At 48.7% G+C, this 72,089-nt stretch overlaps 1 long non-coding RNA gene across 2 annotated transcripts; it reads right to left on the bottom strand.

Annotated features, from left to right (window-relative positions):
* Nucleotides 1–12,078: 12,078 nt before the first annotated feature.
* On the bottom strand, nt 12,079–57,141 carry LOC140408934 (uncharacterized). Of its 2 annotated transcripts, none has more exons than XR_011940241.1 (3): nt 57,033–57,141; nt 39,001–39,113; nt 12,079–17,264 (listed from the first exon to the last, which is right to left on the bottom strand). It is a non-coding gene; the product is annotated as an uncharacterized lncRNA (long non-coding RNA). The 2 variants fall into 2 exon arrangements; XR_011940242.1 differs by having other exon boundaries at nt 39,001–39,250; nt 57,033–57,095.
* Nucleotides 57,142–72,089: the final 14,948 nt, after the last annotated feature.

Raw genomic sequence — 72,089 nt, forward strand, 5'->3', positions numbered from 1 at the left:
GTTGCTGGTATTGTTCTGCATTACAAACCAGCTATTTAGCCCACTGTGCAAGTGAAGGCGAGGGTTCGCATTTGTGAAATTTGATAATGACCCCCAGATATCTGGGCCTAATTTGACCTCTTTCCACTCTGTGCCCTTGCAATTGCTTAGGCTTGTTAACCCCCCCGCTACGTCTAGGTGTATTCCCAGGATGAACATCAGAAGTGGAGGCAGCCTACTACCTTCCAAGCTCTGTTGCCTGAGATGCCCCTGGCAGGCATCCTCTTGAAGGCCAGGACTTGGGAGGGTGAGGTAGCACCTGTGATGCCACATCACCATGTTCAGCCCGCTGCCCCGGAGCTATCAGGAAGCGGTGATTCTGAAGGGCTCCCTACAGTTCCTCCTCCTTTCAGGTGGGGCAATTTAACGTGGCCAATCCACCTACCGTGCACATCTTTGGGTTGTGGGAGGCAAGACCCATGCAGACACGGGGTGAATGTGCAAACTCCACACGGACAGTGACCCGGGGCCGGGATCGAACCTGGGTCCTCAGTGCCATGAGGCAGCAGTGCTAACCACTGTGCCACCATGCCACTCCAAACATCCTCACTTCTGACCTTATGATGGAAGGGAGGTCATTGATGAAGCTAGTTGGTTCTAGGACACTACCCTGAGGACCTCCGGCAGTGATGTCCTGGAGCCGAGATGATTGAACTCCAACCACCACATCCATCTTCCTTTGTGCCAGGTATGACGACAACCAATGATTCCCATTGACTCCAGTATAGCAAGGGCTCCTTGAAGCTCGGTCAAATGCTGCCTTGGTGTAAAAGCGCAGTACCTCTCACCTCACCTCTGGCATTCTGCTCTTTTGTCAAATGTTTGAACCAAGGCTGTAATGCACTCAGGAGCTGAGTGACCCTTTCCATTCCTTACACGCAGGTGTTTATCCTTGAACCATGAGCTAGCACCTCTCTCCTTGACTTTGAACTCTTTTGTTAGTTCAACCAATTAAACTGAATTAAACACATTGAGGGCCAAATTAAAGGGGCTGTTCCTTAAAGGGGCACTGCCCTAAACAAAAAACAAAGAGCAAATGAAATGGAAAAACTTAAACCAAAGGGTGATTAAAGGGGTCAATAAATACCCCAATCCTGTGGTGCCCACGAGGCTTGGAAGGCCTTGATTGTGCCCATGGACACTGCATGCCCCCTCTCCAGGGACACCCGGCTGTGAATGAAGCCGCAGAAGAGGGACAAACAGTCAGGTTGGATGGCCCACTCAATCGCTCGCTGCCTGGACCTGTTGATGGCGAGTTTTTCTAGGCCCAGGAGCAGTTTTAGGAAAGGTCCTCCTCCTTCCCCACCCCAGGGAAAAATGTGGCACTGAGACAAGGGCTTGAACCCTGGACCCTCAAGATTGAAAGTATAATATTCTACTGACTGCCTAAGCGCTTTCCTTGACTTTGAACTATTTTAAGTTCCAACTAATTAAAATAAAGTAAACAAATTGAGGGATAAATCAAAAGGGGCCACTCCTTAAAGGGGCACGGCGCAAATTAAAACAAAGATCAACTGAAATTTAAAAACTTAAACGAAAATGGGATTAAGAGGGTCTATAACGCAGCCCAGACCCTGTTGTGCCCACCAGGCAAGGAAGGCCTTGATGATGCCAGTGGGCATCGCATGCTCCCTCTCCAGGGACACCCGGCCACGAATGAAGCCACAGAAGAGGAGCAGACATTTGGGCTGGATGACCCTCTCGATCGCCGACTGCCTGGACCTGTTAATGGCAAGTTTCACCTTCCTTCTTCCCCGCTCCTCTCCGCACCAAGTGAAATGTGGCGCTGAGACAATGACTTGAACCCTGGATCCTCAGATTAAAAGTCTGATATTCTGCAGACTGAGCTACCCAAGCTCTCTCCTTAACTTTGAGAATGTGGGCAACTGACATTGTTAAGGATTAAATGATGAGGGCCAATAGGTTTGGCAAGCATGAGTCCCAGGAATGTGAGTGGCACAATTACTCTCTGCCTCAAGGATAGGTTGGACTAATAAGCACCAGGATGCATCATCCCGAGATCTCATTGCTGTTAGGCTTTTACACTTAAGGCTCCTCGACAGCCATTACATTAATTTTTTTAAATTGTGCCACATCCTTCCTGGGCATCAACCTGCTCACGTCACTGGGAAGGGCCCAGGAACATCACGATTCAAAATCTCACTGTCGCAAATCTCATTTTGGGCATCTCATGACATTTTGCAACCATGACGGGATTTGCCCGCACGGCTAATACGATTTGCGCCTGCGTCTAATGGACTTGCTAAATCCCGCCCAATATATCCAGAATGAAGACTCGTGATATTTTTGGTCTAGGTTATGAGACCCTTCAGAATTAACAATCACAATTTATAACACAGAAGGAGGGTGATTCTGGTCAGTGTGTCTGTGCCAACTCATTGCTCCAGCAATTGAAAATTAATTCCACAATCTCCTTTCTTCTCACAATTGATTAATCTATTCTCTTCAGATTTCAGTGACCAAACTGGTGTACCATAATCCAGTCTAACTAAACAACACTCTTTTGTTACCTGTGTGGTAGGTAATATGTGCTACTCAATCCTTGGCTAATGAAGAGGTCTTCTGAATCTCGATGAAGAAGACTCGAACTCATCCAGTGGTAACAAAAGGTTTATTGAGTAACTATACCAATAATTGCATGAGTTCTTTACTTTAACTTTGATACTTGTGCTAAGGTTAACAAGATCTAACTACAGTAACTATACGTAACTCCACTAGCCATCTGAACTACTCTGCTATTGCCCTGGTCACAGTGCACCCCCGAGAGATCACTACATGCCCTTTTTAATCGTGTTACATATTTTCTGTATGTTGTAAAGAAAATTGAACAAACATAATGGATGCAGTTTGCAAATACATTACAAAAAATCAATGAGTTAGTCCGTCAAATGTGAATACATTTAGTCTCTAAGGTTTTTTCGCTTGCGTGAAATAGGTAGACAAATGATGTTATGTACAAGTTGTGATGATCTTGATGATTATACAAAGCCAATTAATATTTAGGAGTCCAATCTTAATTTAAAAAATTGTGAGTCCAAGCTTTATGAATTTGTTCAGTTGCATTTCTTTCGTCTTCTGTTGTTGAAGTGGTGATTTTGATGTTGTTATGTCTTTGTGAACGTTGTCAGTGTTCTTGTGTTTAAGTGACCATCAAGTCATCATGCGGTGTTCGAATGATCGAATCACTTTCTGTCTAATTTAGACTTTCTTTTTTTTTCTCTATACTTGTGATAGCGATTCTGTGTTACACCATTGTCTGACCTGGACTTTTTCCTGTGCTTGCGGTATTGATCTAGTGTGTCACCTGCCTTGAAATTGGCATGCTTGCTTGTTATGGAGCAGATGTGAATTTGTGAGATTCTTTGTCATGCCTTGGCATGTTTGTAGCCTTGTCATTGTTTTGCAGTGTGCTGTGGTATTGTCCTTCATGTGCAGAGTTGTACCATGTTGTACAGATCGTTGTTTCATTGTTGTTGTTTCTGTCGTTTCTGTGTTTGTTGTTTTCATTGTCATTCTTGTTGTTGTTTTTGTCATGCTTGTTGTTTCTGTTTTTGTTATTTTCGCTGTTGTTTTTCTTGTCATGCTTGTTGTTTCTGTTTTTGTTGTTTTTGTCGCTGTTCTTGTCGTTTTTGTTGTTGTGCTTGTTGTTTCTGTTATGCTTCTTGTTGCCTTTGTTGTTCTTGTTGTGCTGCATGTTGTTTTTGTTGTTGCTGTTCTTGTTTCTGCTGTGCGTCTTGCGGTGTTTGCTGTTCTTGTTGCGCTCAATGAGTGTTCCGTGTGGATGATTTGAGTCATTATCACAGTTGTTGTGATATCTGTTACATTGAATGTTTCTTCTTGTGAATTGTGAGAATGATCTGATGTTGCATTTATGTTGGTGACATCAATCATTTGTGGTGGATTTGATTCCTTTTTTTTGCTTCCTTGGTACTCCTCTTCTAGAGTCATTTCTGGTTCACTTGAATCATCATTGGTTTCTTGGTTGTGGTCTATTGCTGTGATTTCTATCGTTGTGGTCTCTCTGGACTCATGGTGCTCCTCTTCTGGAGTCAAATTCTTCAAGATTTCAATTGACGTGTTCTCCCTGGACATGAGTAGCCCTCCTCTGATTGTTGAGTGCTGTGCAGACGAGCTAAGATCTGTTAGTCTCGCTGTGATCCTGCACCTCCTGTATGGGAATTGTGATTTCTTCGTCACTTGTCTCACATACAGTGGGTAGACATTCAGTGTCCTCTTGTTGGTTATATGAGCTGGATAGACTTTCATAGTCTTCTTCTGGTGGCTCAAATAAGCTGGGTAGACTGTCATAGTCTTTTTGTTGTTCACATGAGCTTGGTAGACTTTCATAGTCTTGTTCATACATGGTATTCGCTATGGAGTGTTTGCTTGCTTCCATTTTTGAATCTGTCACCGAGCTGTCTGTGGAGGCTTGCATCGCTCTCTTTGTGGAGGTTTGTGTCGCTCTCTCTGTGGAGTCTTTCATTGCTCTCTCTGTGGAGTCTTTCATCGCTCTCTCTGTGGAGTCTTTCATCGCTCTGTCTGTGGAGTCTGTCATCACTCTCTCTGTGGAGTCATGCAGTGTTCTCATTGTAGAATCGATCTGTGCTCTCTGTGTGGCGTTGTCTTCTTCTTGGGTATTGCTGTCATCCAACGTATCGAAGATCTGCCATGGCATCATGGTATTGGATTCATCAACCATGAGGAGAGTCATGCTGAACATTTCAACATTGTTGCTGATGCAATCATCATCAATTCCGAATAACTCATCCACGTCTGAGCAGTAGTCTTCAATGAACAAATCATCTCCTTTTATTTCGGATTTGTCATTGTTCTTTCTATGTCCAATGAAGAAATCATCTTCTGAGTAGTATTCTTCAATGAACAAATCACTGTGCTCTCCTCTTTGGGTGGTGCAAACTTCTTGTGCCAGGGTGCTGCGGAGGTTATTTTTAACTGCTGGTGTAAGTTCGGGCATTGTTCTGTCTTTTGATGTAAGAAAATTTGGTTTTGCAGCTTTAAATGTCTTTTTGTTCATTTTTGTGCATTTCCCTTTTAAGTGGGCATGGTCCGGGTCCTCTGATGTCACGACACTCGTGACACATGCGTAGGAATCGATTCCGAATGTGCAATTCGAGTTTCCTTTACTGTGCGCTCTTTTCGCAACTGCACATGCGCAGCTTCTCGAGTGTATTTTGCCGTTTTCCTTCTTTCTGAGAAGTGCGCATGTGCGTACTGGCCGGAACGCTCTCGCTCAAGATGGATGCCAATCAAAAAGCGCTGTTGCATCGAGTGAGATCCTGCCTCTGCCTCATGGTGAGTCTTCGTGCCATTTTTACCAATTTTGTTTTCTAGATACTGATTCTGTGTTTGTAAAGATTTGCGGTATTGATTTTGTTTTTGTTCATATGCAAGGCATTTTTGTATAGCAGTTTCTAGAGTTAGATACTTATCATGTGAAAGTTCTTCCTTCAAATTTTTGTCAGATAGTCCAGAAATTAATTGATCCATTATCATAGTGTCTCTGAAATCAGCATAATCGCAGCCTCGTGGTATTAGCTTGAGATTTGTGATAAAATCAGTGATGGGCCCTCCGTTTCTCTGGCATTTATGACAAGAATTAAATCTTTCCAACATCTCTCCAGACTGACTCTTACAGTGTTCATCAAATTTTTTGAGTATTACTTCTATTTTGGTGTTGTATTCACTCTCTAAGTAATTAAAGCAATTATAGATTTCTCTAGCTTCATGCCCTCGTATTGAGAGTAGTAGTGCTATTTTCGTTGCATCAGAGACCATGCTTAAATCATTAGCTGCGATAAATAGTTGGAATATCTGTTCAAATCTTTTCCAGTTATAACTTAAATTACTGGTTGTTTCCAGCTGTCCTAGAGGTCCAATGAGTTCCATAGTTAGTCGTCGAGGATCCATTTGCTGCGAAGTCTTCCACAGTCGAATACCCGGTCTGAATTTTCTTCTCTTTTTGTCTAACCTAATCTAACTAGTTCTGTTAAAGCCAACACGCCTGGAACCATGTTTTGTTACCTGTGTGGTCGTTAACAGGTGCCCCTCAAACCTCTCGATGAAGAAGACTCGAACTCATCCAGTAGTAACAAAAGGTTTATTGAGTAACTATAACAATAATTGCATGAGTTCTTTACTTTAACTTTGATACTAGTGATAATGTTAACAAGATCTAACTACAGTAACTATAAGTAACTCCAATAGCCATCTGAACTACTCTGCTATTGCCCTGGTCTCAGTGCACCCCCGAGAGAGCCCGAGACCCAATGTGGTTGCCTTTTATACCCCTGTTGGTCCGGCCCTCTAGTGATCATGTGGTGCTACTGATTACACATTAACTCCTTGTGTGCATGCACAGATAGAGATCACTACAGACACCACCATTGCACTGACTACACCAGATTAACATACTTCAATGCTATCACATTAACGTACTGTGACATATCAGACTAACCCACTGCACCCAGAATGCAGTAAACCATTATGACTACACTAAACCACCACAACCCATTCTAAACTCAAAACATGACCCAGTCACATTTCTGACAAAAGCACAGTAGCCATTTCTGACAATGCTTTGCTAACCAATTGACGGCCTAACTAATTCAAGTCCACCATTTTGGTCCACCCCAATTTGCCTACACTAACCCATGCTGACTACACTAGCCAGGAGGAAAATATTATCAACTTGTTGCCCTGATGCGTAACTACTGTTTTATCAGCCGTCATTAAAACTCTTGATTTTCATTTCCATTGAAATCCATCAAAAGCAAAATTGGATGTGTTCAAATGAGGCAGAAAAATTGACAGGCTAGTTATCTGTTGTCAAGTGACAGTTAAACCCAAAACACTTCTTCAGTGTTTCCCTCCCTACCTCCTGCTCTAACCAAAGCAAAAAGACAATCACTGTAAGAATTCCAGCTGAATAAAGATCGAGAGGAAGGCTCGAGGGCAGGTAGAAGGAGAAAGAAGTTGAACCGTGACGTCACAGCCTGCAGGTAAGTGATTGGCTGGTGACTGGTAAGTAGTTTTTCTTTTCCCTGAGGTGTTATCGTGCAGGGCGCAGCGGTTGCTGAGTGAGTGCTTGCTGAGAAGGGGAGTAAAAATTTTTTTTAAACTTACTGTTCGAAGTGTAAATATGGCAGGAGATCCCAGACCCGTGTTATGCTCCTCTTGCTCAATGTGGGAGTTCAGGGACGCAGCCGATACCCCTGACTTCTTCATGTGCGGGAAGTGTGTCCAGCTGCAGCTCCTGTTAGACCGCATGACAGCTCTGGAGCTGCGGATGGACTCACTTTGGAGCATCCGCGATGCTGAGCAGGTTGTGGATAGTACGTTCAGTGAGTTGGTCACACCGCAGATTAGGAGTGGTGAGGGGGACAGGGAATGGGTGACCAAAAGGCAGAGAAAGAGCAGGAACGCAGTGCAGGTGTCCCCTGCGGTCATCTCCCTCCAAAACAGGTATACCGTTTTGGATACTGTTGGGGGAGATGGCTCACCAGGGGAAGGCAGTAGTAGCCAGGCTCATGGCATCGTGGCTGGCTCTGCTGCACAGAAGGGCGAGAAAAAGACTGGCAGGGCTATAGTCATAGGGGATTCAATCGTAAGGGGAGTAGACAGGCGTTTCTGTGGTCGAAAAGAGACCCCGAATGGTATGTGGCCTCCCGGGTGCACGGGTCAGGGATGTCTCAGATCGGCTGCAGGACATACTGAAGGGGGAGGGTGAACAGCCAGTTGTCGTGGTGCATATAGGCACCAGCGATATAGGTAAAAAACGGGATGAGGTCCTACAATCAGAATTTAGGGAGTTAGGAGATAAGTTAAAAGGACCTCAAAGGTAGTAATCTCAGGATTGCTACTAGTGCCACAAGACAGTCAGAGAAGAAATTAAAGAATAGTTGGAATGAATACGTGGCTTGAGAGATTGTGCAGGAGGGAGAGGTTCAGATTTTTGGGACATTGGAACCGGTTCTGGGGTCGGTGGGACCATTACAAATTGGATGGTCTACACCTGGGCAGGACTGTAACCAATGTCCTTTTGATAACACTGTTGGGGAGGTTTTAAACCAATGTGTTAGGGGAATGGGAACCAGATTAGGAAGTTAGAGGTCAGTAAAGAGGCAGCAACTAAAGCCAGTAAGGTACTAGATAATAAACCCAATGTGACTAAGGGGAAGAGTAGACAGGGAAGAGATGATGAACACAAAGGGGCAGGTGGTCTGAGGTGCATTGGTTTCAATGCGAGAAGTGTAGCAGGTAAGGCAGATGAACTTAGGGCTTGGATTAGTACCTGGGAATATGATGTTATTGGTATTACTGAGACTTGGTTGAGGGAAGGGCAAGACTGGCAACTAAATATCCCAGGATATAGATGCTTCAGGAGGGATAGAGAGGGAGGTAAAAGGGGTGGAGGAGTTGCATTACTGGTCAGAGATGATATCACAGCTGTGATTAAGGAGGGCACGATGGAGGATTCGAGCACTGAGGCAATATGGGTAGAGCTAAGAAATAGGAAGGGTGCAGTAACATTGTTGGGACTTTACTACATGCCTCCCAAAAGCGAGCGTGAAGTAGAGGTACAAATATGTAGACAGATTATAGAAAAATATTGGAGCAATAGGGCGGTCGTGATGGGAGATTTTAACTTCCCCAACATTGACTCATGTAGTGTTGGGGGCATAGATGGAGCAGAATTTCTAAGGAGCATCCAGGACAGTTTTTAGAGCAGTTTGTAAATAGTCCAACTCGGGAAGGGGCCATACTGGACCTGGTATTGGGGAATGTTCCCAGACAGGTGGTTGAAGTTTCAGTTGGTGATTACTTTGGGAATAGCGATCACAATTCCGTAAGTTTTAGAATACTCATGGACAAAGACGAGAGTGGTCCTAAAGGAAGAGTGCTAAATTGGGGAAAGGCCAAGTATAACAAAATTCGGCAGGAGCTAGGGAATGTGGATTGGGTGCAGCTGTTTAAGGGTAAATCCACATTTGAAATATAGGAGTCTTTTAAGGAAAGGTTGATTAGAGTGCAGGACAGACATGTCCCTTTGAAAATGAGGGATAGAAATGGCAAGATTAGGGAACCATGGATAACGGGTGGAATTGTGAGACTAGCTAAGATGAAAAAGGAAGCATGTATAAGATCTAGTCGACTTAAAACTGATGAAGCTTTGGAAGAATATCAGGAAAGTAGGACAAATCTCAAACGCGCAATAAAGAGGGCTAAAAGGGGTCATGAAATATCTTTGGCTAACAGGGTTAAGGAAAACCCCAAAGCCTTTTATTTGTATATAAGGAGCAAAAGGGTAACTAGAGAAAGGATTGGCCCACTCAAAGACAAAAGAGGGAATTTATGCGTGGAGTCAGAGGAAATGGGTGAGATTCTTAATGAGTACTTTGCATCGGTATTCACCAAGGAGAGGGACATGACGGAAGTTGAGGCTAGGGATGGATGTTTAAATACTCTAGGTCAAGTCGGCATAAGGAAGGGGGAAGGTTTGGGTATTCTAAAAGGCATTAAGGTGGGCAAGTTCCCAGGTCCAGATGGGATCTTTCCCAGGTTACTGAGGGAAGCGAGGGGCCTTAACAGATATCTTTGCAGCATCCTTGAGCACGGGTGAAGTCCCAGAGGACTGGAGAATTGCTAATGTTGGCCCTTTGTTTAAGAAGGGTAGCAGGGATAATCCAGGGAATGATAGACCTGTGAGCTTGACGTCAGTGGGAGGCAAACTGTTGGAGAAGATACTGAGGGATAGGATCTATTCACATTTGGAAGAAAATAGACTTATCAGTGATAGGCAGCATGGTTTTGTGCAGGGAAGGTCATGTCTTACAAACCTAATAGAATTCTTTGAGGAAGTGACAAAGTTAATTGATGAGGGAAGGGCTGTAGATGTCATATACATGGACTTCAGTAAGGTGTTTGATAAAGCTTCCTATAGCAGGTTGATGGAAAAAGTGAAGTCGTATGGGGTTCAGGGTGTACTAGCTAGATGGATAAAGAACTGGCTGGGCAACAGGAGAAGAGAGTAGTGGTGGAAGGGAGTGTCTAAAAATGGAGAAAGGTGACTAGTGGTGTTCTACAGGGATCTGTGCTCGGACCACTGTTGTTTGTGATATACATAAATGATCTGGACGAAGGTATAGGTGGTCTGATTAGCAAGTTTGCAGATGATACTAAGATTGGTGGAGTTGCTGATAGCGAGGAGGACTGTCAGAGAATACAGCAAAATATAGACAGATTGGAGAGTTGGGCAGAGAAATGGCAGATGGAGTTCAATCCAGGCGAATGCGAGGTGATGCATTTTGGAAGATCAAATTCAAGAGCGGACTATACGGTCAATGGAAGAGTCCTGGGGAAAATTGATGTACAGAGAGTACCCTGAAGGTGGCAATGCAGGTCGATAGAGTGGTCAAGAAGGTATACAGTATGCTTGCCTTCATCAGACTGGGTATTGAGTACAAGAGTCGGCAGGTCATGTTACAGTTGTATAGGATTTGTAAAATGCAGTTGTATTTGGTTAGGCCACATTTGGAATACTGCGTGCAGTTCTGGTCGCCACATTACCAGAAGGAAGTGGATGCTTTAGAGAGGGTGCAGAGGAGATTCACCAGGATGTTGCCTGGTATGGAGGGTGCTAGCTATGAAGAAAGGTTGAGTAGATTAGGATTGTTTTCGTTGGAAAGACAAAGGTTGAGGGGGGACCTGATTAAGGTCTACAAAATTATGAGAGGTATGGACAGGGTGGATAGCAACAAGCTTTTTCCAAGAGTGGGGGTGTCAATTACAAGGGGTCATGATTTCAAGGTGAGAGGGGGAAAGTTTAAGGGAGATGTGCGTGGAAAGCTTTTTACGCAAAGGATGGTGGGTGCCTGGAACGCTTTGCCAGCGGAGGTGGTAGAGGCGGGCAGTATGGCATAATTTAAGATGCATCTAGACAGATATATGAACGGACGGGGAACAGAGGGAAGTAGATCCTTGGAAAATAGAAGACAGGTTTAGATAAAGGATCTAGATCGGCGCAGCCTTGGAGGGCCGAAGGGCCTGTTCCTGTGCTGTAATTTTCTTTGTTCTTTGTTCTTGTTCTTATATGCCCAGGCAGCGCTTTGAAAATGTACCCCATTATGTCCGTACAGTAAATTATCCTGATCACATATTAAACCACCTGACTAGACTAACTCGAGAACATTGACCACACTACAGTAATCTGCACTAAGGGGCTGGTTTAGCACAACGGGCTAAACAGTTGGCTTGTAATGCAGAACAAGTCCAGCAGGGCGGGTTCAATTCCCATACGAGCCTCCCCGAACAGACGGCGGAATGTGGTGACTGGGGGCTTTTCACAGTAACTTCACTGAAACCTACTTGTGACAATAAGCGATTATTATAAGGGGCTGGTTTAGCACAGTGGGCTAAATAGCTGGCTTGTAAAGCCGACCAAGGCCAGCAGCACGGGTTCAATTCCCGTACCAGCCTCCCGAACAGGCACCGGAATGTGGCGACTAGGGGTGTTTCACAGTAACTTCATTTGAAGCCTATTTGTGACAATAAGCAATTATCAATTCCATTCATTCATTTCATTCTGTGATTCACTAAACTTCCCTGCGCAAATTTCAACTTCTACAACCATACCAATCAACCGCTTTTGAACACCCTGAATAGAGACCTGTGCATTCCATTCCTGTTGGAGTCCTCCATTGCTATTAACTGAGCCTGTGTAAGCAGAATTACTATATCCCCAATATGATAGCAAAACAAAAAACTAAAACACAGACACTTTAATCTTAATAGGCAGAACTAATCCTTTAAAGCTCTTCAGTTAGGTTGACGTTCCTGGTGCTAATTGCAGTCCTAACACTCAAAATAAAGTGGAAGTAACCACAACAACACATTGCAAAATGTCTCACTCTGAACTATCTTTGTTAGTCCATTATATGTTAATCCTACAACTCTTTTGCTCGGAGTGTAATCACCAACATTTAAGTAACACCACTCTGTCCCATTATTGGGTCGTTAATTATAGGAAAAAGCAGAGATTTGGATGCATTCAGTCACAAAATAACACCTTTATTTTGCCATGTCCTCACCATTAACCCATTGAGCATTAGAGTAGCCTTTGTGCACCGAGTAGGTAATATAACTAATTAACAAAGTGGTATTTACTCGGAAAACATAATGAATGAATAAACACTGTGGTCTTTATTTTTTTTAACTCATTTATAAAGTCCAACATTCCAGATTCACAGGCAATTGTCTATTTTACAAGTGTTCTGTGGGAAACGGTAACCCAGTGTGGTAAATCACTGTATTATATTGTACTTACTATTCTTACTTGTTGCACTTACTGTTTGTTACATGCCTGGGTTTGTCCCTGCTGGTGCCGCCTCTGGCTCCGCCCCTCGGGCTCAAGTATAAAAGGTGGCTAACCTCCAGCCCTGCCCTCATTCTGGGACCGGCTGCCAGCAGGTATCTTTTAGCTGATTAACACCACAGTTTACTCTTCCAACTCTCATCTGTCGTCATTGATGGTACTGATGCACTATCAATTATCACAAAAACGAGAGTAGTGGAATAATCGAGGCTTTATTGAGCAAAGATGTTGTGCCTCCTGTAGCTGTAACCAGAATGGCTGCAGCACCGGCGAGCGCACACATTTATACGCCACCTACTGGGCGGAGCCAGCAGGCAGGGATTTACCCATGTACCTCTACTATATGGGCAGTGCCATAATACATGTAATACAACTAATGGTGACTCCCACATTCACCCCCTGTTAAAAAAGAGTCCGGCGGGGGTGGTGGAAACATTACAAGTTAAGTCTGTCGGGGGCCTTGACCCTCCTCTGCGATCGCCTCAGTCCTGGTGATGATGTGGGCGTCGACTTGGCCACCTGTGACTCCGGGAGCGTGTTGGCCTCATCTTCGTCACCCCTGAGTGGAACCAGTGGGGGGACGGATCCTACTGGGGTGGGGGCTGCAATGAGGTTCGCTGGAGGGAGGGTGAGTGGCGCAGGGGTGAGTGAGCAACTGGATGGGGGGGGGGGGTGGAGGGGTGTCAGGTCGGGTGTCCTGGGTGGGGACCCAGCGGGTGCCAGGACCCGGAGGGTGTGCCACGTAGGCGTACTGCGGGTTTGCATGTAGGAGGTGGACCTTTTCGACCAAGGGGTCCGACTTATGGGTCCGCACATGCTTCCGAAGGAGGACGGGTCCAGGAACTGTCAGCCATGTTGGGAGCGAGACCTCAGAGGTGGACTTCCTGTGGAAGGCAAACACATGTTCATGAGAATTCTCGTTGGTCGCGGTGCAGAGGAGCGATCGGAAGGAGTGGAGCACGTCAGGGAGGACCTCCTGCCAGCGGGAGACCGGGAAAATTGTAAACCGCAGGGCCAGCAGGATGGCCTACCAGACCGTCCCGTTCTCCCTCTCCACCTGCCCGTTTCCCCGGGGGTTGTATCTGGTCCTGCTCGAGGCAATGCCCTTGCTGAGCAGGAACTGATGCAATTCATCGCTCATAAAAGAGGATCCCCGATCGCTGTGGATGTAGGTGGGGGAACCATACAGAGTGAAGATGCTGTGCAGGGCTTTAATTACCATGGCAGGAGTCATATCGGGGCATGGGATGGCGAAAGGGAACCGGAAGTACTCGTCAATCACGTTGAGGAAGTACGTGTTGCGGTCGGTGGAGGGGAGGGCCCCTTTGAAGTCCATGCTGAGACACTCAAAGGGGCGGGAGGCCTTCACCAGGTGTGCTCAGTCTGGCCAGTAGAAGTGCGGCTTGCATTCTGCGCAGACCTGGCAGTCTCTGGTGACGGTCCTGACCTCCTCAATGGAGTAGGGCAGGTTGCGGGCCTTGATGAAATGGAAGAACCAGGTGACCCCCAGGTGGCAGAGGTCATAGTGGAGAGCCCGGGTCGGTCCACTTGTGCGCTGGCACATGTACCGCGGGATAGGGCATCGGGGGCTCGTTGAGCTTCCCTGGGCGATACAAAATCTCATAATTATAGGTGGAGAGCTCGATCCTCCACCTCAAGATCTTGTCATTTTTGATCTTGCACCGCTGTGTATTATTAAACATGAAGGCAACCGACCGTTGGTCAGTGAGGAGAGTGAATCTCCTGCCGGCCAGGTAATGCCTCCAATGTTGCACAGCTTCCACGATGGCTTGGGCCTCCTTTTCGACACAGGAGTGCCGAATTTCGGAGGCATGGAGGGTGCGGGAAAAGAAGGCCACGGGCCTGCCCGCCTGGTTCAGACTGACGGCCAGAGCTACGTCCGTTGCATCGCTCTCCACCTGGAAGGGGAGGGACTTGTCGACCACGTGCATCGTGGCCTTGGCGATGTCTGCCTTGATATGGTTGAAGGCCTGGCGGTTCTCAGCCTTCAGGGGAAAAACTGTGGACTGAATGAGTGGGCGGACCTTGTCCGCATAATTAGGGACCCACTGGGCATAGTAGGAAAAAAACCTCAGGCATCGTTTCAGGGCTTTGGGGTAGTGAGGGAGTGGGAGTTCCATGAGGGGGCGCATGCGGTCGGGGTCGGGCCCTAGGACCCAACGACATAGCCAAGGATGGCTAAACGGTTGGTGCGGAACACGCATTACTCCTTATTGTATGTGAGATTAAGGAGTTTGGCGGTCTGGAGGAATTTTTGGAGGTTCACGTCATGGTCCTGCTGATCGTGGCTGCAGATGGTGACGTTATCTAGGTACGGGAAGGTGGCCCGCAGTCCGTACCAGTCAACCATTCGGTCCATCTCTCGCTGGAAGTCCGAGACCCCATTAGTGACGCCGAAGGGAACCCTAAGGAAGTGATGGAGACGGCCATCTGCTTTGAACGCAGTGTATTGATGGTTCTCCGGGCGGATGGGGAGCTGGTGGTAGGTGGACTTCAGGTCCACTGTGAAAAGACTTGATACTGTGCAATCTGATTGCCCATGTCAGATATGCGTGGGAGGGGGTACGCGTTGAGCTGCGTGTACCGATTGATGGTCTGACTGCAGTCAATGGCCATCCTGTGCTTCTCCCCAGTCTTTACTACTACCACTTGAGCTCTCCAGGGCTGTTGCTGGCCTCAATGACCCCTTCCCGCAGATGCTGTTGGACCTCCGACCTGATGAAGGTCCTGTCCTGGGCACTGTACAGTCTGCTCCTAGTGGCAATGGGTTTGCAATCCGGGGTGAGGTGCGCAAACAGGGAAGGTGGATCGACCTTAAGGGTTGTGAGGCCGCAAACGGTGAGGGGGGGTAGGGGTCCGCCGAATTTTAAGGTTAGGCTTTGGAGATGGCACTGAAAGTCCAGGCCGAATAACAGGGCAGCGCAGAGGTGGGGGAGGAGGTAGAGCCGGACGTTGCTGAACTCTACGCCTTGGACGGTGAGGGTTGCGATGCAGTACCCCCGGATTTCCACGGAATAGGATCTGGAGGCCAGGGTGATTTTCTGGGTGACGGGGTGTATCGGGAGGGACCAGCGCCTTACAGTAGTGGGGTGGATGAAGCTCTCTGTGCTCCCGGAGTCAAAAAGGCAGGTCGTCTCGTGCCCATCGATCTTCACCGTCGTCGTCACGGTCGCGAGATTGCGGGGCCAGGACTGATCCAGGGTGATAGAGGCGAGTTACGGCAGATGCTGGGAGGTCCCAGGCTGGTAAGTGATGGTGGAGGTAGCGGCAGGCGATGAACGGCCAGACAGCAGGGGTCCTGAGACGCCATCCAAAATGGCGCTGAAGATGTCGGCGCCCACGGGCCGCACGTGGCTTGCCGTGAAGAAGATGGCAGCACCCACGGGCTGCACGTGGCTTGCGAAGGGGAAAATGGCGGCGCCCATGGGTCGCACGTGTAGGAATGTAGGGTGTAGGAATGCCAGGCCTGGAAACAGCGGCGACCGACCGGGCCTGGCAAACAGAAACAAAGTGTCCCTTCTTCCCACAGCCGTTGCAGGTCGCGCTCTGTGCCGGGCAGCGCTGTCTGGGGTGGTTATTTTGCCCGCAAAAATAGCACTTGGGGCCCCCCAGAGTTGGCTGGCTGCCGCACGACGCAGGCTTGCGGTGAGCTGGGTCCGCAGCTGGTGGGGCCCACGATGCCCACGAGGGTGCCGCGCGGTTGGAGGCGTAGGACTGGACGTTATGGGAGGTCACGTCTAACGAATTAGCAAGCTGCCTAGTTCCCGCAAGATCAAACGTGGTCCCTTCCAGTAGCCGCTGGCGGACGTACGCAGACTTCATGCCCGTAATGGAAGCGTCTCAAATTAAAAGTTTGGTGTGCTGGACTGCTGAAACTGCCTGGCAGTCGCAGTTCCTACCTAGAATGTGCAGGGCACACCAGAAATCGTCCAGAGACTCCCCGGGGAGTTGCTGTCTCGTGGCCATAAGGTGCCTGGCATATACACTCGATTGACTTGTCGAACGTAGTGTCCCTTCAGGAGCTCCATAGCTTCGGAGTAGGTGGGCGCATCCCGGATGAGAGGAAAAATGTCAGGGCTCACCCGTGAATAGAGGACTTGGAGCTTCTGCGAGTCCGAGGGTTCCTCAGCGGATGTTCGGAGGTAGCTTTCGAAGCAGGCTAGCCAGTGGTCAAAGACAGACGTAGCGTTGGCTGCTTGAGGGCTCAGCTGCAGGCGATCAGGCTTGATGCGGAGATCCATCATTTAAAAATCTTGCTCAATAAATTGATGCACTATCAATTACCACAAAGACGAGAGTAGTGGAATAATCGAGGCTTTATTGAGCAAAGATGTTGTGCCTCCTGTAGCTGGAACCAGAATGGCTGCAGCACCGGCGAGCGCACACATTTATACGCCGCCTACTGGGCGGAGCCAGCAGGCAGGGATTTACCCATGTACCTCTCCTATAAGAGCAGTGCCGTAATGCATGTAATACAACTAATGGTGACTACCACAGGTACATCACCCAGTATAAATGTTATTGTGAATCATCAAAGATAATTTGGTATTCAAACGGTTAAAGTGCAGCTGAATCGCTTCCATTTCATGTGGTCTTGTTAATACTGATGACTTAATAATTGGCTGGCAGATTTACCTTCTGAGGTGCAAGGCAGACAACAAAGCTTAGATTTTTTGTTTTCCTTCAGGTTGTGTGAAAGCCACCAGCTGACAAGCACAAAAGAGCCAGACATCAGAGAATGATGGAATTTTGAAGAAAACACCTTGTTCAACAGCTGCATTGCTGTAGTTGCCTGCAAAGAAACGCATTTTGATTAGTCTTTGACACATCTGCCTCCAACCGGACTGCTAAAAAACCCTTCATCTGACTTTGGTGGAAGTGATGAACATATAAGCAAACCCATTAAATACACCAAAACAGTAAAGAAGAAGGATTTAGATTTTTTACTGGAAAATGCAACAGACCACCTGCTAGTAGGAGGCATAGACAGATACTTTGTAGAATGGATAGAGGTTAGCACCTGTTGTCAGTGAAATGGAGCTGCTTAAAGCAACATCATCAAAATGCAAGACACTTATGTGTTCACAACTTTATTCTTACATTCACAGGACAACAAAAAAAAAACTATCAACAGACCAATAAAGCAATGCAGTGCCACCAATGGCAGAAGGGTAGAATTATATTGTCACAAGTTGACAGTGAATTTCCACTGTTAACTTGAACATGGGTATTTATAATGAAAAATGGTTGACAAGAAATGCATCAATTATTGGTTCTTTAACATATTATGGGAAATCAGAATGATGTAGTCTTCTTCCAAAAAATTAACCCTTTCCTAGATATTTATTGTTGCTTTCTCCCTTTCCCATACATATTAATAAGTCAGCTTTGTAACATTTCCATGTATTTTTAAGTTTGTTCCTGACTGACTTCTTATAAACCTTGAAATCTCCCCCATGGTAGTCTCCCAGGCACCATGCAGTTGTCAGATCACTTCATAGTCTTCTTGTCTAACTATTTCCGAAGGTATTAAACTTCCCTTCTGAGATAGTAATGTACGTGTACATTTTGCAGTGCAGCATATCCCAGGTGTCGTGTTATTCACCCTGGGGTAACATGGACTGCAACTGGATGCAGTTGTACTTGAAAGTAGACTCCAAACTGGGAGACCACCTTCTAATGTTCTGCCTGGTGATTGGCTGTGTTCTGTCCTGTGTGTTGATTGGCTATACTGGGTGTCTGTCACTGCCTGTCTGTATCTCATTATGTGCATAAGTGCAAATCATGACATCTCCCCTTTTTAGAAAAAAATATTGGTTGCTTGGAGAATATGCGACTGTATTTACATGTGGTACTATTTACAATAAATGGCGAGTGGATGAGTATATACATAAGAGGCGTCTAGCGTGCAAATACAGAACAAAATTTACAAGATAAATGTCTATAAGTCCAATCTATGGGGCTTGCGTCTGATCCTTGTCAATCGCCTGAGAGGTGGAGGTGGGGACGACGGTGCCTTGATAGGCGGGATTGCTGCCAGATTGGTGTGTTGAATGTGCAGAGCTTCCTGCTGGACTCATCCAGTTGTATCTGCCAGAAACCACGTGCTGCATCTAGCTTCGTGAAGAATTTGGTGTGTGCCATCTCACTGGTCAGTTCCTCCCGCTTCGGGATTGGGTAGTGTTCCCGCATTATGTTCCGTCCATGCATATCCGCAACTCTCCTGAGGGCTTCTTCACACAGACCATCGAGCTGACCCAGTCAGTCGGTTCCGTCATTTTGGAGATGATGCCCTGGTCTTGGAGCTCCTGTAGCTGTGCCTTTAAACGTTCCTTCAGAGGAGCCGGCACCTGGCGTGGTGCATGGATTACAGCCGTGGCATCAGGCCTGAGAAGGATCTTGTAGCCGTATGGCAGAGTGCCCATTCCATCAAACCCACCTGGATATTGAGCAAGGATGTCATCAATGTCAACCTGAAGATCCACATTGGAAGAAGACATGGCATGGACTTGCTGTACGAGGTTGAGTAGCTTGCATGCATGGGCACCAAGTAGGGATGCCTTATCAGGCTTGACGATTTCGAATCGCAGTGTGACATTGTTGGTCTTGTTGGAGATGAATAGATGACAAGGTCCTAGAGCAGTTATGGCATTGCCATTATAATTGAGGGGCTGGCAGGCTGGCGGAAGAATTTTGGGTTGCTTTTTAATTGGTCAAAATCAGCTTGAGAGATGAGATTGGCAGAAGCACCAGCATCCAGCTTGAACTGTATGCTGCATTGATTTACGTGTATGACAGCACGCCATTGGTCCGCGGAGTCCACATTGAGGATAGATAGGCATCTTGCTGAATTTTAGGAGGCATACTCACATGTAGTGATGATGCCCACACGATAGGGTGACTCCAGGCAGTCGTCCTCTGGATCCGTAGTGCTACCAGGATCAGAATCCAGTAAACCTTGCTGTACACATCAAACGCGCTTGCGTTGAAATTGGGATCGCTGGCCCTTGACTGGTGGTGCAGACCTGCACAAGGCTGCATAATGTACAGGCTGCCTGCAATTTAAACATTGCCTGCCTTTTGCAGGGCATTGCCGCTTTAAGTGGGCGGTGCCGCAGTTCGGGCATGTCATGATGTTGACGTTGTTACGCTCCGTGCGTCATCGCACATGCGCAATGCGGTCAGCCGACATTCGCACCTGCGCAGTTTGGCTTTCGGCCGCTTCGTTCTCCCATTCGTGTTGCGCATGCATGGGGCCCCGGGAAAAGCACGCAAAATGGCCTCTTTCATCGCTACTGAGGCGCTGCATCTGGTCGATGGCAAGTTTTTCGTATTCTGCCGATTTGAAACAGGAGTACCAATTTCTCGCATGCTCATGCACTATACACATCTCGATTGCGGCTGGCAGGGTCATGTGCTTAATTTTGAGGAGTTGCTCCCGCAAGGAATCGGAGTGCACCCCAAACACGATCTGATCCCTGATCATGGAATCAGCGGTTTCACCATAATTGCAGTAATGCGCTAATATACGGAGATGAGTTAGAAAGGATTGGAACGGTTCATCCTTACCCTGAAGGCGTTGCTGGAAGATATAGCGCTCAAAGCTATCGTTTGTTTCGACTTCACAGTAACCGTCAAACTTCTTCAAAACGGTCTTGAATTTGGTCTTGTCCTGGCCGCCGGTAAAATTAAGCGAGTTGAAAATTTGGATGGCTTGGTCCCCCGCAGTTGATAGGAGCAGCGAGATTTTTCTGGCATCGGACACATCCTCGAGGCCTGGGGCCTCAATGTAGAGAAGGAACCTTTGCTTGAAGACCCGCCAGTTGGCGCGAGATTGCCGGAGATCCGTGGCTGTGGAGGGGCATGGATCTTCTCCATGCCGCTGGAAGGCACTTGCTGGTCGTCACAGAATCACTCGAGGTAAACCACTTCGAGAAAGTAGACTACTGGTACCATGTTGTGTTATTCACCCTAGGATAACACGGACTGCAACTGGATGCAGTTGTACTTGAACGTAGACTCCAAACTGTGAAGTTAGTTCAATATGCTTTATTGAACTTGTTAAGCAGTGCACACAGTTCGCTGTGGGTTTGACACTCTACTAATCTAAGTATGCTTACTATAACTAATTAGACCAGACTAGCTCTGAGCCACGTGTAGAAGGTGCTAACTGATATATACACCCTGACTGTCACGACAGTTGTCACCAGTGGAAAGAGGCAGAGTGCTGATGCCTCGTATGTTTTATAGTGGGAGACCACCTTCTAGTGTTCTGCCTGGTGATTGGCTGTGTTCTGTCCTGTGTGTTGATTGGCTGTACTGGGTATCTGTCACTGCCTGTCTGTATCTCATTATGTACATGAGTGCATATCATGACACCAGGTTGAGTGACCAAATGTCAAACATCTCCATTTTATCTAATGTCACCTTGACCGCCCTCGTCTTGAACTCCTCCCCCTACTCCCATGCTGTCCATGCCACTTTTCCCACCAATATCACACCAACCAACTTCAATGCAAGCTTTCAGAACAGTGTCTCTTAGATACTCGAGCCTCACTTTAGGGGAGGCAATCGTCTAATGGTATTGTCACTGGACTAGGAATCCAGAGATCCAGAGTAATGCCCTGTGGACCTGGTTTCGAATCCCACCAGGGCAGATGGTGGAATTTGAATTTAATAAAAATGTGGAATTAAAAGTGTGATGATGACCATGATACCATTGTTGACTGTCGTAAAAACCCATCGGGTTCACTAATGTTCTTTAGTGAAGGAAATCTGTCATCCTTCCCGGTCTGGCCCACATGTGACTCCAGACCCACAGCAATGTGGTTGACTCTTAACTGCCCTCTGGGATGGGCAGAAAATGCTTGCCCAGCCAGCGACGCCCACATTCCAAGAAAAAGTCTGAAAATCGTTGTATGCAAATTAAGACCTTATTTACTTTTACTTAGAATCAAAAAGTAATTGTAATTTGGCATTGAGACAATGCAATTGATCGCTTGGCTCACCCTTTGTTAGAACACAGTTTTGTCTGGAGTGAAGTCCCTCTTCATGCTGTTTTTGTCTTTTCTAGTTTCTTCTTTTTCGATGTGCATGTTGTGTGGTCCCAGTGTTTTTCACTTTATTTCAAATGCCCTTACTTGCTGTTTCATTTATTTCCTACACTTTCCTACCAGTTTTGTTGTCAGCTTTACCAGGTCGACATTTACAAACCTGAACACCATAATACTACACCTTCCCTCAATTTTTATCCAAATGTATTTCCAATAATATTTACATGCGACCTGTTTTCCCCCGAAGTGTCTGATTTTACAGATTCAGATGGTCTGGAGGCTTTACAACTCTTGCAGACATCATTCTTTTCAAGTTTGGAAGAGTGGTATCTCAATTGCTTTCAGCTGACTTAATTGGTAGGAGTTGAAGTTAGAAAACTTCATGGGCGTCATTCTCCGCCGGCGGGAGTCTCCGTTCTGCCGGCACCGGGGGGTTTACCGACGGCGTGGGGCTGCCCCACAATGGGAAACCCCATTGACCGGCCGGTGTTACGGAGACTCCCGCTGGCCGGTCGATGCAGAAATGTGGCGGGGCGGGTAGGAGAATTTCGCCCCATGTTTCAAAATCTGGGTGTTTTTTTGTTCTCCTTAGTGTTGTATTTTTCTTTGTCAACAATCTGTCCATACATACATAGATACATAGAAGATAGGAGCAGGAGGAGACCTTTTGGCCCTTCGAGCCTGCTCCGCCATTCATCACAATCATGGCTGATCATCCAACTCAATAGCCTAATCCTGCTTTCTCCCATAGCCTTTGATCCCATTCTCCCCAAGTGCTAAATCTAGCCGCCTCTTGAATATATTCAAAGTTTTAGCATCAACTACTTCCTGTGGTGATGAATTTCACAGGCTCACCACTTTTTAGGTGAAGAAATGTCTCCTCATCTCTGTCCGAAATAGTTTACCCTGAATCCTCAGACTGTGACCCCTGGTTCTGGACACACCTATCATTGGCAACATCTTCCCTGCATCTACCCTGTCTAGTCCTCTTAGAATTTTGTAAGTCTCGATGAGATCCCCCCTCATTCTTCTGAACTCCAGCGAGAACAATCCTAACCTAGTTAATCTCTCCTTATATGACAGTCCCGCCATCCCTGGAATCAGTCTGGTAAACTTTCGCTGCACTCCCTCGAGAGCAAGAACATCCTTCCTCAGAAAAGGAGACCAAAGCTGCACACAATATTCTTGGTGTGGCCTCACCAAGGCCCTGTATAATTTCAGCAACACATCCCTGCTTCTATACTCGAAACCTCTTGTAATGAAGGCCAACATACCATTCGCCTTCTCTACCGCCTGCTGCCACCTGCATGCTTACCTTCAGCGACTGGTGCACAAGAACCCTCAGGTCCCACTGCACACTCCCTCTCCCAATTTACAACCATTCAGGTAGTAATCTGCCTTCCTGTTTTTGCTTCCACAGTGAATAACCTCACACTTATCCAAATTATACTGCATCTGCCATTGATTTGCCCACTCGCCCAACCTGTAGGATCCCTGCATCCTCGTCACAGTTCACCCTCCCACCCAACTTGGTATCATCTGCAAATTTTGAGATGTTACATTTTGTTCCCTCATCCAAATCATTAATATATATTGTGAAAAGCTGGGGTCCCAGCACCGATCACTGTGGCACCCCACTAGTTACTGCCTGCCAATTTGAAAAGGACCCATTAATTCCTACTCTTTGTTTCCTCTCTGCCAACCAGTTTTCTATCCACTTCAATACAATCCTTGATCGGATACCAGGAGTTTAACCCTCTCCTTCCAGAGAGAATGTTCACTCCATTCATTCAAAGAGTGGACTGATGTTTTCTTTTTTGATACAGTCCACCATGTGCTTTCTGGTAGTTGAAGGTTTACCTCCCCTATGTCTGAATGTTCCTCATCTTTGAGCGCAACTGCAGTTTGGCTTCTAATGCTATACTCTGTTTCTTCAGGTGTACCTCTGCCTCCTTGAGTTTTGTCTTGGTGCGTTGGTCGCTGCTTCTCTCCTGCTCCAGGATTGATTTCATGTTGTGTGTGTATTATGATCCCAGTCCAGACACCAACAGTAGGTAAGATACTGGACAGAAACCCCAATATTTTAGTTCAATTTTGTAAGACAGTGAGGAAACGATATCTTGTTCCAGGAATGATTTCAAGCAAATATAAGGATATGGTATACTAAAACAAACGTTATTACTAATACAGTATTAAAATACCTTAACATCACACAAGAAAATAGTTTACAATTACCCTTTAAGCAATGTTAATCAATACAGTGACTCAATAACCCTTAACTGCTATCTTTATTTCTACTCAAACAATAGAACCCTTTCAGATCTCAATAAACTTTTAGATAGAAGACCCAGGCCTACTTGCATAAGAGATGATCTTTGAAACTGTTTTATGAGATAGACCTGAATCCTGTCAGAACAATACATTATCTGAAGTCTTCAGAAACTGTCTTCATGGTTTAATGTCCAGGAACCCACTCAACAATCTCTGCTTCTCAGCTAAAATGCCTGGTACTCTAGCTCTTCCCATTAGCTACATCATCTTACCAAGCTGAAACACAATGGGCTGGATTCTCCGCTGTTGGGATTCTCCGTTGCGCCGGCAGCCCGGGGATTTCCCGACGGTGTGGGGCTGCCCACAATGGGAAACTTCATTGTCCAGTTGGCAAGACGGAGAATCCTGGGGGCGGGCCGCACCAGAAATCTGGTGCGGCAGGATAGAGAATCCCGTCCCATGTGTCTAATGAACTACTCCACAGGGAAATTCCTGAATACAAACAAAAATCCATTAGCCCAAGCCTTTATGATGCCTTAATTGTACCTCTGTCTCCCAAAAAGCCTAACTGTCTTGCAAACCAAGATTTTGAGAAATGTCACTGCAGCAGTCATACACACACACGAACCCAGGCATTTAACCGTTATTGCACCAAATACATATAATACAATATATCTGAAATTCCCACGTTCATCACATGTGTGAGCTTGAAGTTCCAGCTTTAGACATAGACTTAGAACATACAGTGCAGAAGGAGGCCATTCGGCCCATCGAATCTGCACTGACCCACTTAAGCCCTCCCTTCCACCCTATCCCCAAAACCTTTAACTCCTACTAACCTTTTTGGACACGAAGGGCAATTTAGCATGGCCAATCCACATAACCTGCACGTCTTTGGACTGTGGGAGGAAACCGGAGTACCCGGAGTAAATCCACGCAGACACAGGGAGAATGTGCAGACTGTAGGAGCGGTTTCAAGACGTGTGTATTGAGTCAGCTTCCACATGGGGTTATTCCCTGTGGCTCAACTCAGTACAGAGAGGAAAAGACACATCGACAATCTGGACAAGATGGCTATTTAATCAAGCTTGTTACGTGTACACAGAGAATAGACCTGGCTATCTGCCAAGATCTGTTCTGCTGAACAAAGACCAGAACATAGTACTTAGACAATTTTCAAAAATCAGGAGCCCACCCCAGTTGGACGCCATCCAATCCCTGAAGCTGCTACGTTTAAACTTATCCAATAGAATTGCAAGTAATGTTTAAACTTCACCCAGTAGAATTGCAAGCAGCGCATGATTGATCTTCATCCTTACAGCTGTGCTTACTAGTAATTTGCTATGAATTCATTGTCTGTGAAAAGCAGGATAGCAAAACCCACATCCTGGATTGTTTCACAAAGACAAGATATCAGAAGTGACGTCCTTTTGGTCAAGTTAGCTATCCGAAATCCCATTTGATTACTTATTACTGCTATGTCCTAAAAATACATGTTTAATAGTTAATAAGGATTACTCAGTACACTCCCTATAATTCATCTCACTCCTTAATAAAGTAACCTATGTAAAACTACTCTTGTGGCATGCTAGCTATTCAGTTTTAAGAGGTATCATCGCTGAACCCCCCCCCCCCCCCCCCTTTCACAGACTCCGTACAGACAGTGACCCAAGGCAGGAATCGAACCTGGGATCCTGGCACTGTGAAGCAATAGTGCTAACCACTGTGCTACCATGCCGCCAGGCAATTGCCGGGCAAGGATTAAATAAATACATGCGATAACTTCGAAAAGGTCAAGAAGTCCTTTGACACCTACTTTAATCTAAGAAGTATTGAAATTTTGGAGAGAGTAACATTTAATAAGAGGAACCAGTTGCAAATAGAATTGCAAATAGGCAACGTTTTAGGACAATTTTTTAAAAAATCAAATGTATTCCTTGATTTAAGAGTGATGACCTCACTCTGTTAGTCCCTTGGAATGAGGAGGACACTCGCCATGGAGTACAACCAATAGCAAGAACCTGTGTTTGGAGTATTTTAATATGGCTGTTATGCTGAGTTACCACACACACCTGGCTGACCAGGAGATTCTCCCACTCTCACTGGCTGCCATAGATCCATTGGAAACATTTTCAAGTTGACAATAAAAGTGTTTAGCCATGTTATGAACACACCTTCCGTGGCTATCAAGGCCCAGAGTGGCACTTGGACATCAGAGGCAGTAGCGCTACCAGTGCACCACAAGACCACAAGTGGTGACCCTATGCCATTTAATTAATACAGTTGGAAACAGGCTGAACACAAACAAAAACAGTTTTAACTAGTGTTTTAACCAGTGGTTTAACCCAGCACTTTTGAATAAACGTATTTCATTTAACTAAAAATTTAATTCATATTTGAAAACTTTTCAGAGGTGCAGATTAGTGTCCTAATATCAGATGTGTTATCCCGAAACAGGACTGAGCAAAGGTGCGATGGCAAAAAGACCCAGTTCCATTTCTGCTGGCAACAAATTTAAGGGGCATGGGGCAGGAAGCCCCACTGCCTCTACTGGAAGGCCCAAGGTCAGATCTTTCAGGATTCACCAGGGCAGGCTGGCTTCAGAAGCCCTCTGTGAATGGCCGAGTAAGGAGAACAGCATTGAAAACCGGGCAGAAGGCCAAGAAATGTCTTGAGGGGAAACATGTGATGCAGTGGTTAGCACTGGGACTGCGGCGCTGTGGTCCCGGGTCCGAATCCCGGCCCTGGGTCACTGGCCGTGTGGAGTTTGCACATTCTCCCCATGTCTGCGTGGGTTTCACCTCCACAACCCAAAGATGTGCAGATTAGGTGGATTGGCAACACTAAAATTGCCCCTTAATCAGAAAAAGAAATTAAAAAATTACCTACTCTAAATTTAAAAAAAAAAGAAATTTCTTGAAAGCCCAGTTCCAGGAATTTTCAAACCACACAAATGACTATGAAAATCCAATTTGTGCTAGACATGACTCACAGTTGAATTTCCACAATCTTTTACAATGGTTTGGTCAATTTTAGGTGAATTCACTGGAGAAACCAACACAATGTCATGGAAACTTTCTTCGATCAGCACCTTCTACCATCTATAAGGACAATAGCAGCAGGTGCGTGGAAACATCACCACCTGCAATTTCCCCTCCAAAAGACACTGCATCGTGACTTGGAAATATATCACCATTCCTTCACTGACGCTTTCATAATATCCACTCATGTATATAATGAGATGCAGACAGGCAGTGATTGACACACAGGATAACCAATGAACACACACGACACAGAACAACAAATCACCAGACAGGACACTACCACTATAAAACACACAAGGCATTAAGACTCTCCCTCTTCTCACAGGATACAGCTACAGAAATAGGCCGTGAGCACCGTCTCCACGTGACAGAGAGCTAGTCTGGTCAAGCCAGTCAGAGGTTATCAGTTTAGATTAATAGAGTGTCAACCCACAGCAGATTATGTACAGCAACCAGCATGTTCAAAAAAACAGTGTTGGACCATCTCCTACGTCGGAAGCCTATTTCTAGATTCACTGCATCCAGTTGCAGTCAATGTTAAACCAACTCAGATGACACATCATGGTACCAGGGAACTATTAACTCTAACAAACCTACGTCGAATGAATCTGCAACGACCAGCAAGCAACCATCCAGCGGCATGGAAAAGATCCAGCCCCCTCCGCAACTCCGGACCTCGGGCAACCTCGGCGCCAACTGGAAAGTCTTCAAACAGATGTTCCTCCTGTACATCGAGGCCTCCGACCTCGAGGCAGCATCGGATGCCAGGAAGATCGCGCTGTTCCTGTCGACTGCGGGGGATCACGCCATCCACATCTTTAATTCGCTCACGTTTGCCGATGGCGAAGACAAGACGAAGTTCAAGACAGTTCTGCTGAAATTCGACAGCCACTGCGAAGTGGATTGGATTGGATTTGTTTATTGTCACGTGTACCGAGGTACAGTGAAAAGTATTTTTCTGCGAGCAGCTCAACAGATCATTAAGTACATGGGAAGAAAAGGGAAGAAAAGAAAATATATAATAGGGCAACACAACATATACAATGTAACTACATAAGCACTGGCATCGGGTGAAGCATACAGGGTGTAGTGTTAATGAGATCAGTCGATAAGAGGGTCATCTAGGAGTCTGGTGACAGTGGGGAAGAAGCTGTTTTTGAGTCTGTTCGTACGTGTTCTCAGACTTCTATATCTCCTGCCCAATGGTAGAAGTTGGAAGAGTGAATAAGCCGGGTGGGAGGGATCTTTGATTATGCTGCCCACTTTCCCCAGGCAGCGGGAGGTGTAGATGGAGTCACTGGATGGCAGGCAGGTTTGTGTGATGGACTGGGCTGTGTTCACGACTCTCTGAAGTTCCTTGCGGTGCTGGGCCGAGCAGTTGCCATACCAGGCTGTGATGCAGCCCGATAGGATGCTTTCTATGGTGCATCCGCAAAAGTTGGTACGGGTTAATGAAGACATGCCGAATTTCCTTAGTTTCCTGAGGAAGTATAGGCGCTGTTGTGCTTTCTTGGTGGTAGCGTCGACGTGGATGGACCAGGACAGATTTTTGGAGATGTGCACCCCTAGGAATTTGAAACTGCTAACCATCTCCACCTCGGCCCCGTTGATACTGACAGGGGTGTGTACAGTATTTTGCTTCCTGAAGTCAATGACCAATTCTTTAGTTTTGCTGTCATTGAGGGAGAGATTGTTATCGCTACATCACCCACTAGGTTCTTTATCTCCCGCCTGTATTCTGACTCGTCGTTATTCGAGATCCGGCCCACTATGGTCGTATCGTCAGCAGACCTGTAGGCGGAGTTGGAACCAAGTTTTGCCACGCAGTCGTAAAAAAGTCCACAGTGTTCCAGTGGCTTCCCGCACATCAAACGGAGTAGCTTGAGCTGAAGGCGAAGCTCACCACAGCCCCAGTACTGGCGTTCTTTGCCCCGACCAAGGATACCAAGATATCCACAGACACAAGCCAGGCCGGCATTGGGGCGGTGCTCCTCCAGAGAGACGACTCCTCGTCCTGGGCTCCAGTGGCATATGCATTCAGGCCCATGACTCCGACCGAACAACGGTATGCCCAGATCGAAAAAGTGCTTGGGTCTCCTGACAGGAATAGTCAAGTTTCATGACTACGTATGCAGCCTGCCAAAGTTCACAGTGGAAACAGCCCACAGGCCTTTAGTCCACATAATCCATCGGCTGCAGCGAATTCTTCTTCGTCTCCGCCAATATAACTTTGAACTCGTCTACACACCGGGTAAGGAGCTGATCATCGCGGATGCCCTATCCCGATCCATCACCGCGCCATGTGAACAGGGCAACTTCATTCACCACATTGAGGCACAGGTACAGTTGTGTGCCAGCAACGTCCCGGCAACTGATGAACGAGTTGTCCAAATACACGAAGAAACTGCCAAAGATCCTCTACTGCAGCATGTGATGCAACATCTCGCCCATGGCTGGCGAAAGGGGCAGTGCCCCCAGTTCTTCAACATTAAGGACGAGTTAACGGTTGTTAAGGGGATCCTTCTTAAACTGGATAGAATCGTCATTCCCCAAAGCATGCAAACCATGGTGCTCAGACAGATCCATGAGTGTCACCTTGGGATCGAGAAATGCCGACGCAGAGCTCGGCAGGCAGTTTACTGGCCTGGCATCAGCCAGGACATTGCCAACACGGTCCTCAACTGCACAACATGCCAGAAATCACAACCATCCCAGCCCAAGGAAACACTGCAACAGCACGAGATCGTGACCTCTCCGTGGTCCAAGGTGGGGATAGACCTCTTTCACACAAATGGCCGTGATTATGTGCTTTTAGTCGACTACTTCTCCAGCTATCCGGAAGTGGTGAAACTGTCGGACCTCACGTCCAAGTCAGTCATCAAAGCCTGTAAAGAGACGTTTGCCAGGCACGGGATACCACTCACAGTAATGAGTGACAAGGTCCATGTTTCTACAGCCAAGAGTGGTCCGACTTTGCACGGTCCTACAACTTCCGGCATATAACATCCAGTCCCCATTACCCGCAATCAAACGGGAAGGCCGAGAAGGGGTTTCATATTGTCAAGCGGTTGCTGTGCAAGGCTGCAGACTCAGCCTCTGATTTTAATCTGGCACTGTTGGCATACAGGGCAACCCCTCTGTCGACTGGTTTGTCTCCGGCGCAGCTGCTCATGAACCGCAACCTGAGGACGACTGTTCCAGCCATCCATGTTTCAGACCTTGACCGCCTCACGGTGCTGCAGAAAGTGCAGCGATCCAGGGACCAGCAGAAGATCACGTATGATGCTCATGCCACTGATCTGCCTGCGCTGGCTCCATAAGATGTTGTTCGCATCCAGTTGCCTAGGGAGGCTGGTCAGCCCCAGCTGTTGTCATCAGACAGACCGCCCCCAGGTCTTTCGTTGTTCAAATGGTGATGGCTCCATTATACGGCGCAACAGGAGGGCGCTGCGGGAAGTTGCCTGCCCACCACCTGACCGCATTTCTTCGCATGTCATCATGCCGCCTCAGGGCATCTCGCACCACGTGGCCACCGATCTGGCAGCAATCCCGCCTGTCCACGAGGCCACCGGTTTGGCAGCAATCCCGCCTGTCCAGGTGCCGGCGTCCCCCCCTCCACCTTTGAGGCGATCAACAAGATTTTGGCGCCCACCACAAAGACTGAATCTATAGACTTGAATCCTGTAAATTTTGTTCAGTTTGCTCTGTGTCCGGTACAATTAATCTAATTTTACAACTTTCTCTCCATTCACCTTCCTTCTCCTAAATATACTGGCTCATATTACAGCCCAGTTCCACAGGCATTGGATGTCTTCCATCTTGAAAGGTGTACCTTACTAAATGGCAAAAAGGGAGATGTTGGTGTGCAGGGGTAAACTCCCTGGGCCCGAAGCTCTGGATTCAAGTCCCACTTGATGACCATTTATGGTGTATGCATAACGTGGGTAAACAGGTTGAATATCAGTCCTTCCAATATGCTCAATAGCAGGAACACAAATGTTCGGAGAGTTCCCTGGGAATCTATACCATAGAAGTGAGTGGTTGTGATCCAATGACCACGCTGCGTCTGATAAAATCCGGGAGACCCAGCTCCCAGAATCTATCCGGCTCGCTACGTTATGTGAGATCTAATGCGATCTCATGAGACGTTGCAATGTAAATCCCACCCACTATGGGCAGGAACACTTTTTGGCAAATTTGTATATTAGAGCGAGTTAGTCTCACTCTAATATGCAGATTTCCGAGGTACCTGAGGCTTTGGGATTCATCTCCTTCGCCTTAAAGACCTCGGGCGAGTGCCGTTCAGCACTGGTCCTCACAAACGGGGACCAGATGGAACAGCACTCATGAGAGTCTCCCAGAGGATCGGAGGCTGCAGCTGCATGCCCATTGGGCAGGGTGATATCCTGGCACTTCTGGTTCCGCCTGGGAATCCTGGCAGTGCCACCTGGGTGCCATCCTGGCATTGCCAAGGTGCCCATGTGCCATTGCCAGCTGGCATGAACACTGCAAGGGTGCCAAGTTGGCACTTCCAAGGTGCCAAGCTGGCATTTTATTGCCCGTGCGTGATCGGACTGGGGGTGCCCTGCATGGGAGTTGGGGGGGGGTGCAGGGGGAGCAGGGAACCCTCCCATATTGCGCTCGGGCTGTGGGGAGGTCGGGGATCGCTTTGGGGTTTCGGAGATCGGGTCGCCGGATGGGGGGGGTTCCAGCGAGCATAGCTCCCAGTGTACAAAACGGGGCTATGTGCGGCCTCTGCCACGCATTCCCCACTGAGGCCCCTTAAACAATGCAAGTTACATTGAATAGCCATGTGTTTCTCAGTGCTGTGAGCACCGGGAAACATGTAGCTAAACGCGCTCGCTATGGGACTTTGTTCCTATTTGGTTGAACCAAACTCAATGCAAACCACTGCAATTCTTTGCCAAGCATAATCATGGGCCAATCCAATGGAGGTCCATGGTTGTCATTTCCCTTATTAGGCTTGGTACCTGGATGAGGAGGAATGAATCAATGTTATCAAAGTCAAACTAATCCTGCCTTCACCTAATGTCCACACATATTCATATTTTACGTCACAAAGGCCCAAATGTTTATGGGACGAGGTGCCTCACACTGTGTGCAGTGAGCGAGACCATTTCCTGCACTCTTTGGCTTTTGTCATATACTTTGCTGGAAATGTGAGTTGATAAAAGCACAACAAGGTCAAAAGGACCTCTTAGGACCTTTGCAAATGACAGGATCAACAGTCTATCTCCCTGAAAAACAAGGGGCGAAATTCTCTGTTATCGGCGCAAAGTCCGCCAATCGGCGCCAAAAACGGTGCAAATCCGACCTTCATCACGCCGCCCCAAACGTCGCAAAGTCTCCGGCCCGGAATGGGCTAGCAGCGACGAGACGGGATCCGCGCTTGCTCACGTGCTTCACACCTTGCGGCGTCATACACGCCGCACGGCGTGACGGCTCATCAGGACGCGCTGCTCCCCCCCACCCCACCGGAACACCCGACCGGATGGCCGCCCGCCGCTCAGCCCCGAGGTTCCAGTCATGGGATGTGGAGGCGCTCCTGGACGCAGTGGAGCAGAGGAGGGAGTCCCTGTATCCCGGACACGGCCGCAGAGTTGCCCCACGCCACAGCCGGTGTCTGTGGAGGGACATGGCAGAGGCCGTCACCACTGTGGCCCTGACACCACGGACAGAAGGTGAACAACCTCGTCAGAGCAGCCAGGGTGAGCCTCCCCCCCCTGCCCGATATCCATTTCCCCCATATCCCCCTCCCCCATATCCCCCATATCCCCCTCCCCCATATCCCCCCTCCCACATATCCCGGCTCCCCCATATCCCCCCTCTCCCATATCCCCCATATCCGCCATATCTCCCCTCCCCCATTTCCCCAAGTGAATCCAGCCCTAACCTTAACCTCTGCAATGCACGCACAACCGATGGCGTGCATTCATATACCTGTCTAACACTGTTGCCTTTTACCCCTGCCACCCCCCACCCCCCCCCACAGGAGAAACGCGCACACAACACCAGGGAGCATGTGAGGACTGGAGGAGGCCCCGCTGATGAGAGGCCACTGACCGAACACGAGGAAAGGGCCCTAGAACTGGCTGGCGGACCTGAGGACCGGGAGGTTGCTGATGCAGAGGTCGGGGGCCCACCAGCAAGTGAGCCACCGACAGCCCGTCCCCATATCCCCCTCCCCCATATCACCTGATCACTGCCTGCGTGTCTAACCATGCATGCTTCATTGTGTATCGCAGGAGCAAACGTCAAGGCACCCATCCCCGCAGATGCAGACCGCCCGCATGATGCTCCTCGGAGGCCACGGGAGACGGAGAGACCCGGACCCTCCGGCATGCGACGCCCGCAGGATGCCCCTCGGAGGCCACAGGAGACGGAGAGACCCGGACCCTCCAGCATGCGACGCCCGCAGGATGTCCCTTGGAGACCACTGGAGACGGAAAGACCTGGAGCAACAGGGAGACGACGCCCCCGTCTCGTGCGGGTGCGACGACGCAGGCGTGTGCCACCCAGCAACGAGAGGGGCAGCCAGAGGCCCCCGTCACAGCCGAGCCAGGACACCACTACCCAGGACACCACTACCCAGGACACCCCTACCCAGGACACCACTACCCAGGACACCCCTACCCGGGACAGCACTACCCAGGAAAACGAAATACCGGACAGTGACACAGATTGGATGGGTGGAGACGAACCGCCACCCCAAAGTGCCATGGACTCAGAGTGGGACGAAGAGCACGACACAACGCCACTGCTGTCACCAACACCCTCCACCATCGCAGAAACACTCACCTCGGTTGGACACTTTAGTGATGAGGCGTCTGGTACACTCACTGGTGCGCACAACACAGCTGTCCCGGTACAGCAGGCAGAGGTAGGAGCAGCAGAGGGGCCGGGCAGTCGGAGGGCAGTCGAGCCCAAGCGAACATCTGCCACCCAGATAGATCCCGGGTTCCTGGAGTTACCACACACACCCAAAAATTCCGATGCAACCACCGAACCGGAGACGAGCGAAGAGGGTGACGGCCGGCTTGCGGCGGCTGCAGTCGCAGGTGGAGGAGTCCACCCGCGTCCAGGAGCTGGGAGTGGTCCCGGTCATGCGTGCCACCCAGGCCGACACCGCACGGGTGACATCATCGGTGGAGGCACTGGGTGCGACGGTGTCAGACATGGGGAACGGTTTGCGAGGCCTGGGGCCTTCCGTGAAGGCGGCGTCTGTGGCCCAGGACATGGCTGCCCTCTCACAGGAGGCCATGAGCGAGCGCCAGCGGCAGATGGCAGAGGCGCTCAACGCCATGGCCCAGTCTCAGCAGTCCATAGCCCAGTCTCTGCAGGCCATGGCCCAGTCTCAGCAGGCCATGGCACAGTCTCTGCAGGCCATCGCTGAGGGCATCGGCGCCATTGCCTATGTGCGAGCTGGTGTCGCAGTCACAGACAGTGTTTGGCAATCCCCTGAGCTCCATGGCTGCAAACCTGCAGACCCCTGTCGATACCAGCACGTGCCTCCAGGACTGGCAGCGCCAGATGTCGGGGGGGGCGTCGGATGGCCAGTCCGTTCGCATCCCCCACCCATGTAGAGGCGTGGGGGCCATCGGGCACCCCGAGGGAGGAGGAGGTGCTGTGGTCCGTCCCGGGTCCGCCTGTAGGGGAGGTCCCGGAATACCGTGACACCTCGGACTCCCCCCTTTCCGTCCCAGGTGCATCGGGTGGGCAACGGGCAGGACAGGCTGGCAGCTCACCATCCCAGTCGCCCGGGCCGCAGCCTGGCCCATCTAGGCCAGGATGCCCCAGGAAACGGCCGCCAAAGGGATCACGTGTCAGAGGGCAGGAATCACAGGAGTCCACCTCCAGTTCTGCTGTACCATCTGGGGAACCACGTAGACGTAGTCACAGGGTCCGTAAGGCCAAACAATTAGACACTGAGTAAGTTGGCACGGGTGCAGGGCACAGATGAGTTTTAGGGGCTAGGGCACGTGCATGAACTCCTTTCGTTATTAAAGTCAATGTTACACCTACAGAAGCTGCCTTTGTGCTCTGTCCAAAGCGTGCGGGGGTGTCATGTACGTTGAGCGCAAGTGTGTGTGTGAGGGGTGGTCTTACCTCAGCCCCAGGTGGGTCTGCCCCCTTCCCCCTGGGCCGCCATCAACATCCCTCCGGGCAGAGGACGGGACCGTGCGCTGCAGTGTCACAGCCGCATGCAGGGATGGTCCGGGTGGATGATGGTACTGTGGCCATGGGTCAGACATAGTCCAACGATGTGGAGCCAGGAGCTCATCGCAGGGCGGGTTGTCATCATCCTCCATGGCCTGCAATAGACACGCGTCCACCCGCAACTGTGTGAGCCCGGCCCGTTGTGCCGCAGGTGGATCGGCAATGGGGGGGGTGGTGTGCATGCGGGTGGGGTGGGTGGGGTTGGGGATGGGGGTGAGGGTGCTGGGTGGGTGGATGGGTGGGGGGTGTGGGTGGTCGGCTGTTGCCATGGTGTGCGGTCTGTGGCCATACTACCCGATTCCCTCGCCCATCTAGTCAGTGAAGCGAGCGGCTATCAGCCTGTCCCGTGCCTGCTGGCCCAGCCGGTAACGGTGGACAGCCACCCGCCCGTGTCTAGCCCATCTGCCCTGACCATTGCCCCCATCCCCCTCTTCTGGGGAGGACTGCGCCTCTTCCTGCTGCTCCTCCACTCCGCCCTCCTCTGCCTGCGGCACATCGCCCCTCTGCTGAGCTATATTGTGCAGGACGCAGCACACCACAATGATGCGGCCGACCCTATCTGACCGAAACTGGAGGGTGCCCCCAGAGAGGTCCAGGCACCTGAAACGCATCTTCAGCACGCCAAAGCACCTCTCTATCACTCCCCTTGTCGCTACATGGGCATCATTGTAGCGGTTCTCCGCCTCATTGCGTGGCCTCCGTATAGGCGTCATCAGCCACGATCGCAATGGGTAGCCCCTGTCGCCCAGCAACCAGCCCCTCAGCCGGGGATGGCGTCCCTCGTACATGCCGGTGATGTATGACCGCGGCAACACGTATGAGTCGTGTACACTGCCCGGGTAACGGGCGCAGACGTGCAGGATCATCATGCGGTGGTCGCAGACCACCTGTATGTTCATCGAATAGGTCCCCTTCCTATTGGTGAACACGGCCCTGTTATCTGCAGGTGGCCGCACGGCGACGTGCATCCCATTAATCGCGCCCTGGACCATGGGGAACCCGGCCACGGCAGAGAAGCCCACGGTCCGGGCACCTTGGCTGGCCCGGTCCACAGGGAAGCGGATGTAGCGGTGCGCCATGGCATATAGGGCATCTGTCACTGCCCGGATGCACCAGTGCACCGATGTCTGCGATATGCCGGACAGGTCCCCACTCGGTGTCTGGAATGACCCCGTTGCATAAAAGTTCAGTGCCACCGTAACCTTGACGGACACGGGGAGAGGGTGTCCCCCGCCAGTGCCACGCGGTGACAGGTGTGCCAGCAGGTGGCAGATGTGTGCCACGGTTTCCCGCCTCATCCGGAGTCTCCTCCTGCATTCCCGGTCCGTGAGGTCCTGGTATGACTGCCGGGGCCGGTACACACGGGGCGCCCTCGGGTGCCTCCGTTGCCGTGGGGCTGCGACGTCCTCCTCCCCCTCCTCGTCCTGTTGGTCAGGTCTCCCTCCAGCCTGGGCGTTGCCGCCTGCCCCTCTGCGGCAGCCTGCGCCGCCTCTCTGGCACGCTCCTCCTCCTCCTCATCCAGGGCAATATAGACATTAGCGGCTGCCGCCACGACGGCCAACATCGCTGGCTGATCGGAAAACATGACGGCCTGGTTGGGGGGGGGGGAAACGACGACATGTTATCATTGCCCATACCCCCTCCTCCCCCCAGCCAGGTGGCATGGACCGCATGGGTCCAACTGTTGGAGCCTGGCACCTGGCCAGGTGGACCAACTCACTTGCCCTCGCACCCCTCATCCCCGGCACGGACCCCCCCCCCTCCCCGGCACAGACCCACCCCCCCCATCCTCCTCCCCGGCACGGACCCCGTCCCCCCATCCCCCTCCACGGCACGGACCCCCCCCATCCTCCTCCCCGGCATGGACCCGCCCATCCTCCCTCCCCGGCACTCATCCTCCCGTCCCCGGCACTCAACCCCCCTCCCAGCACTCCCCCGGAGCCCAGCCCACTCTAACCCCCCCCCCCCCCCCCGCCGCACACACACACACAAAACCCTACACACACCTCTCCCCCACACATTCAGACTGCGGCCACGCCATCGCCTGTCCAGCGGCCAACCCCCCAGGCCATCACCCACCTCCACGCTGGTCGGCGTAAACCTTGAGCACAGGTTGACGCCGATTAAAAGGAGGTTTGATTTACGCCGACGTGACCCGTCATCACGTCGACGGGACTTCGGCCCATCCGGACGGGAGAATATCGGCAGGCCCAAAATCGATTGCCTTGCGCCCACCCGTGCCATTCTCCAAGGTCTGCGGTGCCATTGACGCCCCGCCGACTTTTCTCCCTTCGGAGACTTCGGCGGGCGACGGGGGCGGAATTCACGGCGGCCAACGGCCATTCTCCGACCCGCTGGGGGGTCGGAGAATGACGCCCAAGATGTAAAATTGAGAAAGAAACAGAGGACCAAAGGAGAAAACTGGTCACACTGCATGAATTAGAGTCAAATCAGGTACAAAAAGTGAAATAAAATGAAGGAAAGAAAGATTGGTTAAGGGGAAGGACACAGAAAGAAAAATTAAGTAAATAATTTTGAAATGTGGATGTTTTACAGCTCTAAGATGAGTTTACTCCATCCAATTAAAGTTAGTGGAAAGGAAAATTGAGTGCGGTATAGCAGGCAACTAATCCTTTACTACCAGATGGCAGTAAAAGTTAATATTTATCCCATGGTATGATAAAGATAAATAAATAATGGAAACATTAAGTAGGTCTTGTGGCGTAGGGGTAGCATTGCTACTTCTGGGCTAGAAGCCATCGGTTCAAGTCACACTTCAGGACTTGATAGCTATGAGAGGTGTGTTCACAATCTGGTCAAACTGGTGGATTAATAGCCTGTAAATCCTCCCAATACACTTGATGGTGAGCAGGAGAGCTTCCTCGTCAGTTATGCTGCAAAAGGCAACGGCAAAATACTGCAGTACTTTGCTAAGCTTCCAGGATCGAACTGATACAGAAAACTGTGCTTCCCCAGCCTGGTCCCTGATTGATTACCTGGGTCACATGACCCCCTCGGCAGATCACCTCATAAAAAGGGCAAACACCACAGAGGAGGAATGCGAACAATACTGAATGTATCACAAGTCCTGAAAGACGTGCTGTTAGGTAATTTGGACATTCCGCTGTGTACCTGAACAGGCGCCGGAATGTGGCGATGAGGGGCTTTTCGTAGTAACTTCATTGCAGTGTTAATGTAAGCCTACTTGTGACAATAAAGATTATTATTATTACTTAGGTGTTGTTAAATAAAATATTATAAATGTTACTAAGTGGTCACTGGGTCCTAAAACTCCTCCTTGTGAAGTTAGCTAATTTCAACAGGGATCCAATAGGAGTGCTACAATCATTACATTTGACCTCACTATCCATCAGCTATGGAGGAAAGAATCCTTCATGGGTTCTTAGATTTAATTGCCATCCAGTGGCATCTGCTGGAAAGGGCACACATTTGGGCATTGGGTCAGGAAGGGAATGGGCGCGCTAAGATGGTTTTCATTGTTGCACCCTCTGAATGCTCACTGCCTATGATTACACATGAAGAAAGACCACTTAGGTATGGCACCAAATTATTGTCAGTGTTGTTGGGGTGCACCCAGCTGAGGTACTAACAGAAGAATCAATTGAATAAAAATGCTTTATGGCATATTTAGTTGTCACTTTTCAAAATAAAACTTGTACTATTTTAAAATTGCAAAGTATTTACGAATTAACTAAAGTCCTAATTGATATCGGACTTTAGCATCCGTTTAATAATTGTGCGTTATTTATTGGAAGCATTATCGATGCTAAAGGATATATCTAAAAGATGCTTACTCTGTCTTCTTTACTCAAGTCAGTCCCAATATGACTGGAATTTCTAAACACTTTAAGAATACGAATAACATCATACAGCATGCTTGATGAGATATTGAACAAAGTACCTTGAAGTGCTTTCTCAAAATACTCCTCAGGAGAAAATCCTTGACATGTATTTCAGCAGAATGGCTGTCTGTGGGCTCTGCAGAAGTAGAATTGTCCTATATAATTGGCAGACCTTAAAAGACCACAACAAAGAGATGAGGGTCAATGAATTCTCCATGGATGAGTTATCTTCCCCTTTCTGAGGCCCACTTCACTGCCATGTCAGCTGACAACTCCCAGGGGTACCTGTTCTCCGTATCACATCTGGTTCTGCCAAATTAGAACAAAAAACATTTGCTCAGTCCCAGGCAAGACTTAATGGGTCATTGTATAACTCATTGAAACTGCAAATCACAAGCAGTAGAATGGATTATTTATGACACTGGAACGTTGATTCTTTTAAGAAGAGCCTTCGTTGGCTCTGGGTGACATTGAATTATCATATTGAGTTACAGGTGCTGTAAGTAGCAGACAAATGGCATTGAATGTGGTCAACTGACACTGAAGCTGAGTGGGACTAGAATGAGTGTATGCTATCATTCAGTTCATGGAGGTGCACAAGGAGCAAAGTGTATACCAAACCACTAATATATAAAGACCACCCAAATACCAAAAGACAGTAATGGATCGAGCCTCTCCATTAAAGAGATCTATTGTCTTCATCAATTTGCAAAATATTTTAAACTTTTACTTGATATAATGAAACGTTTGACCAAATACATATTTGATGATAACATCTATAAAAGCCAGAAAGGGTTGAAGTGATTTTGGTTTAAAAGTTTAATTTCTAATAAACTTATATTAGCATGATTAAACATCATTACATTTATATTGTCACAGAAAAATATTAGAAATTTTCACTAGGTCCTATTTTGTTACCGTGATGCCAAGTTTCCAAATATTAAAGGCACTCTGAAGTGCAATAAGGAAAGTGGAATCTCAAAAAAGGCTTCAATCCTGGATACCACTAAGTAAAAAAATCAGGCATCAAATAAATGGTTAGAAGTCAAGTGCTTAATCCAAATCCGAGAAAAGATTTTCAATGTATTCATGAAGCTATTTGAAAACTACAGCAGTGTTAAAGGAGTAAAAGGAACTGCAGGCTGCAGTATATTTTACTGTTCAAGTTAATCCAGATTTCGTCATCATCTTCATGGTGAAAGCAGAAGATTTGTTTTACAGATAATTCTAACTAAAATGAAAAGTTCATGCTGCTTTAATGTTTGATGCATTGATTTTTTTTTTCTGTTAACTTACTCCACTTAATAATAATAATTTAATATCTAATCTTTATTAGTGTCACAAGTAAGCTTACATTAACACTGCAATGAAGTTACTGTGAAAAACCCCTCGGCGGGATTCTGTGGTCCTGAGGCTAAGAATTGACGCCATCGGAAACGCCGTAGCATTTCTCGACGGCATCAACACAGCCTCAGGATCCGCAATTCTGGCCCCTACAGGGGTCCAGCACGGCACTGGAGCAGTTCACGCCACTCCAGCTGCTGATCCCGGCGTACACTGGGTGCCGCGGGATCCACGCATGCGCAGTGGCTTCCTTCAGTGCGCCGGCCCCGATGCAACATGGTGCAGGACTACAGGGGCCGACACGGAAGAAAGGAGGCCGCCAGCCAGAGAGGCCAGCCACCGATCGGTGGGCCACGATCGCGGGCCAGGCCACATCGGAGGCACCCCCCCCCGGGGTTGGACCTCCCTCCCCCCCACAGGCCGCCCCGACCCTTCCACACCGAGTTCCCGCTGGCTGAGAGCAGGTGTGGAAGGCGCCGGCGGCACTCGCCGTTTTTACGACCGCCGCTTGGCCCATCCCAGGGCAAGAATCGGCGGGCCGGCCGCATAGGGCGGCCCCCAACCGGCGCCGCACCTACCACGCCAGCGCTGCTGGTGATGGGCCGGCGGCGTGACACGATTCGCACCGGTCGTGGGGATTCTCCGGCCTGGCCCCGGGCGGAGAGAATCCCACCCCCTAGTCGCCACATTCAGGAGCCTGTTCGGGTAGTGAGGGAGAATTCAGAATGTCCAATTCACCTAACAAGCACGTCTTTCGGAACTTTGTAGGAGGAAACCGGAGCATCTGGAAGAAACCGACGCAGACACAGAGAGAACATGCAGACTCCGCATAGATAATGACCAAAGGCCAGGAATCAAACCTGGGTCACTGCCACTGTGAAGCAACAGTGCTACCCACGGAGCTACTGTGCCTCCCACGTTGCATCTGCTTCTCTCTCAAAGGCGCTTGACTTTGTTACCCAATCTCATCCAAGTAATCATCCTTCACACATGAATTTGGACAGAGAATCTCAGTAGATTATTCAACTGTGAAAGCATCACAGCCAAGCTTCTACTCACTTAACACATTTGCATTACCAGCAGCAGTTACTGGATAGCAATCAGGAACAGGAATCCTGGCTGAATTTGATAATGAGGCCTAGCCCAGTGCCTGTACAGTCACTCTGTTGAAATCAACTAGTTTGCAACTGGATTTTTCTTAGCCTGAATATCCAACTCTTCAACCAACGGTGTTCCATATTCATACCTATACTCTACTGAGTTATTTCTCCCAGTCCTGAATGTATCACAAGAGTTAATTTCATAACTTTCTCCCCTCCCACAATGCAAATCTTGGCAAACCACGCCCCCCCCCCCCCCCCCCCCCACCCCACCGCACCCCGCTGACAATGAGAAGCATCCTCCCCCAATCACAGGAATAACATGTCACCACCCAACCCCCACATCGCACTCACATGAGTATGAACTGACCCCCCTCCACACTGGACCCCCCCCCCATTCCCCCCCTTCAGTCACCCACTTCAGTCCCCACCCACAGGCATTGCCAGTGGCACACTGCCCCCTAGCAACATGGTACCTACACACTCGCAGTGAAACCCACGCCTGATGTGGTGGACCCCAAGGCAGAGTCAAGTGGGTCAGGCCATAGGTCATGTGCCCTTTGCCACTGACGGCCTGCAAGAGTCCCCCAATGGTCCTGGGAGTTGTTGGGCCCGGGATGCGAGTGGGGGCTGACATGCCCACCCCCACCCCCCCTCCCAGGATGAGGGTCCTGTGTCTGCTCCTCCCCTTCCAGCCCTGGATATCCCTTGGCAAAGGGACCTCAGGCATCTCTCTGCTCAACAGAATCCTCCTGGTCTGAGTTTTTTAATCCTATGTTGTGGCCTCCTCACCCTGAGCTCTCTGTCTGACAGCTGAAGAGCAGTCCAATGAAGAATCAATGGAGAAACACTTTCCATTTCCTAACAACTGCTCCCTCAGACAACACCAGACTTTAAAACAGCAGCTGTTACAAATGCCAGAGGCTTCCTCGAAAGCCCACAACATGAAAAAGCTTCAAATCCCCTGACAGCCTTTGAAATGCTAAGCACCCATTCAATTTCACAGAGAAGTACCTTTCACATGCCTAGGATTAATAGTTTCATGGGTCAGACACAGCTGCTTGGTGGATTGTTTAATTGCCTTTCCTTTCAGGCTTGAATGCATCTCAAGTACCCTGCTTTACTGCTAACTACAATGTTTTTAAACACTCTTGCTGTAAATGACAACTCATCACGGTACCAAAGGAGCTAAGTGGTTACTCTTCCTCTTTTCTCACAGCAGAAAGCACTTTGCTGCTTTTGATATAGAGGCATGGTAAAAGAACTCAAATCACCATTGCACAGTTTGCTATTTCACAGTTCAATGTGACTGTAAGTTCATAGTAATATCTAGTTTCCTTTGAGTGCTGGCCAAATATTTTATAACAATGGTATTAATGGCTGATTTTTAAAAATTCATTCATGGGATGTGGGCACAAGGTCAGTATTTATTGCCCATTCTTAATTGCCTTTGAGAAGGTGGTGCTGAGCTGCCTTGTTGAACTGCTGCAGTCCATGTGTTGTAGGTACACCCAAGTGCTGTTAGGGAATGAGTTCCAGGATTTTGACCCAACGACAGTGAAAGAACGACAATATATTTACACCTCAGGATAATGCACATAATTAGTACATTATTCCAATTGCAAATACAGGCTAAAAGTAATATAATCCTGTATATTATATTACTTCATAATGTTTAACTGTTAGGGAAACAAAGGACGTTTTAAGGGATTTTTATTTATATTGGTAAACAACAGAAATAAGGTATAGTTTTTAGTGGGTTTAATTTAACGTTTCTGACCCTGGAAGGGTAAAACCTATCATTGAACTCATGCTGGGCGAAGGTGTTTATATGTGTGGGGTTGTTGAAGTTCCAACTGTATTTCTATTGTGCATAGAGAGAGATATGATGTGAAGAATAAAGAAAAGGCTACAACATGGGGGTGTTGCTTAGCAACTGGCACCTTGTAAGGTAGAGAAGCTAATAAGCTTTAGTTTTAGCTGAATTTGGGGTTATCCTTTAACTTTGCTTTTCTAATTTTCCATACAACTGACCCCCCCCCCCACTCACACACACACACACACACACACACTATTTTGTTTAAAGCCCTACCTACAGACGTAGTTTTGCAATTCTCCAGGACTCTGGTCCCAGCATAATTCAGCTGAAGACTGTCCCATCGGAACATCCCCCTCCTTCCCCGTTACTGGTGCCAATGTACCATGAATTTGATCCCATTCCTCCCATGCCAAACTCTGAGCCACGCATTTACCTCTTTAATCTTATTGACCCTGTGCAAATTAGCTCATGGCTCAGGTAGTAAACCGGAGATTATTACCTTTTTGGTTCTGATTTTTAATTTTGCCCCTAGCTGCTCGTATTCCTTCAACAGAACCTCTATCCTTGTTCTACCTATGTACCTAGATGGATCATGACAGCTGGATCTTTACCCTCCCTCGCCAAGTTCCTCTGCAACCCAAACGACATATCCCAAACCTGAGCACCAGGCAGGCAACACAACCTTCTGGACTCTTGATCCTGGTCACAGAGAACAGTTTCTATGCCTCTAACTATACTATCCCCAATTACAACTACATTTCCTTTCTCTCCCCCCAGTTGAATGGCTCCCTGTACCATGGTGCTGTGGTCAGTTTTCTCACCCTCCCCGCGGTCCTCACTCTCATTCACAAGAGAGCAAGGGAGCAAGAACCTCAAACCTGTTGGACAAGGAGAAGGATTCAGGCTCCTTCAACCCTACCTCCTGGATCCCTCTACTTACCTCACTCATTGTCACACCCGCCTGTCCCTGACCAGCGGCCAAATTCAAGATAGCTAATCTAAGGGGTGTGACTTCCTCCTGGAACACAGTGCCCAGGTAACTCCCCCCCCTCCCTGATGTGTCGCAGTGTCTAAAGCTCAGACCCCAGCTCATCAACTCTGAGTTGAAGTTCCCCAAGCAACCAACACTGTTTTTTATTCGTTCATGGGATGTGGGCGTCACTGGGCCAACATTTATGGTCCATCCCTGAGGGCATTTAAGAGTCAACCACATTGCTGTTGATCTGGAGTCACATGTAGGCCAGACCAGGTAAAGCAACAGATGTCCTTCCCGAAAGGACATTAATGAACCAGATGGTCCACTAGGAACCGCAATGGGGGCCACTAGCTCCCACATCATGCAGGTACAACACATCACTTGACCCTGCTTCTCTATTTTATTTAATTTGTTTTTAATTTATTTATTTTTATTTCTGAATGGGCTTTAGATTTTATAAGATCAGCCATGATCTGATTGAATGGTAGAGCAGGCTTGAAGGGCTTAATTGACTACGTCTGCACCTAATTCCTATGTTCCTATAATCTAAATTCAGCTGTTTTTTAGTCTTTCTAATCTGTAAACTATTTCTCCTTTTTATCATTAATCGCAAAACAAATTAGAATAGGTAATGCAAGTTAGCAATTACTTCCCAGCCAATTTTCCGTTTTCCTATGAAGTCAATCTTTGTTTTTCTCACTCTCTTTATGGTGAGTCTTTTCCCGCTGTTAAAACTCTCTGGGTCCATCTCTCTCCATGCTGTTTCTCATTCTGAAGATCCTCTTTCTTTTCCCGCTGTTTTAACTTGAATTGGATTTGGATTTCATTTATTATCACGTGTACCAAGGTACAGTGAAAAGTATTCTTCTGCATACAGTCCAGACAGATCATTCCATACATGAAAAGAAAACAGAGGGCAAACATAAATAATAATAAGAAGAACCTTTTATTGTCACAAGTATGAAGTTACTGTGAAAAGCCCCTAGTCGCCACATTCCAGTGCCTGTTTGGGTAAGCTGCTACAGGAACTGAACCTACACTGCTGGCCTTGTTCTGTATCACAAACCAGCTGTCTAGCCCACTGAGTACACATAGACATAGACATCGGGTGAAGCATACAGGACTGTAGTACTACTCAGTAGAGAAAATGTTTGAAGAGATCAGTTCAGTCCATAAGAGGGTCATTCAGGAGTCTGGTAACAGTGGGAAAGAAGCTGTTTTTGAATCTGTTAGTGTGTGTTCTCAGACTTTTGTATCTCCTGCCCGATGGAAGAGGTAGGAAGAGTGAATAACCCGAGTGGGAGGGGTTTGTGATTATGCTGCCAGCTTTCCCAAGGCAGTGGGAGGTGTAGACAGAGTCAATAAATGGGAGGCAGTTTTGCACAATGGACAGGGCTGTGTTCACGACTGTAGTTTCTTCCGGTCTTGGGCCGAACAGTTGCCATACCAGGCTGTGAGGCAACCAGATAGGATGCTTTCTATGGTGCATCTGTAAAAGTTGGTAAGAGTCAATGTGGAAATGCTGAATTTCCTTAGTTTCCTGAGGAAGTATAGGCGCTGTTGTGCTTTCTTGCTCGTAGTGTCAACGTGGGTGGACCAGGACAAATTGGTGGTGATATGCACACCTAGGAATTTGAAGCTGTCAACCATCTCCACCTCGGCCCCGTTGATGCAGACAGGGATGTGTACGAATCTTTGCTTCCTGAAGTCAATGACCAGCTCTTTAGTTTTGCTGATATTGAGGAAGAGACTGTTCTCCTTACACCACTCCACTAGGTTCTCTACCTCCCTCCTGTACTCTGATTCATTGATGTTCGAGGTCGGACCAACTACAGTTGTGTCATCAGCAAATCTGTAGATGGAGTTGGAGCCAAATTTTGCCACACAGTCATGTGTGTATAGGGAATATAGTGGAGGGATAAGTACGCAATGTTGCGGGACACCGGTATTGGGGACTTTCGTGGAGGTGGTGTTGTTTATCCTTGCTGATTCACCGAGACTGCCTCTCTCCGCACTGTTTCTCACTTTGAAGCTGTTCTCCTTTTCCCACTGTTCTAACTCTCCGGGTCTGCCTCTCTCCGCACTGTTTCTCACTGTGAAGCTGCTCTGCCTCCCTCCACTGTTCTAACTCTCTGGGACTGCCTCTCTCCATGCTGTTTCGCACTCTGAAGATGCTCTCCCTTTTCCCGCTGCTCTAACTCTCTGGGTCTGCCTCTCTCCGCGCTGTTTCGCACTCTGAAGCTGTTCTCCTTTTCCCGCTGCTCTAACTCTCTGGGTCTGCCTCTCTCCTCACTGTTTCTCACTCTAAAGCTGCTCACCCTTTTCCCGCTGCTCTAACTCTTTGGGTCCGCCTCTCTCCTCACTGTTTCTCACTCTGAAGCTGCTCTCCCTTTTCCCGCTGCTCTAACTCTCTGGGTCTGCCTCTTTCCTCACTGTTTCTCACTCTAAAGCTGCTAGCCCTTTTCCCGCTGCTCTAACTCTTTGGGTCCGCCTCTCTCCTCACTGTTTCTCACTCTGAAGCTGCTCTCCCTTTTCCCGCTGCTCTAACTCTCTGGGTCTGCCTCTCTCCTCACTGTTTCTCACTCTGAAGATGCTCTCCCTTTTCCCGCTGCTCTAACTCTCTGGGTCTGCCTCTCTCCTCACTGTTTCTCACTCTGAAGATGCTCTCCCTTTTCCCGCTGCTCTAACTCTCTGGGTCTGCCTCTCTCCTCACTGTTTCTCACTCTGGGGGGATTCTGAGGATCGTAACATATGTGAAATGTGTTTAGAGTGCAATTTGAATATGGGCTCAGTTTTCAATATTTTTCAATGTAAACTTGTCATCTGGCATCCAGATTTGTTGTCAAAGATGAAAAGTATCAAGTAAATCAAATACTCAGAAGAGAAAGGGAACAAGGATCTGTAAAGGATATTGAATTTGTGGACATGCTATAAAATAAAGCCCAGTATAACAGCATACAGTTATGCCTGTCGCCAAGAATATTCCCTGATCATCAATCTACCAATTAATTTTATTCATATAACATTGGTGGCTACTCATGACCTTTCTTAGCAATACCATGAATGGAATGTGTTGCTGGCAGCAGGATTTCCATTGTCAGACCAGAAACCTGGAAGGGTGCTGCCATGCTAAACCCATTTCAGTGGTCAATAGGATCCAGGATCACATCCTCTCAGTAGCAGTCTCCAAGGTATCCATCCCTATTGAGGATGGCTGCATACCCTCAAACCATGGCCACTACTGGGATTGCACCTGGGAGAGGAAAGCACAGCAAACAGAGGTGCACCCTCAGAACGAGGTAAGTGGGGTCTGTGGGCACCAGAAAAGGTCCTGGTAGAATTTGTTAGGGGAGGGAATTGGTGAGAGCAGATGGTGCCACTGCCACCAGGTGGCCCCTCCAAATGCCATAAAGTGCCTGGAAAGAATGGTTCCCCTTTCTGGAGCCATTTAAGAGGCCAGCAGGGTTTACCGGGCCATCTGCACACAGTGTCATAATTCAATGTTAATTCACATAGTAAAATAGGAGGAGCTGGAGTCAATCTTTCTTTACCATAGGTTTATTCTCTAATCCCATAGAACATAGGTACAGACTCCCGGGGCGAGATTCTCCGACCCCCTGCCGGGTCGGAGAATCGCCGGGGCTGGTGTGAATCCCGCCCCTGCCGGTTGCGGAGGTCTCTGGCACCGGAGATTCGGCGGGGGCAGGAATCGCGCCGCGCCGGTTGGCGGGCCCCCCCGCTCGATTCTCCGGCCTGGATGGGCCGAAGTCCCGCCGCTAAAATGCCTGTCCCGCCGGCGTAAATTAAACCACCTACCTTACTGGCGGGACAAGGCGGGCTCCGGGGTCCGGGGGGGGCGCGGGGCGATCTGGCCCCGGGGGGTGCCCCCACGGTGGCCTGGCCCGCGATCAGGGCCCTCCGATCCGCGGGCGGGCCCGTGCCATGGGGGCACTCTTTTCCTTCCGCCTCCGCCACGGTCTCCACCATGGCGGAGGCGGAAGAGACTCCCTCCACTGCACGTGCGTGGGAAGCTGCCAGCGGCCGCACACTTCACAGTGTGCTCCTGCGCATGCGCCGCCCGGAGATGTAATTTCCGTGCCAGCTGGTGGGGCACCAAAGGCCTTTTCCTCCAGCTGGCGGGGCGGAAATTCGTCCGGCGCCGGCCTAGCCCCTCAAGGTTGGGGCTCGGCCCCCAAAGATGAGGAGCATTCCGCACCTTTGGGGCGGCGCGATGCCCGTCTGATTTGCGCCGTTTTGGGCGCCAGTCGCCGGACATCGCGCCGTTTCCGGAGAATTACGCCCCCTATTCCTTGCCTCAACACAGGTGGATATTGGTTTTTATATATACTTGAGAATAGTGCTCTAGCATTTCTGCAATTAGTAACAGCTGCTCCCACTTAGAACTAGAGCACTGACTTAGTTCTGACAGGACTGAAACATTAACACAGAGGGCCTTCACTGGTTAAATAAGCCGAGGCAGGAAGAGGCCATTAAGTTGCTCAGTTAGATTTTGCTGCCATCCACCACCTTTCTCATTGCTGCCAATATGACATGGCAGCAGAAAGACAACAGGCATTCCACCCAAAACCTCGCCTGTCATTTTATAGTCCCTCCTTCCAGTGCATCTGTGAAGAGTTGGTAAATTCTTGCCAAATTATTCAATCACAGAATTATTTTAGGATTTCTAAACAGTTTATGACATCATCGCATTGTGAGAGGACCCTCATGACAAGGACTGCAACAGTTCAAGAAGGCAGCTCACCACCACCTTTAAGGGCAAATAAGGAGGGCAATAAATGCTGGACTTGCCCATAATGAATTAAATGTGGTGGGATATTTGAAAATAATGTAACAATATTACATTGATGGTAAAATCACTCTTCGTGACAAAGTTGATGGATTATTTTACACAAGGCAAACCCCAAATTCTTCACACATACATACATTCATTAAATAAGTCGGGATTTAGAAATTAAAGGTGTGGTCCATTTGCTGGAATACTTCAAATAGTTATAAGTACCTGGCACAGGCCCTGATTTACTGTACTCCCACCTCTACATTTTCCTACTCTATTTTGAACTAGTAATTATCCAACATATAAAAGAGTTCTGCCGAAAGAGAAACTTGTCCCAACAAGCATTCAATATCAGAAAAATAAATAAATCTCCAGATAATCAAAAGCCTGCCAGCCAATGCCTGTCAGTTATGTCACATCCTTCAAGGTGCCAAACCTTTAAAGTATGAACTGAGAGCATCACACTTTAGGACTTAACTTCTCAAAGTATTATGCATCGACAGGGCAAACATTAGTCTTTGGCCACAATTATGAATCAACTAACTGATTTTCATTAAATATCAGCATTTTTACAATTTAAGGTACTAAATAAAGTTTTTTTCAACTAATAAATAAAATGCTTAACATTTCAATCTCGTACAACAACTCCAACGCAGGAGGCACAAAGAAAACACAATAATGGAACTCAATGAGCAACTTTAGGACTGAAATATAAACACAATTGATTGCATGCGAAGAGGGCTCTGTAAATCAGCAGTAAAATAACATGAAATAAATGGTCATGGCTTTCACTTTCCCCATCCTTAATTGGGATGCATCTGTGTGGGATGGGTAACCTCTACGTGTCATGGAGATGCCATTCTCCGACCCTAGCAGACAGACCTTTCCTTGCATTATGAGCTGCATCTCTCCAGACGCACAAACGACTTTTGGGAAAACTGTTATGTTCAGAAATTTTGATACACATGACTTTACGAATTAACCATTACGTATATCTTTCCTAAATCCTTCAATTAAAATCATATGTTCCTCTTGCCAAATATTAGCCTGTGTCTTATTTAGCACTTGCAAAGCTTCTGGTTCAAGTAAGTACCAGCAGAAATAAAGTCTGACTCGTTGACCTGAACTTATCACAACGCTGGGGTAAAAAGCAGAACCAATGCCAGTGCATGATGACACTTGGGCCTACTTGACAATTTTACTGCAGGCGGCCTCTTAATTAAGGATGGAGGCAGATCCCTGATGCTATCGATCCACTCAGAGGGATGACAGCTCTGAAACCTGAGCAGCGCTACTGGAAGAGTTTCAAAAAATCAAAATAATCACAGGGCTGTGGGTCTCACAGGAACCCCTCCCAGGAGATTGTTTGGACCATGGGGACCAGCCCACTACCCCCTCTTTAGGCCACATCAATCCTTCCCTCCCCTGTCAGCATTCCGAAGAGACCATTCACTCCACATTATTCAGGTCCATTCCTCCATCATGCACAACACCTCATCCTCTTCCAGCTGCACCTTCCCATGCAATTACTGTAGATGTATCACCTGCCCCTTTTCCTCCTCTCTCTTCACTGTCGAAGGCCCCAAACACTCCTTCTGAAGTAGCGATTTTCATGTACTTCTTTTATTTTAGGATACTGTATTTGCTGCTCACAATGCAGTCTGTACGACACTGTGGAGACCAAACACAGACTAGGTAACCGCAAGAATGACCCCGACCTTCCTGTCACTTGCCATTTCAATTCACCATCTTGCTCTCTTGCTCACATGTCTGTCCTCGGCCTATTGCAATGTTGCATTGAAGCCTAAAGCAAGCTTGAAAAACACCACATCATCGACCAATGAGGGATTTTATAGCCTTCTAGACTCAACATTGAGTTCAACAACTTCAGATCATTCTGAAGATTTTTCCCACCCCCCAAGCATCAGTCTGTATCATGTTCTCATGTTTGTGTATTCAGAAGCATTGGCCTTTCTTCTGCTATTAATATTTAGTCTGGACTAATGTTTTGTGTCTATAATATTATCACTCCCCTTGCCTTATGTTCCATGACAGCTTTGTCAGTTAATCTCCCCTGCCTTATAACCTATCCTTGACCTCTTCTGCTCCACTTGTCCCTCTACCCTTTTCCAAAACCCCTCACATTTCAACCTCATACTGGGCTCTAAATATCAACTCTGTTTCTGGCTTCACAGATACTGCCAGGTCAGCTGGGTTTTTCCAACATTTTCTGTATTTATCTCTCTATAGGCCAAAACTCTGATGGCCCCCAGCCCAGCTGCCACAGAGAAGCCACCTGCATCAGGTTAGTGGCCATATATTGCAGCAAATTTCAGCTGCTGGGAAAATGACCTGGCATGATGTGGCTCCCCACTATTTTATTGCTGTGCTTTATACTGTGTTAGACAATGCTTTGAAATGTCTGCTCCAAGATTCTAGCTCTGGCTCCCAGTTCTTTCAACAGCTCTGATTACTTTTCTCCATGTCCACACACAGACTTAACCAATCAATCACAGTGAGACTCAACAGTAAACAAACTCACATAATGTGGTTATTGTCTCTTTAAGGGCAACGCAGCAGATTAAGGATCACCTGGCCTGGGGGAGCAATTGCGACTGTGTGGAGAATCGCCCCAAGGGGGGAACTCTCTTAGGAAAAGAGACATATAGGAGCAATCTGCAGCCATGCAGCTGCTGAATAATTCTTATTAATAAATACCTTTTGTGTTCATTAGTGAAGTCTGTGAAAATACATCATTACATCTGGCGATGGGGATAAATTATCATGACACTGCCTCTGGCTTGATACCTGTGAGTATCCTGTTTTAATGGAAGCTGAAAATAAATACTCACCAGAATGCCTCTCCTTGGGCAAATAGACCTATTTGAGGTATTGAGATATTGCCAGACACTGAATAATGTAGAATCAGAAAAGATGGACGGTTACAAGATGGCTGAGCAATGGAGGGAACATGATAAGATCCCTGGGTCAGAATCCACAAAAAGGGTGAGCAAAATATAGAAATGTACCTCTAATTACATTGTAGACTGGGATGTGACATGGGAGGCTAAGTGAATTGGAGAGGCTGAGGGAAAAACACAGAAGAAGCCTGAATTGGGCAGCAGAATCAAACGTTTAAAAAAAAAACACAGAGAAAAAAAATGAAGCAAGAGCTGTGGTTTTAAGTTTAAAAAAAGAACTTAAGTTTAAAAAAATCAGAGTTGCTACAAAACCTTTTTAAAAGAGCACACAGAAAGCAGTGCTTTAAGTTTTTTTTTTAAATGGTTGAAGTGAGCCGCAGCAAGGTCTCCCAAAGAGCAGGAAGATTAAGAGGCCGAAACTGAGTGACAGGCTCCCAATTTGCAGGGCCGGGGGGAGAGCCTGTGAATATTCCGTTGCAGTAATCCATGCACGGAGGAAGTTCAATCGAGCAGAGAAGTTCCCAAAATTTAAGAAAAGAAGGAAGTTGGATAAAAGGCAAAGAATTGCTGCAGTTAAAAAAGTTCAAAAGCTTATTAAAAAGTTGGCACTAGAAAGCAGTGCTGCAGCTTTAAGAGTGAGAAAACAAAACAGCTCAGAACACTCTGGGGGCGATTCTCCGAGCCCGCGCCGGGCTGCTGAATCGCTGCAACCGCGCCACGACGCCAGCGCTCGATTCTCCGAGGTGCGGAGAATCGACACCATTTGCGCCGGCGCCTTTGGCGCGGCACCGGCCGCGGGCCACTGGATTCTCCGGCCCAGGTGGCCGTTCACCCCTGGTCGCTGTCGGCGGGAACTCTGCGCAAATGGTCCGGGTGCAACCTGTGGGGAGGGGTCTCCGTCCCGGGGGGGCCTCCGATGGGGTCTGACCCGCGATCGGGGCCCACTGATCGGCGGGCCGGCCTCTCCCCCCCAGTGCCTAGTTTCATGCGCGGCCGGCCCCCGAACACCGACGCCATGTTGAGTCGCGGCCGGCGCGCTGAAGAAGTCCCCCGCGCATGCGCAGGTTGGCGCAACGCCCATTTGGCGCCGGGAAGGGAGGCCGCTCCAGCGCCATGCTGGCCCCCTATGGGGGTCAGAATCGATCGTCCCCGTGCCCGTTTCGAGCCATCGTGAAACGCGACGGCGTTCACGACAGTGCGAACACTTGGGCTCCATTTTGGAGAATCGCCCCCTCTGTACCTGCATTGATAAGCTTGTTGCAAAATACACCCACAAAGGGAAGACAATTGTGTCCGAGGAGCTATAGCCCATGTGAGTAAAGAAAATTACTACCCAGTCTTAAAGCAGCAATATCCTTATAGAGGTAATACACTTAAAGTGGCAATGCACCTAAAGTGGCAACCGCAAGAAGGAACAAATGGCTATGTAAAGGGAAATTAGAGAAGACCCCCAGATAGAGGGCACCTCTCCAAAAATGCCTATAAGCAACAAAGACCTCAAAGAATAGGCAGAGAAAAGATCAAATAAGAGGCAACATAGATCTCAGAAAGGGGGCAACAGAGGATCCCAAAAAGTGGGCAAAAAGGCCGACCCGAGGCAGAGGCCAACTTTCAAAAAAGATCTATGGATGGAAAAGACCTCAAAGAAGAGGCAATAGAAGACCCCAGAAAGTGGGCTAAAGAAGAACCCAGAAGAAGGGCAATGAAAGACCCCAGAAAGGGGCAATGAAAGATCCCAGAAAGATCCCTGTTGGAGACAGACCTTACCAACAGTAAAGCCAAAAGGGTTTGAAGTTAAGCCAAGTAGAAATGAAGGTTCCATTTGTGAAATGTATACTTGCAGTGGGAACATGATGGATTCTCTTCGGAAGAAATGCAGAAATTAGACTTCGAAAGAAATTAGGGACTATTAAACATAAAGAAGAATCAGTAAAAAGAATTAAAGCTCCAAAGAGATTAAAACAGCGAGATGAAATGATTGACACCAAACGTGGAGAATAAAGATATTTTTTAAAATTACTAAATGAAGTTAAGAAGCAGAAATTAATGAATTAATCGAAAATAAGCTGAACTCCATGGAAAAAGCAACTAGAAAATAAGAACAGTGAAGAATTGAATAGGGAGAATAAGATCTTGAAGAAGGGAAGCTTGGCAATGAGAATTTAACTGAAGAGGCAAAAATATTGAAATTGACAACAGAATCAGCAAATCAGACAGAGAAAGAAATTGAGATTGTGCCAGAGCAAGATTGCTGAAATGGGTACACAAAAAGAAAAGCACGAGAACCAGCGGTGAAAGGATGCTAAATTGTAATGCTAGGAAGAAAATAAACTTTATCACACAACCTAAGAAACTGAATACCACAACCATTCCTTCACACATGACAGACCAAGATTGTGAATGAATTGTCAAGCCATAAGAATTTGTTGTACCGTGATCATATGTGCCTACATGCATTATAATGTAAGGTGCTTGGCAGAGCAAGGGTTATTGTGGGACTAGAGAGTGGCTAGTGATGTAGATCATAGAATTTACAGTGCAGAAGGAGGCCATTCGGCCCATCGAGTATGCACCAGCTCTTGGAAAGAGCATCCCACTTAAGCCTAGGCCTCCACCCTATCCCTGTAACCCAGTAACCCCATCTCACCTTTTTGGACACTAAGGGCAATTTATCATGGCCAATCCACCTAACCCGCACATCTTTGGACTGTGGGCGGAATCCAGATCCCCGGAGGAAACCCACGCACACACGGGGATAACATGCAGACTCCGCGCAGACAGTGACCCAAGCCCTGAATCAAACCTGGAATCCTGGAGCTGTGAAGTAACTGTGCTAACCGCTGTGCTACCGTGGTGCCCATGTGTATGTAGTCGCATGGTCAGAGAATAGTCTAGGATGGGACTCGATAAGCAGCAAGCCTGCATGGAAAGCTCCATACAAGACCATATTTGGAACTGAACATAGAATCATAGAATAGTTAAAACCTACCAATAAATGTGTTTATGTTTTAAAATACAAGCTTCAAGATGAGCCACTGCAATATCAAAACCACATATTTAGTTTATAATTTGATATGGGTGGGATTTTCCAGTCCATTTCACTGCTGGATTTCTCTGGCCCCACTGCAGTCCGGCTGAGCGCCAACTCAGATCGGAGAATCCTGACTATGCTGTCATAATATGAAACTTCAATAGTGGATCAAGTTAAATCCCCCAGGGATTACTGTCTCTAAGATTGGACCCCTGTCATACCAAGTGAACATGGAGTAGTAGAGAGATGCTCTAGCAGTCAGTTTTGCCATCCAGATATGATTTTGAACCCGGCAACACCTGATTGACCTGTTAAAAATGTGATTGATGTCTCCATGGAAGCAAGTAGTGATGAAATGCCTGTGTCAGAAGAAGTACCACTCATTGCCATTCCTGTTAATGTCGATCCTCTGAAAGTACCTCAGACAACAGAATTACACCGCTCTACAAGGAACAGAAAATCCCCTCAAAGGTTCTCCGTTCCTGAGACTAAGGGCTGGATTCTCCGACCGGCGATGCAGAAATTGCGTTCAGCGATTGACTGGAGAATGCGTTTTTACGCTGAAATCGGGGCGGTGCTGTTTTTCCGATGCTCAGCCCCCTCAAAAATGGCGTAGTCAAGGAGTACGCCACACGCCTTCGGGATAGCCTGAGGACGTCACCTGAGGCCCTCTTCCAATGGGCCAAGTCCCCAACGGCGTGGAGCGCGTGTCCTCACAACTTTCGGGGACCACACATGGCGGCTGCTAACTGTGTCCAGCGCCGCAACACAGTCGGGGGTGGAGCCATTCCGCTGGTAGGGGGGGCTTCAGCAGGGGCTGAGGGGACTGGTGGGGGGTGGTCCCGGGATGGTGAGGAGGGCAGTTTTTGGCAGGCCAGGTCTGCATGTGGCCGGCACCATGTTGTACGGCGCAAGAATATTTGGCTAATGGTAAAGTTCTTGGAAGTGTGGATGAGCAGAGGGATCTAGGTGACCATGTACATAGATCCCTGAAAGTTGCCACCCAGGTTGATAAGGTTGTGAAGAAGGCCTATGGAGTGTTGGCCTTTATTGGTAGAGGGATTGAGTTCCGGAGTCGGGAGGTCATGTTGCAGCTGTACAGAACTCTGGTACGGCCGCATTTGGAGTATTGCGTACAGTTCTGGTCACCGCATTATAGGAAGGACGTGGAGGCTTTGGAGCGGGTGCAGAGGAGATTTACCAGGATGTTGCCTGGTATGGAGGGAAAATCTTATGAGGAAAGGCTGTTGGACTTGAGGTTGTTTTCGTTGGAGAGAAGAAGGTTAAGAGGAGACTTAATAGAGGCATACAAAATGATCAGGGGGTTAGATAGGGTGGACAGCGAGAGCCTTCTCCCGCGGATGGAAATGGCTGGCACGAGGGGACATAGCTTTAAACTGAGGGGTAATAGATATAGGACAGAGGTCAGAGGTAGGTGCTTTACGCAAAGAGTAGTGAGGCCGTGGAATGCCCTACCTGCTACAGTAGTGAACTCGCCAACATTGAGGGCATTTAAAAGTTTATTGAATAAACATATGGATGATAATGGCATAGTGTAGGTTAGATGGCTTTTGTTTCGGTGCAACATCGTGGGCCGAAGGGCCTGTACTGCGCTGTATTGTTCTATGTTCTATGTTCTATGTTCTAACCGCCGCAGGCCGCCGCCGTGCGCATGCGGGGCCACGGACCCGGCCATCCTGCAGCCATTTCCATGGGTAAAGCGGGGGGCTTTACGCGGCGCGGTTGCTAACCCCTGTTATGGGCCAGGGTTTAGAGAACCCCAAAGTGTATCATGGAGTTCACCTGACCCACAACATTTACTAGATTGTGGTATGGCGAGCACACGGCCCACTCTACAGGTATGGTACAGCAGATTCCAACAGTATTTGTTAAAGCAAAATAATGATTATTCTATGAACTCAAGTTAACCTTTTTAAAACACACAGTGAACATCTTAGCAACCATCAATTCAAATACAACCCCCAAAGAATACACTAAGTAATCCTTAATAACTTCCCAAACAACATCCAGAAGACAAAAGACCCTTGTAACACAGAGATCAGCATTAAATTCTCTAATGAGAGCAGGTATCCTTTTGAAATCACCTAAATTAACACTCTTTAGCTTGGAGAGAGATCCATGCACATCTGCTGGCTTTCACTGCAGCTCTTCGCTCTGAAAACAAAACTAAAAACTCACTCTGTAGCAGCCTGCTCAGAAACGAAAGTAAAGCAGACAGCCCAGCTCCACCCACTCTCTGACATCACTGCAGTAATAAACACCCATTTCTTAAAGGTACACCCACTACAGTTATTCTATAAAAATCACCCATTTCTTTAAGGTACTCTCACATGACGCCCCCTACTGGGCATAGGATCGGTGCGGGGGTGGCGCCGAATTTTCTGGTCGTATGACCAGACGAATCCCGAGGACATAGCCGCAGATTTGGAGAATCCAGCCCTAAGTGTTAACGCCAGGGCAGGATTCATGATCTTCCACGTCAGCCAAAATGACGCCGCACCTGGACCGAGTCAGCTACTGTTAGGCGGCTAGCACCGACGCCTCATGGAACACAATCGATTCCAATGGGAAACGGTGCCAGATTTGCGATTGACACTCAGAAGGCTGGCGAGGAGAGTGGCACCCCGTTTCACGGGTGCCGAGCTGGAGACCCTGCTGGACATGGGGGAGGAGAGGCAGGCCATCCTGTATGCCGACCCGGGAAGGAGGCTGCCGGCCGCCACCGTTCACCGTGCCTGGGTGCAGGTAGCAGAGGCGATGAGCGCCGTGAGCAACACCGTCCAGACCAGTCAGCCGTGCCGGAACAAACTGCACGACCCCGTCAGAGCGGCCAGGGTGATTAGGCAGCACTGTGCCCCTGACACTAACCCCGTCCAACACACGTAACCCTACCCCCCCACCCAGAGGGAGTGCAAACCCCACCCTGCACCACATGCCGTCATGGCCAGGTGCTCTGGACACTGAGGCCACCAGCTACCCACTCCCTGTGCTGCATTTCTTGAACTGTCTAACACTGTCTTTTCTCTTTCCCCCCACCCCAGATGAAGGCCACCCATACCCATCGGGAGAGGGACAAAATTGGAGGGGGACGCACACCTGTGGCCCCTGACCATGGCAGAGCAGAGGCAACTGGACGTGGCCGGTGGCCCAGAGGAAAGGGAAGTCGCCGGGGTGAAGATCGGCAGCAAGCGAAGAAGTGAGACCCCGCTGAGTTGCGGTTCCCCATGCACCATGTGTCAACACCCCCCCCCCCAACACCGCCCCTACTCTACCCTCAACCTCACCCCCATCCTCACCCCCACACCACCTTCACCCCACACCACCCTCACCTCCACCACCCCACTTCCCCCCCCCCTCCACCTCCCGTCCCATGGTCTAAACATGCGTCTTGTCTTACGTTCCCATGCCGGTGACTCCTACAGGAACACGGCAGCGCCTCGGACTCTCCCCCCCCCCTCCCTCCTGTTCCTGGCACATATGTTGGCAGTGGGCAGAACAGGGCAGCACCACGCCACCTGGAACACCCGAGCAGCAGCTGAGCACATCCAGTCCCTGTCGCCCCAGAAGGCGCCCGCCAACAGGGACTCAGAGAAGGGTGAGTAGGCAGAGTAGGAATCACAGCAGGCTGCCTCCACCCCTGATGTACCATCTGGGGGTCCACCTAGACATACCGTTGGGGCCCAGAAGGCCAGAAAGTTAGACACCAGTTAAGGTGGCATGGGTGCAGGGCTCAATTTAGTTATAGGGGCTAGGGCACAAATCTGTAAATATTTGTGCACATTAAACACCTGTTAACACTGTTACAACCTGCCTCGGTGCTCTGTCAGATGGGTGTGAGGGGTAGGCTGGTCTGTGATGGCCAGAGAGGGGGTGGAGGGGAGGGGGGGATGGGCGGACGTTGTGGGTGGCCTGGGATCCCCACTTCGCCCCAACCGTCTCCATCACCCCTGGGATTCGATGGGACCGTGTGATGGAATGGCCAGCTCGCATGCAGGGATCACCCAGATGGACGGTGGAAAGTGCTACTGTGGGCAGGAATCAGATATTGTCATACGATTCAGAGCACCAGAGCTCAACGTCCATACCTCTGGCCAGTTTCCTTCCCCCTCTAGTTGGTGAACCTGGAGGCGATCAGAGCATCCCATGCATGTTGGCCCTGGCGCACATATCATGCGGCCTCCCGTGACTTCCTGGGCCCCATGCTCTGCCCATTCCCGCACCCCCCCTGCACCCTCCTCGTGGAGGAGGCCTAGCGTTCATCCTCCACCTCCAGCAAGTCACCCCTCTGCTGTGCGATTTTGTGGAGGCTGCAGCAGGCTGCCACAATGCGGGCAACCCTCTCGGCGTCATTTTGGAGGGGCCATCCAAAGCGGTACAGGCACCTGAACCGCATCTTCAGGATACCGAAGCACCACTCGATGACTTCCCTGGTTGCTGCATGGCCGTCGTTGTAGAGGGTCTCCACATTGGTCTGTGGCCTCCAGATAGGTGTCATCAGCCACAACTGCAGTGGATGACCCCTGTTGCCCAGGAGCGAACCCCCCCCCCCCCCCCCCCCCCATGAAACCTGTGGGCAGGAACTTGTGAGAATTCCACTCATAGTTTCATGTTGTTGTTAAAAATTACAATAGTATATTTGGAGGAAGTATAGCATGAAGGGTTAACAGATGGGAAATGCTAATGTATGATGTAGATGATGATGCACCACTCACACCAAGCAGTCATGCGTTAGGCTCTCTTGAGAGAGAGATTGGAATCATGCCTAGGAGCAACATGCCTACTCTGTAACCTGTTTAGATTCTGTACTAATTGTTAAGCAGATATCTGACTATGTCTTCAGTCTGTCTAGGAACCAAATCCCATATCTAGAATCTACGATAGAAGGACATATCTGAGAACAGTCCCCATGCTCCAATATGCTTTGGAGACTTGGACAACCCACAGCAAGCACCTCAAAGCACTGGAGAAATGCCATCAGTAATGCCTTTGCAAGATCCTCTAAATCTAGTGGTGAGAAAGGCAGCCCAACAGCAGTGTTCGCTTCCAATATTGAGGTGCTAAACACTCAAAACCAACTCAGGACAGGACATATTATTTGTATGCCGAACACCAGCCTCCCGAAATAAATGCTCTATTAGGAACTCAACTGTGGCAGGAGCCTCCCAGGAGGACAGCAGGAGTGCTTTATGGATGTCCTCAAAGCATCTGTGAAACAGTCAAACATCTCCCCCGACCCCGCTGACATGGTAATCCCTGGTTCATGACCATCCAAATGGAGAACGTTCATTCAGAAAGGCACTGAACATATCAAGCGACTTTGTCAGGAATACCAAGAGGCAAGGTCGAGGCATGGGAGAGGGGATGTACAAACCTCCCAACAATTAATTTACCCACCCCTTCAAACATTACCTGTCCCACATGTGGCTGAGTCTACAGATCACACATTTTGTCAACCATCGATCCGGAGTCAAAGCAAGTCATCTTCAAACCGAGGGGTTTGCCCAAGAGGGAGAGAGAAGTGTGGGATACGTTGTCAGCAGTAAAATTGTAGAAAAATTATTGCTTATGAAGGAAGGAGAAAGGGATGCCAATTAGGAGGGTTGAGTAATTGAATCTGTAAGTATAAAATACATGTATGAAAAATACAAGTATAGAGGTTGTGAGCAATTGTAGGATTGGAAAATATCTACTATACTTTTGGATTCATACGATTTATTTTTGGCATATCAATCACTTGATAATAGCAAGTGTGCCACAACCAAAGAAGCCAGCATATGTCTCCTCTAAGAGAGAAAACTTGAATTCCAGAAGAAAGTAAAGGAGCCAATTATTAATTTTCATAGCTTCTCCAGTGCATGTTGCTGTGATCCTGAAGCAGCTGAGAAGTGATTTCTGTAGCAGTCCAATTTATCCCAAAAAGGATGTCTGAAGGAATTTCCCTCAGCATATTCTTTGGGCAAATATGAATCTGCATAGTAGCAGGAAATCTGCATAGTAGCAGGAAATCTGCATTCTGGCACTCAGACTCTATTCTTTACAGCAGAATTAGCCAGAATTAGTGAGTGAAGGAGTTCTGGGAGTGAAAGTACAAGCCAAATACTGTGGATGCTGGTATTCTGAAATAAAAACAGAAAACACTGGATGAACTCAGCAGGTCTGGCAACACCTATGGAGAGAAACAGAATTAACATTTCAGATCAAAGTGATCCTTCTATAGAAGTCCCTCAGGGAAGACAACTCGCACAAAACCAAAGTGACTCCACAAATGCAAAAGATCATATGAAAAATTGATGTTGTCCCTGTGTATGAAGTGACCATTTCTTAAAAAAATAATGTTGTGAAAGCTCATCCAGAGATGTTAAGATTACAAAGTATGTAAATACAACTTGAGTGAGGTGGCAAAATCTTCCAAATGATATTCTTTCCCGAATAGAAAGGCAGTCTCTGAAAGGCTACCTAACACACTGAATCTGTAATGTGACAAATTATTCAATCATTTGTGTTAAACTGTACAGGATAATTCGCTGAATAACTCATAGTTAAAAGTTCACCAAATTCAACATGAAAATTGTCTGAAACATATTATTACATTGTAAAAGCATTCTTCACTGTTATGTTCTTTGTATCCACTGGCAATGTTACACCATTGCAGAACGTTTCTACAACAGATAGACATCATTCACTATTGCAGAGATTTTACTTGTGCTATAGAAGTAAAATTAGCCTTTTTTAAATAGAACACGTACTTTGTGGGTTAAAAAAATTATATTGAGGGTTATATTGGCAACCTTTTGTACTTAAAGGATGCAGCTGGACAGAAGGGAGGAGTTGCTCTGCATCGAAATCCAGGTGACACAGCGTGGGTTGTTAAAAGTATATAAGGTTTCTTTTGAACATGTATCTCTTTAACAAAAGGGCAACATGCCATCTTTCATTTGTGTACCTACAAAATCTATCATATTTTCATTAAAAATCTGTGCAGTAAATTTTAATATCACGAAGAGGATCACATCTGTTGAGTGGTGTAGAAAAGCCCTGTAATTTCCCATGTTCTCTGATCCTAATCTAAAAAGACAAAACTTGAAACCTTCGTACCTAACCCCAAGTGTTCCAGCTGCAACACCAACCAAAGGTGTACAGATTTAGATCTGATTTACAGTACTGCTCTGATTAAACAGAAACTTCATTTTGTGTGTGAACTTACTGACAGCATTAGCTTGCTTTTCAAAGTTAACTACAATGGACCAGATTTTGAAGTCAGTGGGAAAAGAACAGGACGGTTAAAACTGAAGCCAGATCCAATCTAGATATTTCACTAGAGTGCATTAAGCTGCGTGTGCGCAAACTCCTCAGTAGAGGGGGGTTGCCGATTAACATTTATTAAGTGCTACCTTAACATTATCTCTGGTGTTCCCCAAGGATCGATCTTTGGGCCTTCCTATTTCTGATCTGTAGGCTGCTCCTCAGCAGCATCATCCGAAAACATAGCCTGAGTTCTTGCATGTACGCTGACCATGCCCAGCTCTACCTCACCACCACCTCTCTCAACTCTTCCACTGCTGCTAAATTATCGGACTGCTTATCTTATCCCACATCCAGTAGTGGGTGAGCAGACATTTCTGCTGATTAAGTATTGGGGAAACAAAAGTCATCGTTTCCAGTCCCTGTTCCAAACTCCATTCTTTAGCGACAAACTCTAGCCCACACTATGGCAACCTTAGTAACACATTGGATCCCAAGATGAACTTCCAATCTCACATTTGTGCATTAATTAAAACTACCAATTTCAATCTTTGTAACATTGCCCCACTTCACCCCTGTCTCAGCTCATCTACTACTGAAACCTTCATTCATGCCTTCATTATCTCTGGACTCAACTATTCCAATATGTTTCTGACTGAAATCCTACTTTCTGTAAACTTGAGGTCATCCAAAACTCTGTTGCCCATGTCTTAACTCGGAGCAACTACCAACCCCGAACAGCCCTATACTCACCGAGCTACACTGGATCTCATGTTGCATCTTGATTATAAAATTCTCATCCTGTTCTCAAATCCCTTCATGGTTTCGTCCCTCCCTACATCTGTAATCTCCTCCAGCCCCACAATCCTCCAAGGTATCTGCACTATTTTCGGTCTCCAAATTTAATTGCTCCACAATTTGGTGGCTGTGTCATCAGTTTCCTCAGCCCCAAGTATGGAAAGCCCGATCGACATCCTTCTGCCTAGCTACCTTACTTTCCTCCCTTACCACAATCTTTAAAACCTACCTCTTTGACCAAGCGTCTGGTCTTCTCCCATGGCATATTATGTTTTGTAGTGCTCTGGTGAAGGGCCTTGTGAAGATTTATTACATTAAAGGTGCTGGATAAATCTAAGTTGTTGTTGTTGCTCATTTGAGTAATAATGTCACACCCTTTGACTTTAATGTGAAATCTACAGGTTTCCCAATCATCTTGAAACTCTTGAAAATAAGAAGTATACACAGCGGCATCTAGGGACAGAATTAATGTTGGGGAAATATGCTAATAAATACTTAATATTCATAGCAGCTAGTGGGAAGCGCTTTCGTAGAATCAAAGAAATATACAGTGCAAAAGACACCCTTTGGCCCATCGAGTCTGCACCGACACATGACCTCACCTACCTATCCAATCCCATTTGCCAGCACATATAGAATCATAGAATCATAGAATCCCTACAGTGCAGAAGGAGGCCATTTGGCCCACCGTGTCTGCACCAGCCCTTGCTCCGATCGAGCACTCTACCTCGCCCCAATCCCCCACTCCTAGCCCCGTAACCCCACCTAACGTTTGGGCAATTTAGCATGGCCAATTCACCTAAGCTGCACATCTTTGGACTGTGGGAGGAAACCGGAGCACCCGGAGGAAACCCACGCTGGCACGGGGAGAACGTGCAGACTCCACACAGGCAGTCACCCAAGGTCAGAATCGAGCCTGAGTCCCTGGCGCCTGTAAGGCAACAGTGCTAACGACTGTGCCACCATGACGCCCCATGACAAGGGGATACTGCTTCCTCAATTGCACTGGACCAGCCCTCTTGCATCCCTTTCCGATGCTGCCGAATCACCCTCCTTGATAAACTCCACAGGCAGTGGGGTAGGCGATGGCGGCGCTCCCAACTCTTCCATACTCTCAGTTGCTGCAGCACACAGATCCTCCACCTCTTGAGCTAAGGTTTTACTCAACTTTTGCGGGGTGTCGTGACCTGCCGACATTCCACTTTGGAGGAGAAACCAACTCCCTCCAGTTATTCTGCACTTTTTTCAAACAAAGTGCCCATTTACGAGGGAGGAAAGGCCCAAATCCCAAGCTTCCGAGCAGGAGCCACCTTGTGGGTAACCGATAAACTCATGGCCGCCACTGGGAGTCGTTCCAGGACACCTCACCCACCCTCTAACCTACCCCTGAATTTCCCTTTTGTTCTACCTGACACTCCCCCTTTCTCACCAGCATCAAACCCATCACATTTCTCCCTCTCTTTAGTTCTGAAGTAGAGTTACATTGGACGTGAAACATTAACTCAGTTTCTCTCTCCACAGGTGCTGCCAGACCTGCTGCGTTTTTCCAGTTCTTTCTGTATTTATTTTAGATCTGTCTGTAGTGGAGATAAAGCACTATTTGCTACGAAAGATAAAATATGAATGGTATGAAGTGCTAAGTACTCCTCCAGGTACTTTTTAAAGGATGTGAGGCAACCCACCTCTACCCCCCACCCAGGCAGTGCATTCCAGACTGTCACCACTCTCTGGGGAGAAAACGTTTTCCTCAAATCTACCCTAAACCTCATGCCCCTCACCTTGAACTTGTGTCCTCTCATGATTGACCCTTCAACTAAGGAGCACAGTTGCACCTTACTCACCCTGTCCATGACCCTCATAATCTTGTACACCTTGATCAGGTCATCCCTCAGTCTTCTCTGCTCCAGAGAAAATGACCCAAGCCTCTCCAACCTCTTTTCATAACTTAAATGTTCCATCTCAGGCAACATCCTGGAGAATCTCCTCTGCACCCCCTCCAGAGCAATCACATCCTTCCTGTATTGTGGCAACCTGGATTGCACACAGTACTCCAGCTGTATCCTCACCAAAGTTCTATACAACTCCAACATGACCTCCCTGCTTTTGTAATCCATGCCTCGATTGATAAAGGCACGTGTACCATATGCATTTTTCACCACCCTATTAACCTGCCCTTCTGCATTCAGAGATCTATGGACAAACACGTCAAGGTCCCTTTGTTCCTTGAACTTACCAGTGTCATGCCATTCATCAAATATTTCCTTGTCACATTACTCCTTCCAAAGTGCATTACCTCTCACTTTTCAGGGTTAAATTCCATCTGCCACTTACCCACCCATTTGACCATCCCGTCTATATCTTCCTGTAACCCAAGATTCTCAGCCTCATTGTTAACCACCCGGCTAATCTTTGTGCATCCGCAAACTTACTGATCCTACCCCCCATATAATCATCAATGTCATTTATATAAATGACATATAATAGGTGGCCCAACACAGATCCCTATGGTATGCCACTGGACATTGGCTTCCACTGGCTCTGAGAGCTTTGATCTATCAGATCAAGATGGTAATATTTACGTTGCCTTAGATTAAACCTCAGATGAGGCATCTGAAGAGCACACCGGCATCCTGCTGGTCACAGATCTCATGCTGCACAGCAACAAGGGGAGCAGCAGTGAGGGAACTGTGCTAGTCTGTGTAGAGGTATTACCGTACCTGGTAAGGCTGGAACACCATTGGTAGATATTGTATGTTCCTATTGGTCAAGCTGTATGGTAGCTCTGCCCTGCTAGGCGGGGTATAAGAGCCCGTGCCGCCCCAGTGGCCTTCATTCTGTACCTGAGCTGCTGGGGGAAACATCTAGCTTATTAAAGCCTTCAGTTGGACTACAACCTCGCTTTAGTGGTCATTGATCGTGCATCAGGGACAAGCAGAGAGCACCAACAAGGAGGGAAACAGCAGAGAGGTGCAGCTCAGTAAAACATATACTAGGCAAGAGAAAAGGCTAGTGAGTTTCCCGGTGATCAGCTCAGCGGGGCCGGCAGTGCTATTCAATGTTAGTCGCTCCACTTAACGAGGCCTCACGGGCTTCTCGCCCCAAATGCTGGCTCGCTAGCTGATCCGCCAGGTCCGTACTCACCATTCCCCGGCTAACAATGTCGAGCAGCACTTAAGCAGCACTTGCTCAACCAACCCCAGCCAGCTCCCAACAATGGGGCCGAGGAGACTGGCCCCAGGATTCGGGGATGCTGATCTGGGAGGCTCCTGGAACTGTCAGTAGTCAGGCCTCTGCACGCAGTCTAGTGAGCACCACACAGCTGATGATGCACATCTGGTGGGGGCAGGAACTCCTAGGTGAGACAGCAGTCGGAGGTCTGCTGGATCCCTGGACCCAGATGGGTTCCAGCCTGATGCTGAGCCTGTGGTACAGAGGTACCCGGAGCTGATGGAGACATTAGGAAGTGGCCAGGGCATTCAGAGGGAGATGTCGGCGTCACTCCAGCAGGTCCATAGCCGATTGGAGGAGTCCCAGAGGCTACAGGAGCAGGAAATGGCGCCGGCAATGAGTGGCACTGAGGCCAACACTGCGAGGGTGATGAACTCAGTGGAGAGCCTGGTACACGACGTCGACACCATTAGTGAAGATGTCTAAAGCAGAGCGCAGTCAGTGGCGGCCATGGCTGAGTGTCTCAGCCTTATGTCTGCCTCACACAATACCAGGCTGACCTTGTTGGGGTTCTGCCGGACATGTCCCGTTCTCAGATGGGAATGGCCGATGCACTGCGGAGCTTGTCCCAGTCGCAGGCGGGCATTGCCAAGGCACTGCAGAGCGTGGTCTGGTCACTGGGGGATGTGTCCCAGTCACTGAGGAGCATCTCCGAGGGTGTCGACACGATGGTGATGGGCAGCTGCCATGGTTGGCAAAGCCTGATGATGCAGGGGCAGCCGAGGCTCGGGCCAGCTGCCCTCCATCCCAAGGCGGCCCCCAGGGCTCTATAGGCACCGACCGTGAGGAGGGGCGCTGAATGCCAACCCGGAACTGTCCCATGGGTCGCCAATGGTAGCCACCAGCTCTCCCGAATTCGACCCCACTGATCAGGCCGCGTCTCGGGGTGAGCACATGGGGTATATGCAGTCAACAAGTGAGATGGGGTCCTCCGGCCCCAGAGCCCTCAGAGTATGGTCGCCAGGGGCATCGAAGACCACGGGACGAGGTAAGCGGCTGGTTGCCTCCACCTTAGATCTGCATCCTGGGGAGACACCTGGATGTAGTGGTAGAATTAGGAGGGTCAAGCACATTGAGGATCACTGAGGGCACCAGAAGAATAGGATAGGTAGGGGGCAGGATTCTCCGCCGGCGTGATTCTCTATTTTGTCGGCGCCCGGGGGTTTCCCGACGGCGTGGGGTTGCCCCACAATGGGAATCCCCATTGACCGGCCGGTGTACCGGAGAATCCCGCCGGTGGTCTAGGTTGAAAAGTGGTGTGGCGGGGCGGAGAATCCAGCCCAGGGTATGGGGGAGTTAGGGGGTGTGGAGAGTGGGGAGGGGCTGCACCATGGAGAGAGTGGGGACCTGTATTGAACAATAAAGACCCTTGTGTACAACCTGTAGGAAGTCTCTGTCACTTTCTTCCTCAATGCATCACCGCGCGCAGGTGATGGGTGTGAGCGACCTTTAGCAGACAGGAAGGGGTCAGACAATGACATAGGTTGAGGTGCACCATCACCCAGCTCTCTGCGGGTTATCATCACCCCCCTGCCTCGGCAGTGACCCGCTGACAGTGCCGACACAGACCCAGCATCCTTGGTGAAGCAGGCGGGTATGAGGGCCTCCCTGGCCCTCCGGGCTTGCTGGACCTTACCGCTGCCATGTCCTGCAGCCTCCGGATGGGCCTCAGGTTCCTCGCTGACCTCGTCCTCCAGCCCCTGCTGGTCCGGTGCCTCCTCATCACCCTGGTCCCTGTCCCACTCCTCATCGTCCTCCTCATCCTCCTCCGCCTCGGAGGTGGCCACATGTTCCTCGTCACCAACCTCCAGCTCATCACATAGCTGCTGTGAGAGGTTGTGAAAGACACAGCAGACCACAACAAAGTGGGCAAACCCTCCCCGATGTGTACTGGAGGGCACTTCCAGAGGCATCAGAACCGCATCTTGAGGAATCCAATGCACTGCCTAATGACTGCCCGGGTGGCTGCATGGGCCTTGTTGTACCGGGTCTCTGCTTCAGTCTCCTTACCCCCACAGAGCAAGCCGCCCATTCTGGGGTGCTCCTCAAAGAGGCCGGGTATGACCGACTGCCCCAGAATGTCGCTGTCATGGACGCTCCCCGGGAAACGGGTATTATCTTCATCTGGTGGTCACAGACGAGTTGAATGTTGAGGGAATTGAAGCCCTTTCGGTAGGTAAATGGCAACTCCAGGTGGCCCGGTGAGCGTAGGGCAACATGCATGGCATCTATGACCCACTGGACCTGGGACATCCGACGTTGGGGAAGAAGCCTGCTGCCCGGGCATCTTGCTGGGCTTGGTCCATGTCAAACATGATGTAGTCTTCCACCCAGGCACACAGGGTATTCATGACCTGCCGGGTGCATCTGTGGGTTGTGGCCTGCGAGATGCCGCACAGGTCCCCACTCGAGCTCTGGAATGATCCCAAGGCATAAAGGTTCAGGACTGCAGTGACCTTGCTGGCCACCAGGAGCAGGTGTCCTTCTCCTCCACATGGTGTCGCACCGTCTCCTTGTTGAGGCGGAGCCCCCTGCTGCACGCACTGTCTGTCATTTCTTCAAATGACCAGTGACACCTGTTCACCCTGGGCCATCGCGGGACTCCCCCTCTGGGCCCCTCCCTGGCCTGATGAACGGCTGGGTCCTCAGGGTGTGGGGCGGGGTATGGTACACAGGCTGTCGTCTTGAGCATCTGCGGACGCTGTTTCTGAATCATGTCCCTGGAGCTGCATCCCATCCCCTGGGTGTTCGGATGTTGGCTGCTGCATGTGTGGTGTTGCCTCCCGCAATGTTCAGGTACACTGTCCAGCATCAAGGTGTGATTGGGGTGCGAGGCAAAGACTCCCACATACTGCATAGCCTGCCCACCCATGGGAATACACAAATACACTTGGATTGTGTGAAGTGCTCACTTAACCATGATTGCTAATTCTCTATTAGCAATCGCCTTCAGCCATGCAGCCAGAAGTCTCGGCAGTCGGTGGCGGTTATGGGTTGTCGGTGGGGCATACGGGGAGGGACAAGTGTAGCCCTTGGAATGGGTACACATGATCCAGTGGTAGACATGGTGGTGCAGCGAGCAGTTGCCCTCCGGTTCTGCCCCCGCCCCCCGTGCCCCTCCACCCTCCAATGGCGGCCCCTGTGGAGGGTCCTCCCACCCCCAGCCGAGGGTTCCCCATCCCCCGTCGAGCACAGGGGCAAGAAGCCCAGCGCCTCCGGGCTCTATGTCTGTGAGCAAAGATGGCTACTCACCTCCTCAGCTCCCCACAGAAGGCCTTCGGCCAGATTCATGTTTTTAAAAAGGAGTACTAATCGGCGCCAGTGTGAGCACTTGCTGGGGAGGCAGCTGAATGACGGGAGGCCATTGGATAACGGGTGGCTCTCATTAATTGTATGGAAATGGGGCTTAAATGATGATAAGTGATTTCTTGCCACGCTACGGTGAGATCCTAATTTTGCCCACGGGAGCGGGCCAGTTGCATGGCAAACTGTTTGGCGCCTGGAGCGGATCTCGTTTTTGGCCTCTTCCACTATTCACCGGCCTCGTTTTGGTTGAGCGAGAGCGTAATGAGGCCAGAAAATCATGCCCCAGGTTTATGAGGATTTTCCCTGATTATCGTGTTCGATGATTGGAGTGACCTGTCTATGTCCCAGTTTGTGATGGCCAGAGATCTTGCTCGCTGGTGACTATTGTTTTAGTTTAGCGCCTCACTGCGCAGCATCTTCAAAATAGTTCCAACGCCTTTTTGGTAGAAGGAAAAGAAAACATGAGTGTGTAAAATGATTCAGAGTTTGGAGCAGAGGGAGAATAGTGATCAAAGGATCACAAAGTTCGCTGTAGCTCGTCTTTCAGTATACACCTACACATTGCGGTTTGTGACATAACACCAGTACGCCCGATGGGAATGTCCCCATCTCCACAGAATATTGGCAGCAGTGGCATTTCCCTAAGGTTTCTATCAACTTCAGCCAAAGTTCAGCTGGGTGATCACAGAATCCTTATGAAAAATTTACCTCTGTCTCTTGAATCAACTACCATTTAAAATATAAGGGCAGCATTTTCCTCTAAAGTTAGGGAACTTCCTGGAGAAAACTTCAGAAGGCAGGGGAGGAGGAAAAAGCAGTGTTCCACTGCCAGCAGTAATTGTAAATTTGAAGTATTCTGCCCAAATCTCAGCTGACACATTTGAAGGTAAAGGAAAAGTGGTATTAAATGCCACATTTTTTATTATTGTCAGAACACTAGAGGCAAGTAATTGTTGTAACTTACCGTGATCTGGTGTTGCTAATAGCTGCCAGAAGGATTTTTTTTTGTTCTTGGGATGTGAGGGTGCTGGCATGGACAGTATTTGGGCTGGATTCTCCGCTCCCCGATGCCGAAAGCGCCTTTGGCGTCAGGGCGGAGAATCCGTTTTGGCACCAAAATCAGGAGCGGCGGCGGTTTTTGAATTCTCCGCCCCCTGAAAATCGGCGTACTGGAGGAGTACGCTGTGCCAAGTATCCATTGCCTCAGGCCATTGCCTGAGGCCCGCCCCGCAACACTCCGTTGTCAACCGGTCAAATTCCCGATGGCGTGGGTTACGTGTGTTCACATCCGGGATCCTTGCGTGGCGGCTGGGGACTCAGTCCCGCGCCGCCACAGTCGGGGGAGGGCCGATCGGCAGGCAGGGGGGCTTCGTTCGGGGCTGGAGGCAATGTGGGCGGGCAGTCCGGGGTGCGCGAGAGGCAGGAGGGGGGCACTACTTTGGTGGTCGATGGCAGACTGAGTGTGCCATGGAGCACGGCATGGCCACTGCAGGCCGCCGGCGTGCACATGCGTGGCCTCTGAACCTGAAGTGCTGGGGGCCATATCAGCAGCCAGAGCTGTGAGCTCTACTCCGGGTCCCTGCTAGCCCACAGCAAAATGGGGAATCGCTGGCCTTTTGACGCCAATTTTCCTGGCATAAAAGACGACCGTTTCCATGCCAACGTGGGGACTTAGTCTCCAAAACAGAGAATCCAGCCCTTTGTTTCCCAAAACGAATTGCCCTTGAGAAGGTGCTGAGGAGCTGACTTATTGAATTACTGAAGTCCACATGGTGTAGGCACTCCCACTGTGCTATTAGGAAGGGAGTTCCAGGTTTTGACACAGCGACAGTGAAGGAACTGCGATATGAATCCAAGTCAGACTGATGTGTGACTTGGAGGGGAATTTTCAGGTGACAGTATTCCCATGCATCTGCTGCCTCATCCTTCTAGGTGGTCACGGCCCCAGGTTTGGAAGGCTGTTGAAGGAGTCTTGATGAATTACTGCAGTGCATCTTGTAGATGGTACACACTGCTGCCGCTGCCTGTCAGTGGTGAAGAGAGTGAATATTGAAGGTGGTAGATGGGGTGCCAATGAAGCAGACTGCTTTGTCCTGGATGATGTCTGGCTTTTTGAGTGCTCTGGGAGCTGCACTCACCAAAGCAAGAAGAAGAGTGTATTCCATCACACTCAACACTTGTGCCTTGTAGATAGTGTCTTGTGGACTAAGGACGTGAGTTACTTGGCGCAGCCTCAGACCTTCATAGTTTTTTACATGGCTGGATCAACAACGTTTCTGGTACCTGGTAACCCCCAAGATGCTGAGAGTGGGGGATGCAATGATGGCAATGCCATTGAATATCAAAGTGAGATGTTCAGATTCTCTCTTGTTGGAGATAGCCATTTCCTGGAACTTCTGTAGCATTAATGTTACTTGCCACGTATCAGCCTCAGCCGGAATGTTATCCAGGTTTTGCTACATCCTTAGTATCTGACGAGATATGAATAGTACTGAACATTGTGCATCATCAGCGAACATCCCCACATCTGACCTTCGGGCGGGAGAAGGTCATTAATGAAGCAATTG

Source organism: Scyliorhinus torazame, chromosome 3, assembly GCF_047496885.1.
Source record: "Scyliorhinus torazame isolate Kashiwa2021f chromosome 3, sScyTor2.1, whole genome shotgun sequence".
NCBI classification, from domain to species: Eukaryota; Metazoa; Chordata; class Chondrichthyes; order Carcharhiniformes; family Scyliorhinidae; genus Scyliorhinus; species Scyliorhinus torazame.